This window comes from Lissotriton vulgaris, chromosome 8, assembly GCF_964263255.1.
Source record: "Lissotriton vulgaris chromosome 8, aLisVul1.2, whole genome shotgun sequence".
NCBI lineage: Eukaryota > Metazoa > Chordata > Amphibia > Caudata > Salamandridae > Lissotriton > Lissotriton vulgaris.
This window is the reverse complement of record NC_141696.1, coordinates 768,879,293-768,951,381: the sequence shown is the minus strand read 5'-3', so window position 1 is coordinate 768,951,381 and position 72,089 is coordinate 768,879,293.

Below are 72,089 nucleotides of genomic sequence, written 5' to 3'. Positions count from 1 at the left end.
TGAAACCTGAAACCTGTAATGCCCTCTATTTAAGGATGGCTTACACCTTTGTACACATAGGGACCCTTCTTCCTCGTCAGGATAAGGGAATTACACTCCTAAAATTACCCCTGCTCACCCCCATGTAAATGTGTGTGTCTTGTAAAGCGCACTGCTACCCGGAGGCGTCCTGGCACTATAGACCGCTGGGGAACCCGTCCTGGCTATCCCTGTGAGATGGTCCCTACTGGGTATCTCCAAGGTGAAACCAGGCATCCCCAGCGTTTGTGGGGGGCTGTTGTGGAGATGAAGCAAGCTAATGCCCAGAGTTGCCGAGTGTGATCCCTGGTTAGAGTTGGCACCGAGGCGAGAATTATCGAGTCCGCTGACCCTGGTTCTTGACCCTGCCGCGTCGGGGATTGAACCCTGGTCCCGGGCCGTCCTCTGCTTCCGGGTCTGCCGCCTCTAACCAGTGAGCCACACCACTCCACTCCCATGGTAGCTTGGGACGAGCAGTCAGGCTTATCTTAGAGGCAGTGTGTAAAGTATTTGCAATCTTTAGTTACCAAAAATCTTTAGTTACCAAAATACCCTTGCAAAACAGTTCCTTGATGTCGACAGCTCCATCTAGAGCTATCCCGGCATCGTAAGCAAACAAATCCAAACCGTTCTGGATGACCGCGGCATTGCTGGCCAGCTACGGTGTCGGGAAGACCCGCAAACAGTACTTTTTAGAAATGCAGGGTGTCTGCGACCTCTTATTGAGCTTCCGAAAGCAAGGCGTCCGCAGGCGTTGGTACCGGAGGTCGTTGTAGGAGTTGTCAAGCCCTCGAAGTCACACACATTGCAGATCAAACTCCTCTCTGTTGAAGTCTGGAGCGCTGGCATTGGCAGGCATCGGGTGCAGAGGTGCGAAGTGCAGCAGTGCGGCATGCGATGCCCTCAGGTCACGGTGCGAGCAGCCGCTCAGTGGCAGCGTCAGATGGCATCGTCCGTGAAACCAGGGTCACGGTGTGAAGTGAAAGAGGTGCTCGTCATGGTGCTGGTAGGTCACGGTGTAAGCAGCGGCATCATCGTTGTTGTAGCACTGTCGTCTGGAGCCGATGGCACCGGCGTCGATAGGCCAAGGCTGGGGTGCAGGATGAGGGTGGAGCGTCATGTAAATTTACGAGCGGTGCCCTCGAACCACGGTGCAAGCAGCAGCGTGGTTGGGAATACCAAGGTGTCAACGTGTAGCGAGGTGGTGGGGAGTGTAGTGCCCACGCTCGGTGGCGGCATCAGTTGGCATCGTCAGTGAGACCAGGGTCACGCTGCGGCAGTGCTCTAGGCGGTGCTGGCAGGACACGGAGTTTGCAGTGGCATTGTTGATGTTGTAAGGTTGCCTTTTCTTCCGTTGTAGCATAAAACATACAGTTCCCAGTGCTGAGGGCAGAAGAGCTTGAAGTCTGTGCTTTTCCTGAGACTTCTTGACAGGGGGCAAGCTCTACCTCAAGCCATTGGAGAAACTCACAAAAGTAGATTGCAGAAAGTCCAGTCCAGTCCTTTCACAGCCCAAGACAGAAGCAGCCACTGCAGGCCAACACAGCAAAGCACACAGCAAAGTGGGAGTTCCTCCTTACAGCTTCTCAAGCTCTTCTTCTTGGCAGTCTTTTTGTTCCAAAAGAGTTCTAAAGTTCTGGAGTTTGGGGCCCAATATTTATACCACCAAATCTTTTGATCTCTGCAGGCAGAGAGTGTCTGTACCCAGCCCAAACCAGTTCTTTCCTCCCTGGTGTAGCTTCCTGGCAGGAGGTGGAGACAACATTGTTGAAAGCAGACCTGGCACAGGTAGCTGAAATTAGAATTTCTCCCCCTACTCTCTGTTCTTTGTAGGTTCCGGCAAGTGAAAGGAAATCTACTCCCCCTACTCTCTATTCAATACAGGGCCTATTCATCCCCAGCCCTGACCCATCAGACTGCTTGAGCAAAGGCCCTCTCCAGCCCCCTGTCACTCACAAACCAGACATGGAATACACAAACCTAGCAGAGGCATGCTGGGTGATTAGGCAAGAACATACCTACTTTCTAAAAGTGGTATTTTCAAACACAGAATGTAAAAATCACCCTCACTAAAAGATGTATTTTAACATTCTGAGTTCAGGAATACTAAACTCGTTTTTCTACCTTGTTCCCCGGGTCAGTTAGGATTATAAGATGTTATAATTAGGGGTGGGCGGACAACTCTGTTCCGCCCACAGAATGTGTGGAGATTTGACCCTTCCACGATGTAGGCGGAGAAACAAGGCAAATCTCTGCACACTCGGGCGGAAACACACCAAAATATGCCAAGTCTAACAGCGAGTATTATGGTTCTCTCATTCTTATTTGGTGGCGACCCCCCAAAAAAAACCCTAGATGGGGTGTTGTTAGGATTTACTCCTATCTCAGTTAGCTGTATTTCTACGGCCTACAGAGTTTTTGCTTAACTTTAAGACACTACTGTATGTGTGGCTTCAGAAGATTTGTAATTACTTACTTTATCTCTGTAATACATTATGCTTTTCACTAACTAATGAATGCCTTTGATCTGAACCTGCAAAGGAGAAAAACATGAAGAAGAACAACTTTTACATTAGTATTAACCGTCTTGACTGTAAGCTTTAGGCCCACAATCATGTTAACTAAACAATTCTCTTTAAAACTTTTTAGTTCTACGACTTACATATAATCCAATAAGCTAGAGCATACTGTACTCTTATATGTGGCACAAGAACTAATACTGTTTATTGAGCAAAAATAACAACTGCTCACAATTTATAAGGAAAGCATTAACACACATATAATTCATTTGCACTAATTCCTGGTGAATACACTTCATTAAATGCATTTTAGTGCCCCACCTTACAATCTAAACCTATAGAAGATTATTATCCAGATGTTTCTGTAAAGGAAAACTTTAACATGCATACATATATATCAAAACACACAATAGATACACTTCTATCACTTCAGTTTTATTCTTTTTTTTTTCATTTTCTCCCGTTTACTTTAGTAAACGTTTGTTTTACCAGTGTATCCTGCTGACAGTGAAGCTTGTCATGCAGGCTAGGTCTTACTGGACCCAATTCTGAATTTTGATTTATTCTGCAGTTTGTCTTAGTTGAATCAAGGCTTTCCCTCTGTAGTCGACTATGGCCCCTGACGATGGGCCATGAAGTGCGTCCGCACAGTGAACCCAGACCATTTGAAATTGTACTTACTCTGGATGTGCTCAAATCTTCATTAGAGCACTCACAGTTATCTATTTTGTTTCCTTTTACTTGGTATACTGCGCTGCCATCTTGGAGGTGCCTGGCTACTTTTCTATTGTGCTGTCTCTGGGTGGACTGCATAGTTTAAATGTTGTTATGCTTTTAATTTTCTCCCATTTACTTTAGTTAATGTTTACGTTAACAGTATATCTTGCCGACAGGTGCCTTTCAATCAGGTTAGGGGTTGATGGACCCCTGTTTGAATTTTGATTTATGCCTCAGTTTTTCTTTGTTGACTTGAGGATTTACCTCAGTAGTCAATCACCCCCTCGGCCACTCCCCATGATGATGGGCTATTTACAGGACCGTGGAGCATGTCAAAGGCAAGCCCGGCCGGACTGTGCAGCGAGCCAGGAGCCCTGGCTGTTTAAATTCTGTACGCTATTCCAAAAACAGTTACTGTCCTTGTATAACTCAGGTAAGAAAACAAATAGTGACACTAAGCACTTACTAATGCTTTCTCATGTGCCAGCTGCAATGATGCCATCCCACAACACATGGCTAGTAGTTTGAAAGAAATTCAACAAAATACTTTCCATCTTTACTCTAGCAGTAATACAGATAAGGTGTTCTTTAAATGTGCGTTATTGTATACCAGATCTTTGGTAAAGCATTGTTTAGAGTTTGCTGAGTTTGTAGATAACTACAGTCCAGACCTGATCTTCCTTACAGAAAAATGACTGAATGAGGAGTCTGACCACGACCTCAGCATAGCAGTCCCTGAAGGTTGTAAGATCCACAGACTGGATAGAATAGGCAGCGAGGTGAAGAAGAACAACTTTTACATTAGTATTAACCGTCTTGACTGTAAGCTTGAGGCCCACAATCATGTTAACTAAACAATTCTCTTTAAAACTTTTTAGTTCTTCGACTTACATATAATTCAATAAGCTAGAGCATGCTGTACTCTTATATGTGGCACAAGAACTAATACAGTTTATTGAGCAAAAATGACAACTGCTCACAATTGATAAGGAAAGCATTAACACACATATAATTCATTTGCACTAATTCCTGGTGAATGCACTTCATTAAATGCATTTTAGTGCCCCACCTTACAATCTAAACCTATAGAAGATTATTATCCAGATGTTTCTGTAAAGGAAAACATTAACATGCGCACATTTATATCAAAACACACAATAGATACACTTCTATCACTTCGGTGCACCATATCGTTTGTGTTAGTGTGTCACACAACTACTTAAGGATAAGTGTAAATACATGTATATGTGGCCTAACCAAAGGTAGAATAATAGAGCTAACATTATGCTACTCCAAGGGCATGAGTGCAAACTGAGGATTAGCCACATAAATCCCAGAAACATATTGGCAAACAGAGGTGTGCAAACCAATGTTTGCACAGAAAGCACATTGTTGATGATATGGTCCTATCACTGCCGTGTTTTTTCTACATAAAATTCTCTTTAACAACATTTATGGCCATGATTATGAGTCCTACATAATTGAATAGTTATTTACTGCATCCCTATAATTAACTAAACCTTGAGGATTGCAACAAACACAAAATTACAATATTTGCCTGGAAAATAGAGCATTACATGGAGATTTGGGAGCTTATCGCACCAAAATCTGCACGCCTCAGTACTTACCAAGCATTTTTTATCTAGTAAATTCCAGAAAGGTAAAAAACTCAATGGACAGATCTTACCAACAAAATTTCATTTCCAGTACCGGTTCAAGCATTGGTTTGTGCAGGTGTGGAATTTAAGGTGGAATGTTCTCATCTACCCTGATTGGATATGTATTTTCCTGTCATCTGACTGGCGTTCTGTACTCCAGTTACCCTAGCTTGGGAAGTACCTAGGCCAGCCCAATTCAATTCAATGTATTTATTATGATTTAGAATTCCGAAGAATTCCACATAAAATACTAAATAAAACATAATTTCATACATGAAGAGATGCAAAACATAAAATTACAAGTTCAATTTTATACTAAAATAGATCCAGTTAAATGTAAACAATTTCTTTTCTTCACTAGTCTAAGCACTACAGTGGTCGACATAATTTCAAGGCAGATACGCTTTCAACTGAAACAGGCTTCTTTCGATTAGAACACACTATGGACTATCACAAAAACCTACTTAAGTAAGGCACACAGAAGAAATGATATGCGGTTGTAATCCAATATACAAATATCAAACAACTCAAGCAGTAAAAAAGCTTAGGGAAATAATCACAGTATATTACTAGCAGCGGGAAATTTTTATAAAGTGCTTGAAAAAGTGCTAATGCATTAAATATCCTCTCCAGGACATGTTTTACCAATAACTAACAAGCAGCAATGTATCTCAGGAGATACACATGGTAAATCATATGTCATAAAAAAGTGCTCTGTGTGATTTTTTAGGAGAATATTTTCCAACCTCCCCTAGCAGCAATATAAATGATCTAACAGGCAAATGTTGTCTACGTAAGGCAACTAACATGTCATACGCAAGTGCAGGTGCTCTTTACGATTTTTTAGCAGCAGTATAGATGATTTAACATAATACTATAAAAAACACGCAGATCACCTTAACGTATTACTTTCTTAAAAAACATTTAAAAATTCTTTTAAAAAATGAAAAATTTTAAAACACATCAGTTCGGATGGAGGGGACAGAAGAAAATTGCGGGCCTGTTCTGCTGTTGAGATGTTATATTAAAAAAAAACATTCCTTAGGAATCTGCATCGCATTGAGTGAACTGCAGGGCACACAATCAAAACTTGATTCAAATATTGTAATCCGCAATTACATAGGTGACAATATCTTTCATTTTTGGGAATACCCTCCCAGAAACCTGGTACAATTCTCAAAGCTAGGCCAGCCCCTATATTCAGTCCCCAGATGTTGTTTATGATCCCAGGTTGCAGCAGACAGTCACAGGAACCTACTCGGAGTCAAAGCAGAAGGACAAAAGGACAAAGACCATGGACCATACACCAAAGAGGAAAAATCCAAAACCTTAAGTTTACTTTCAACTCTGTAGATATGACCCAACCCCTTCAAGTCAGTTGATATATTGAATTAGGGAAGTGTTTGACTACTGTGAGCAGTATCGTTTCATGAATAATTTAAAAACAATTGTGGACATTCACCTCTATGAATGCATTCCACTGAAGGAAAACATTCAGGATACCTTTACAACAGCAGATTAGGCGTTTAAAGTCTAGATTTCTTTCCCAAACATTTTGCCTTAAGACGACAAAACGCAGGCAACATCACAAACAAGATAACTGAATGGAGTACTGTTACTGACAGAATTTTTAAGCTCTATTTTCAGGAAATATTATTTTCACAAACAATAAGTCCTAAAATTAATTTTTCATCCTCCATTGACATCATAGGCCAGATGTAGAAACACACAAAATGTATTCATTAATATAGTCTTCAAAACGTACCCCAAACATTCTTCACTTAATGTATTAAATAGTGCAGATTAACAGAGGCATACCTACCTCACGAGGAATTGCAAAGCACTAGGAGGCCTATTTATAGGAATATTGGCACAGGACAGCGCAGCAAGATACCTTGCTGTGCTGTCCTGCATCACAGAGAAAGTGCAGGAATGCACAGTATTTATCCAATACATCACTGCATTCCTGTGTTTTCTCCATTCTATGGTGCTGTTTTGGTTGCCTAGCACCAACACAGGTGCCAGGGTGCCAGTGTTTTAGGCAGGATTGTTTTTGTGCAGCAAGGGGCACCTTCTTGCACAAAAACAATCCTAAGAGGGATGATCCTCCTTCTATAGGTGCTGCAGAGTGCACATAGAGAGGGGAAAAACCGAAGAGAAATAAAGATCTTTCTCCTTGTTACACCTCACCTGAGGATGCTTAGCTGTTTGTTCCATTACAAGGTTTAACAGCTTTGGCAAACCTAGGAATACGTCAAAAACCATAAGATTTGTATGGGCACACCTACTGCAATGCCCATGGAATGCCTCTCTTGTGCAGAGTAATGCAATGCAGTGGTTTGCACTGCATTGCTTTACTTCATATTTATGAAGTCATTCAAAGCAATGCAAATTTGCTTTGCGTAGCTTCATGAATAGCTCTTAGAGCTTCGCGTTGTGCATGTACCACATTGTGTGGTGCAAGAATGATGCAAAGCCCTCGTTAATATACCCCTAGGGATTTTCCAGTGACCCAGATGAGAGTTGTGGTTCATACAAATAATGCAACTGCTATGCTGTAAATCAATTCTAAATTGATAAATCCATGAATCAGTAATAATTACAATTTCACTTATGTGAGTAATACAAGTCAATCATTTCTATATATGTGATATATATAAATAAATTCTACTTGATATATTGCAAACCTATGTCTTAGCCTTGGGATTCGGATTCCATTTTGATCTTCAAGTAGCAACATAGATAGAATGTGATTGATTTCTTACACCTGGACCTCTGTTGGACAGGAAACATCCTGAACAACAAAGTTTTAATAACGAATGACCTGAACTACAACTCCCGAACAACGACCAATCAGTTAACCACGACATCCTTAACTACCGACAACCCCCCACAAAATCCAAAATTAGGCATGCCCAGCATTGCTCCAAGACCCCCACCCCACCAAACACCAGGAACCCCCCAAACAACCCCCCAAAAACACTCAAGTGAGCAAAAAGTCTGAAAATAAAAAAACTTTTTCAGCATGGATTTTGTCCAAACCACTTGCGTCCCATATTAGACCTTACCAGCTATGCCCCCAGACCTGTGAACTCACCCGCAAAAAAGCAGAACACCCCCAAACATGCAAAAATGCAAAAACTGACACTTAGAAAAATGTAGGCCTAGTTCCCAGATCACTCCATGCACGCTCTGCAGCTAGGCCCTAACTCCCCTTTCCAACCATGGATTTTCTTCAAACCACTTGCAACCAAAGTTAGGCATGCCCAGCATTGCTCCAAGACCCCCCCAAACACCAGGAACCCCCCAAACAGCCCCCCGAAAACACAAAAGTGAGCGAAAAGTCTGAAAAGCGAAAATCTTTTTCAACATGGATTTTGTCCAAACCACTTGCGCCCGATATTAGACCCTCCCAGCTATGCCCCCAGACCCCGGAACCCACCTGCAAAAAAGCAGAACATCCCAAAACAGCCAAGAAGCAAAAATGAAAAAACTGACACTTAGAAAAATGTAGGCCTAGTTCCCAGATCATTCCATGCGCGTTCTGCAGCTAGGCACTAACTCCCCTTTCCAACCATGGATTTTCTTCAAACCACTTGCAACCAAAGTTAGGCATGCCCAGCATTGCTCCAAGATCCCCCACGCCCCCAAACACAAGGAACCCCCAAACAGCCCCCCAAAAACACGAAAGTGAGCGAAAAGCCTGAAAAGCGAAAAACCTTTTCAGCATGGATTTTGTCCAAACCACTTGCGCCCGATATTAGACCTTCCCAGCTATCCCCCAGACCCCTGAACCCACCTGCAAAAAAGCAGAACACCCCCAAACAGTCAAAAAGCAAAAATGCAAAAACTGACACTTAGAAAATTGTAGGCCTAGTTCCAAGATCACCCCATGCGCGCTCTGCGGCTAGGCACTAACTCCCCTTTCCAACCATGGATTTTCTTCAAACCACTTGCAACCAAAATTAGGCATGCCCAGCATTGCTCCAAGACCCCCCAACCCTCCCAAACACCAGGAACCCCCAAACAGCTCCCCCAAAACACGAAAGTGAGCGAAAAGTCTGAAAAGTGAAAAACTTTTTCCGCATGGATTTTGTCCAAACTACTTGCGCCCGATATGAGACCTTCCCAGCTATGCCCCCAGGCCCCTGAACCCACCCGCAAAAAAGCAGAACACCCCCAAACAGGCAAAAAACAGAAATGCAAAAATTGACACTTAGAAAAATGTAGGCTTAGTATCCAGATCACTCCATGCGCGCTCTGCAGCTAGGCACTAACTCCCCTTTCCAACCATGGATTTTCTTCAAACCACTTGCAACCAAAATTATGCATGCCCAGCATTGCTCCAAGACCCGCAAACCCCCCAAACACCAGGAACCCCCCAAACAGACCCCGAAAACACAAAAGTGAGCGAAAAGTCTGAAAAGTGAAAAACTTTTTCAGCATGGATTGTGTCCAAACCACTTGCGCCTGATATTAGACCTTCCCAGCTATGCCCCCAGACCCCTGAACCCACCCGCAAAAAAGCAGAACACCCCCAAACAGGCAAAAAGCAAAAATGCAAAAACTGACACTTAGAAAATTGTAGGCCTAGTTCCCAGATCACTCCATGCGCGCTCTGTAGCTAGGCCCTAACTCCCCTTTCCAACCATGGATTTTCTTCAAACCACTTGCAACCAAAAGTTAGGCATGCCCAACATTGCTCCAAAACCCCAACCTCCCCAAACATCAGGAACCCCCCCAAACAGCCCCCCAAAAACACGAAAGTGAGCGAACAGTCTGGAAAGCGAAAAACGTTTTCAGCATGGATTTTGTCCAAACCACTTGCGCCCGATATTAGACCTTCCCAGCTATGCCCCAGACCCCTGAACCCACCCGCAAAAAAGCAGAACACACCCAAACAGGCAAAAAACAGAAATGCAAAAATTGACACTTAGAAAAATGTAGGCTTAGTTCCCAGATCACTCCATGCGTGCTCTGCAGCTAGGCCCTAACTCCCCTTTCCAACCATGGATTTTCTTCAAACCACTTGCAACCAAAATTAGGCATGCCCTGCATTGCTCCAAGACCCCCCAAACCCCCCCAAATGCCAGGAACCCCCCCAAACAGCTCCCCGAAAACACGAAAGTGTGCAAAAAGTCTGAAAAGTGAAAAACTTTTTCTGCATGGATTTTGTCCAAACCATTTGCGCCTGTTATTAGACCTTCCCAGCTATGCACCCAGACCCCTGAACCCACCCGTAAAAAAGCAGAACACCCCCAAACAGGCAAAAAACAGAAATGCAAAAATTGACACTTAGAAAAATGTAGGCTTAGTTCCCAGATCACTCCATGCGTGCTCTGCAGCTAGGCCCTAACTCCCCTTTCCAACCATGGATTTTCTTCAAACCACTTGCAACCAAAATTAGGCATGCCCAGCATTGCTCCAAGACTCCCCAACCCCCCCCCCAAACACCAGGAACCCCCAAACAGCCCCCCGAAAACATGAAGGTGAGCGAAAAGTCTGAAAAGTGAAAAACTTTTTCAGCATGGATTTTTGTCCAAATCACTTGCGCCCGATATTAGACCTTCCCAGCTATGCCCCCAGACCCCTGAACCCACCCGCAAAAAAGCAGAACACCCCCAAACAGGCAAAAAGCAAAAATGCAAAAACTGACACGGACAAATGTAGGCCTAGTTCCCAGATCACTCCATGCGTGCTCTGCAGCTAGGCACGAACTCCTCTTTCCAACCATGGATTTTCTTCAAACCACTTGCAACCAAAATTAGGCATGCCCAGCATCGCTCCAGGACCCCCCAACCCCCCCAAACACCAGGAACCCCCCCAAACAGCCCTCCGAAAACACGAAAGTGAGAGAAAAGTCTCAAAAGTGAAAAACGTTTTCAGCATGGATTTTGTCCAAACCACTTGCGCCCGATATTAGACCTTCCCAGCTATGCCCCCAGACCTCTGAACCCACCCGCAAAAAAGCAGAACACCCCCAAACAGGCAAAAAGCTAAAATGCAAAAACTCACACTTAGAAAATTTTCAGCCAACCAGTCAACATCGGCCCAAACGTGCTCTGCAGCTAGTCCCTAACTCCCCTTTCCCACCATGGATTTTCTTCAAATCACTTGCAATCAAAATTATGCTATCCCAGCAGTGCTCCTAGACCCCCAGACCCCCCCACAAATCTAAAACACTCCTTAACAGCCCCCCAAAAACACGCAATACTGCTAGGCCTCAGTTTAAATTGTGCCAAAATGCTGTCTGCACGAGGCCCAAACCCCCCTTTTCCACCATGGATTTTCTTCAAACCACTCGCAACCAAAATTAGACTATCCCAGCAGTGCTCCCAGACCCGCCGACCCACCCCCACAAATCTAGAACAGCCCCAAACAGCCCCCCAAAAACATGCAATACTGGTATATTCAAAACATGGCAAATTGCGCTGTTCACAAAATATTTCTGTTTTCAGCACTTCCACTACTTCTATCCTCTTGAAACTTACCTGGACACTTGTTCCAGCGATTCCCAAGAATTTCAGCAAGGCAGAACAAAATCGAACCACTACGCTCTTTGAAGAAGAAGAAGAAGAAGGTCTACCACTAGTTTTCATTTAGTTTTCACCCAAACACACATGCCCGCAAAACACCAAAAAAGGTCAAAATTTTGCCAATTCTGGACCAAAGAACACCAAACCCCAATAAAACCTTGCCAACATCATTATGAAAACGCCTGCATCGGGCCCTGAGCCCTAGACTCAGCAGGAACCCTACCAACTTAAACCCAAAAACCCTAGTAAATCGCGCTGAACCCTAAACCCTAGATATGATTTGTCTGTCTGTGTCAAAGAGCCTAGGTATGCTACATCAGGAGGATGCTTCACTCAGTGGTGCCTCCCTTGACCGTCTGCATGGCCCTGCCACAAGCATGGGCCAAAAATCAGTTCCGCTCAAGAATTTGCGATTTTTCGGTAATTTCGCGAGATTTGCGAAATATTGAAAAACAGCAAATTTCGCAAACATAACGGATGTTTGGCCCAAGCTTGTGGCAGTGCCATGAAGATGGTCAAGGCAGGCACCACTGAGTGAAGCAACATGATGTAGCATACCTAGGCTATTTGCCAGACAGACAAAGCATATCTAATTGTATGCAGCAAGCCACATAGCCCCAATTTTACATGAACTGCTGTCTGGAGTGGACTCTGCCTGGCATAACAACAACAGTACACTGCCTCATCCTCGACCACTACATACCACGAATAGAGACACATGTAGTTCTGCTCCAATAGTTGTTGTAGACTGGTTTACCTGTTTGCCACTCACGAATTGGCCATAGTTCTTCCGTAAACCGACGCTGATGATCCATCCATCCCAGTGAGTGACTGTAAAGAAAAAATATATATTATTTAATCAATCATCATGGTATATTGGCAAGTGAGTCCACTCCAAGGACATTTTGCATACTGTAAGATGCAACATAGTGGCCCCTGAATTTGAAGTACAATTTGAATTAAACAAGGTAAAAGAAAATAGAGAAGTTGACATGAGTTACAATTACTGTGTAAAAGATTAAATAATAACTAAGACAAGACATATGATTCATCATTTTATGCACAAAAAAAACAGCAATTGGTTTCATCAGAGCCAGACAGCCATTGCTGTCCACTGCATGCCATCTTCTCAATTATTCATTACCTGTTCTACTTTTTGTCTGCATCTTCTTCGGAAAGTGAGTGCCATCAGGGCAGCCTCTCCTGTGAATATTAGAAGTAACTCTGTCAACAATCAGCAAGCATGTAGTCAGTCAGTAATGTCAGTCCCACTTGAGGGGACTCATCGTAATCCATCCATCTGCCTTGAGGGAAATGGATAGGGGGAGTCTGGAGGAGGAGTGTAGAGGAGCATGATTGAGTTGTGAACCTCAGGAATGCAGACTGCGGCACCGTCAAATCAATAAGGAAAATAAGATGAAGACAGTGCTGCTGATGGACTTGTTGTGATTAGGAGATTAGAGTTTTGTATAGTCACCTTGCTGCATGGCCTTAACTATATTACTGCCATTATCCGTGGAAACATAACCAACTATGCGATTTCTTGGATGCAGCCATTCAGAGACCTTCCTATCAAACTCCTCCAAAAGGTTAGGTGCAGTATGAGTTTTCTCCATGGCAAACATGGCTAATGTTGCATGTTTCCGAGTGGCTTGAAAAAGTGTGTCCGGGTCAACACCTGCACTTGACTTGTCTCTAACCCCTGGAAAAGAGACCCAGTGTACAGTGATGCACATGTAATCAAGGGTTTGACAACTGGTCCACATGTCTGTTGTCAAGTGGATAGTGTGAACAGCACTCTTCTGCAAAGCTGCCCCAATCACCTCCAGCACATCTTGATGTAGTGCTGGAATCGCAACTCTGGCAAAATAGGACCGGCTAGGAACCTTCCATTTAGGGCACACTGTTGCCACAAATTCTAGAAACCCCACCCCTTCCACGAAAGAAAAAGGCAGAAGGTCCAGCGCTAGCATTTTAGCCAGCTTTGCGATATACAGACATACCGTTGGGTGGTTGCGTTCAAATGGCGGCTCCGACCACAACATTCCGCTAATGATGGGCTCGACCATTTTACATGATGATGATGATGATGACTTATTCAAACCAGTTATGCCCAGTGATGTAGTTTTTCGCATTGGTGTCTCTCCCAGACTCTTAGTGTGCCTCATACATGTTGAAGGAGTAGAGGGTGTGGGCGATACCACTGCAGTGCTGTTGCCAGGGGTACTGGGTTTACCAGAAAAAATGTCTGTTGCTTCTTCACTTCTCCGCTGCACGATCAGCCTCTCATCATCATCAGATGCAATATCAAGGGATACATTTGGATTTGTTTTTCTTTTGGCTTCCTCGATCTTACTTAGGTGCGACTCCCACTGGATAATGTGGTGTTTTTTTAGATGACCTCTATGGCCTCCGGTACCATAGTTGGTACCAAACTTACCCCGACTAACTAATGTTTTACAAAAAGAACAAACAACCATGTTTTCCGCACTTTATCTAACAGTAAAGAAGTCGCAAACTGGGGACTGGAGGTGTCTGCTGGTGGTGGAGGTGCTACTTTGAGTTTCAATGCCGGATGAAGTGGAGGATGGGCGTCGCTGAATTTGTTTCTGTTGTTCACTTACAGCACCACTACTTAAGGTCGAGCTGGATGGAGGTCCCTGCAGGCCCTTCTGACTAAAAAATATGGAAGCTGTAGGTCTTGTTGGTGTTGTAGTTAACTGCGTTGGTGGTGGTACCAGTGCCACGCCGCCCACATCCTGCTCAGCAGCCATTCGGGATAGGGTGAAAATGTCTGTCTGCTGCATGCCCGCTGGGGCTGGAGTGACGACTGTGATGACTGGGTCATCGTCAGACTGTTCATCAGCAGCAGTAGACACCACTTCTTGTTCATCGTCATCACGCATAAGTCGAAGCCTTGCGGGAACCTTTCATTTAGGCTTTGCTACCTTTGTCGGCTCATGGCGTGCCTCACTCTCAGACTGCATTTGTGGGCTCCAATCAAGATCAAGGTCATCAGAATGAAGAGGGCTTGAAGAAGAACTTGTAGTAGTAGTAGCCCTCCATGACCTTTTTCTTGCTGGGGATCTGGAAGACAATGGATCATCATCAGGAGGAGTACCTTCCTCGGATGATACCTCCTCTTGAATATCAATTTCCTGATGTGCCCCTACTTCTGGAGGAACAAGCGTTGTAGGCAGTTGTACCGCTCCATGAACCTCTAGTTGCACCTCTCAATGCACCAGTCCATGCGCCTCTCCTTGCGCCTCTCCTTGAGGCTCTACTTGCGCCTCTCTTTGCGCCTCTCCTTGCGCATGAACTTGCGCTTGTGTTGCACCTGTGGTTGTCATTGCGGCTGTGGTTGTTGAACACTCGTCAGCTGAGTTACACCCGGCGTTGATTGGATGGTACTTTCTTGTGATGAGCCAACATCACTGGTCGATAGTGATTGAACAACCAAAGTGGCTGCCGCAGCAGCACTCATGGTCTTGGACCTAACTTGGAGTGGTGGCACTGAGCCCAATGAAGTGGAGGAGCTGCTTCCAGCTTGGTCCCCGGTGGACATCGCTGCTGCTGCAGGCTTAGTTTTTTGTCCCCAAAAAAGGTGTCAGTGGGCACACCAGTCTCCTTGGTAGGTAGTGCCACTTGCTTCTTCTGCTCTTTCTTACTGGCAGTGGCACTGGCAACTTTTTTCGCTGAGGCGCTACAGCCACCTTCCTTTGGGGCCATCTTCTTCAGATGTCAAAACAGCAGGCCGCAGTTGCACGAGTTGCAGAGTTGTCTTGTCTGTGGCCACACGTGAGGTCACGTGACGTTATGCTGCACACACCGCAGCAGGAATTCTTACTGGCACTGGTGGTTCTTTTATGCACCTAAAAGCAATGGAAGCCAGAGGAACATCAGTTAAACACCCTAAAAAGTCAAAAAACACACAAAAATCACTACAATCCAATGCCATCCATGCCCTCAATGATGTTTAAATTCAAGACACCCCACAGAAAGAATAGGTTCATGCACCACTGAGTATCCCTGGGCATAATGGTTGAAAGCAAGGCAAACTGGGTGCAGGCCTGAGCACACTGCCTGGCTTCAAAATGCCCCCTTGACCCCCACCACACGGCCAGGCCCTGCCTGTACCAGGCCTCAAAATGGTCCCCACCCACATGGCCAGGCCCCAACAACACCCCAAAATGTCGAAAAACACACAACAATCACCACAATCCAATGCAATCCATGCCCTCAATGATGTTTAAGTTCAAGACACCCCACAGAAAGACTAGGCCCATTCACCACTCACTACACCTGGGCATAATGGTTGAAAGCAAGGAAAACTGGGTGCAGGCCTGAGCACATTGCCTGTCTTCAAAATGGCCCCATGACCCCCACCACATGGCCAGGCCCGCCCTGTACCAGGCCTCAAAATGGCCCCCACCCACATTGCCAGGCCCCAACAACACCCCAAAAAGTCAAAAAACACACACAAATCACCACAATCCAATGCCATCCATGCCCTCAATGATGTTTAAATTCAAGACACCCCACAGAAAGACTAGGCCCATTCACCACTCACTACACCTGGGCATAATGGTTGAAAGCAAGGAAAACTGGGTGCAGGCCTGAGCACATTGCCTGTCTTCAAAATGGCCCCATGACCCCCACCACATGGCCAGGCCCGCCCTGTACCAGGCCTCAAAATGGCCCCCACCCACATTGCCAGGCCCCAACAACACCCCAAAAAGTCAAAAAACACACACAAATCACCACAATCCAATGCCATCCATGCCCTCAATGATGTTTAAATTCAAGACACCCCACAGAAAGACTAGGTCCATGCACCACTCACTACACCTGGGCATAATAGTTGAAAGCAAGGCAAACTGGGTGCAGGCCTGAGCAAACTGCCTGGCTTCAAAATGGCCCCTTGACCCCCACCACATGGCCAGACCCTGCCTGTACCAGGCCTCAAAATGGCCCCCACCCACATGGCCAGGCCCCAACAACACCCCAAAAAGTCAACAAACACACACAAATCACCACAATCCAATGCCATACATGCCCTCAATGATGTTTTAAATTCAAGACACCCCACAGAAAGAATAGGTCCATGCACCACTGATTACCCCTGGGCATGATGGTTGAAAGCAAGGCAAACTGGGTGCAAGCCTAAGCACACTGCCTGGCTTCAAAATGGCCCCTTGACCCCCACCACATGGCCAGGCCCTGCCTGTGCCAGGCCTCAAAATGGCCCCCACCCACATGGCCAGGCCCCAACAACACCCCAGAAAGTCGAAAAACACACAAAAATCACCACAATCCAATGCGATCTATGCCCTCAATGATGTTTAAATTCAAGACACCCCACAGAAAGACTAGGTCCATGCACGACTCACTACACCGGGGCATAATGGTTGAAAGCAAGGTAAAGTGGGTGCAGGCCTGAGCACACTGCCTGGCTTCAAAATGATCCCTTGACCCCCACCCCATGGCCAGGCCCTGCCTGTACCAGGCCTCAAAATGGCCCCCACCCACATGACCAGGCCCCAACAACACCCCAAAAAGTCAAAAAACACACAAAAATCACCACAATCCAATGCCATCCATGCCCTCAATTATGTTTAAATTCAAGACACCCCACAGAAAGAATAGGTCCATGCACCACTCACTACACCTGGGCCTACTGGCTAGTGAGGCTTTACAGGCACCCCAAAATAAAAATAAAAAATCAACATATAACAGTGAGCTAAAATTCCATGACATAAATGAGAATTAAGTTAAAAAAACAATTACAGAAACAGTTGTATCATGCACCCATGACTAACTCTGGGCCTACTGGATACTGTGGCTACCCACAATATATATTTTTTTTAAGTTGTGAAAAAAGTTTTAAAACTGTAGTTGCCTCAGCTGCAATTCCCCAAACAAACACCAACTTACTTGTAAAATCTCAAGTCCAAAAGTGATCCAAACTCCAAAGTCCAAAAAGTCCACAAATACAAATATCCAGCAGCAGCCACAAAAAGTAATCCTTCCAGCTCCAGATCCAAATCAAAAGTGACCAGGACATGGACAAAGCACTGGGAGGAGCCTACTGGACAGGAACAGGAAGTTGGAGACTCTGGGGCACTTCCTTCCTCCCACCCCCCCTAAAATGGACTCCAAGCAACCAAAAAGTGTAGCCAAATGTCAATCTGAGGAGTTATTCTGATCAAAATCATCATTTTCAGAAGGTTTATGCTTCCAGTGGTGGATTTCTTGTGCAGAATTGCATTTTTTGCAATTTCGGGAATGCGAGCTGTTCGAATCTCCCGCCGGAAGTCAGCTGCGCGCTGCATCTACGTGTTAGGCATTGTTTACTCCCGCAATGCGTGATCGCCGGCCCTTATGACGTACTCGCATTGTCAAACTTTAGTTGTGCAAGATGGCGAGCCGCGATGACATAAATGCGTTTGAAAAACTCTCGCGCGATCACGCAGCAAGATCGAAAATGTTGCAGCACACGCAAACCGGGAGAAAAACAACTCGGCGGACTCAGATTCACGATAAATCAACGCCGCGTGTGCGATATTGTATTTTTAAAGTGGGACCAAGCAAAAAAATTTGCATCTTGCGAATTCGCAGATTTTTGGGCAAATTTGCGCGATTCGCGGACCGCGAAATTGCCAAAAATCAGCAAATTTGCACGCAAAATGGATTTTATGCCCCACGCTTACTCTGTATTTTGAGCATTTATTTCTCAAATTAGGTGTGTTTCAGAGAGCATTTGTGTTAGATTGCATTAATAAGCATTGCTCAAATAACCTGTCTTACCCAACAGAACCACCTTTTTGCTTAACTATGATGTTTTACTCAGCAGATCGCAAATAGTAGCTGTAAGTTATCTGACCTGGTCAGCGTTTTGCAGTGTAACTGCTGTAGTAATCAGTTGCATCAAAAAATGTATACATTTTTAGAGGCATGCTCCACCTACTCCTTCATGAATCTCTATAATTGGCTGTGAATACAGACATGAAGTCATGTGAAGGAAAACAGGCCACCTTTCCTGCATTTGCGTTTCCAGCATTTAATTTTTTTTTAAAGATGCCTGTGTTTCTTAACCTTATTTCTGCTTCAATCAAGAAGGTACTTGTTGCTCTTTCCTCTAGCTTGATTCTCTCAATTGTATATTCCATGTTGAATGAAAATGATTTCCTCAGTTTCATAAATCCATCCAAAATCATCATTATTTAAAAAAGATATCTGGATTGTTCTAACCTTCATAATATTTGCCTCATTACCACTATCCCTCATTCCGGTGAAATTCTGATAGCCAGCCATCATGTTTTGATGTTGCTTTGAGATATTGCATGTGATGGCTCCTTGTTTTTCTGAACATCTGGACAGATCCACCACAATCATCTCCATGTAGATAGTAGAGAGGTTAAGTTTACCTATCTTAAATTCTACTGTTCCTTTCCCATCTGATTACTATATTGTGTCCTCCATGATTTTATTCTGATTCTGACCCATTTTTGTATTTCTGAAGAGCCTTTGAGATATCCATGAACTATTGGTTGGTGTGCTGAATGAAGGAGGCATCTCCAGATAGTAGTATGCTGATGATTTTGGCACGTATCTTCAAGTGTTAAATATTATGGATATCTTGTTTATACTAATCAGTTTTGGTCACTTTCAGAGCTAAAAACATCCAGGAGCAAAACCCTGATCTAAAAGAGGGCAGACAAGAGGATCTTCAAAAAAAATGTGGATTCCCTGTTGGCACTTCTGCAGTTAACTGTTATATTCAGTCTTCTCAATGTGATGAATTCATTAATGAAAGAGAATGTTCTGCTCCACCAAATATTCAGTGGACCTTGTCTGTAGGAGATAACTCGGTGAAAGACTCCAAAGGGAATAGTAGCAGACTGTCACATAGTGCTCCTAATATGATGGGAACACCGCTCTCCATCATTTTACACCAAACAAATATGTGTGCACTCACTGTTAATGCACACTAACACTGGGATGACATTTAAAGCATTCATAATTATTGTAGGAAGTTCTAGCAGAAATTATGTGCACTAGATGGTTTCCAACATATATACATTTCCATTACAAATAGTCAGCTAAAGGCCAAAACATCTGCCACCATGTGAAAACACTCTTCAACTGGGACAATTTCTACTAGTTTTAGCAGAACGAGGAACTCAGACACATTAAATGATAGAAAGACTTTTAGCCAAACTCTTGATTAGCCCATTTATTTCTTCTTTATTTTGCTCCTAGGAAATCCGTTCTGGCGCTGCCCTGTTGGCCTTCACTCAGATGTATTGTAAAGATTCCTGGGAAAAAATCTCAAGGATTTATTCTTGAAACAAACTTTTCTTACTTGCTAGATGTTTCCAAGCAAGTCCGCTTATTATCATTCGAAAACGATTATGACAGTCAAGATTAATATTCATACAGATGACTTTCATACCTATGGTAGGACTTTGTCCATCTTGCTATTATTGAAGGGAATGCTATCTTTGATCTGCCACCTACATCTTTCTTGTGCCTACTGATAGCGATATTCTTTCTGATGATGGGGACATTTCCCTCTTGTTTGCCTCAACTTTACAACAGTCTCCCATTTAATCGTTAGTGGGCGTCTTCCGAACATTTAAGATTAAAGGAGCTGAAAACATAGTTTAATAAATATCCTGCACCTTAACTGTCCGTTTTATTTAAAAATCTGGATAGGGTGGAACAATTCTGTTCTATGTTTTGTGCTGGTGTGCTGTCACTTGAGAGCTGTGATGTGTGAATTAATATTACATCCTTCCTCTATATATCTGTGTATTATTGAATATTTGTTAATATTTGTGTGTTTTCACTATGAAATTTGTACTGTCCAGGAAGGTTAGTTCAAACTTTATTACTTTTTAATTAATAGATAAACAATATTAAGGGCACATCTGCACTTAAATTGGTGCGGTAACACCCTATTCTTATTTGCTGTATTCCTTGCCTTTGAATTTGGAATCCTCATTATTATAGCAGCAAAATGGTTAGAACTCATAATTCATTTTTTATCTTATGCAGTATAGGGGAAATTAAAATGTTTTATTAAACTTGAAAATATATTAAAAATAAATGTTATTGTAGATTATTGAGTCTGTTAATTTTAATATAGAACTACAAAAAAGCATGGTAAAACATGCATGTAAAACTAAATACAAACATGCTAGAGCACTATTAACTTCGTTTGTAATTAAATATTTAATCAATTAATATCATAAATTAAATGAAAACTATTTTTCTGGAGTATAAATTAAAAAAATAATTTCCACATATAATAAAAAAATTTATGTTTAAATAAATCAAATGTATTGTTCTATTACTTTGTAAATTCACAAAGGTTATTTAAATATTGTAGGAATAAATACAAAATATATTCTATTTGTATAAATTATTGTGAATATTAAATTATATTTATTTATACTTTTAACTCTTCTAAATATTTGCTATGGAGGTTTACTTTAAGTTCCTACCTCAATCTATGGAAGGGTGTTGCAATACCAGTGATTGGTCATTTGTGGTGCAAGATTTTTTTTATAATAATTTTTATTGAGAGAATGAACACAAAATGAGAACATTACAAAAGAACTTTTGGCACAAGATTACTACATAATAACATTAGCAAGTAGTATAATGAGCACAAAAAAAGAAATATGTAAGGAAAGAATACATTATCGTAATTGTCAGATCCGTCAAAAGGATACACTGGTTCGGCCCCCTCAGGAACAGATGCTCTTTCCCCAGACCCCCTCAAGCCAAGGCCAGAAACTGCCTTTTATAATTCAGTCCCTAGTCCTAACCCGCGGGGGAAAGGGGAAGTGGACAGACAAAACAAGAGAGACTTCTTCCTCAATGGGTCTGCCTCGGGAGTCTTTTGGATGAACTCTCTGAAAAGGAAAAGACACATTTTTAACCTTCTCTACTTTACTTTTAATATTACTCTATCTTATTTTATTCCCTGAACTCTGAGCCTTTTCGATACAGACTAGGAAGCTAGCTACTCTCCTTAGTGTTTTGTCTGAAGTGTTACATCTGATTAACTGGAAGAACCCTTTTGATTTCTTTGGAAACCTTTAACAGAATAAATTGCTCCTGACGCTCTCTGGGCTGTGAAACTCAAAGTCTTGAACTCAGAACTGTGAACTCTCTCTCACACTCGAATTTTCCTGGAAATCCTCGAAGATAAGGTTTCAAAAGCTATAGTCTTTTACAAGTCTTTGCATACTCAGAAGCTTCAAAGTCTTTACAACTTATTTCTTTTCAACATAGTCTCTGATAAAGGCTCTAGGCGCAATATGCTCTTCAGCCTCCTTGCTAGGAAGAGTCCTTAGCGCCCTTGGTTCATTGCCTTGGGACTTCTCTTGAAAACCAAACTACCACGCTTACTTGAAAGTCTTTGAGGGAACTTCTCTTGACTGAAGTCTTCCCAACTCTGACTCCTCCTCACCGCAACTTCTCCAGACTCCGCCGTTGTCGTGCTTCTGGTCACGAAGTTTACTGAGGGAAAAAATGTTCGTTAAGAAACGCTATCATAATCCTGAAATAACATTTCACAGTTACTTTCCTTTAGGTTTCAGTTCAGAAGCCTTGTCTACGAAAATCTTGTCAAAATGAGAACTTTATCTGAAGAGAGCGTGAGGAAGCTCTCTTCTCCGGTGAATTCTTCAGTTGAAGTGCGCAGCACGAATTGTGCGCATGCGCGAAGTACAGACGCTCTAAAAACAACTGCAAGGCTAACCGCCGATCGGGAAACAGAATTATTTCCGCATTCCCAAGATGGCGAACCGCCGCAATGCTGCCACTAAAACTCGCAGTGAAGTCTTCCAGCAAGGGTGTCTTAGTTTGGATATTCTTTTTGAACAACCTTTTTGACGAGAAGGTGAGCGGATCCTGACAGTACCTCCCACCAAGGAGGCTCTCCCCAACCTGGGTTTTGAGGGATGAAGCCTATGAAATTCTCTGAGCAATTTTGGAGCATGTACATTTTCATAAGGCTCCCATGATCTTTCCTCAGGACCAAAATTCTTCCAGTCAATCAGATAATATAGTGTGCCTTTTCTGAATTTAGAATCTAAAATTTTATGTACCTCAAACTCTTCCTCCCCATCTACCTGAACTGGCTTAGGAGTCAAACCTACTCTCAGATTCACTGGACTTTTCTTAATCAAAGAAACATGAAAGGTAGGATGAATTTTCAGATATGAGGGTAAATGGAGCCTGACCGTTACTGGACCTAACATTTTCTCTACTGTGAAAGGCCCTAAAAATCGGGGTTGAAATTTCCGATTAGTTTTTAATTTCAGGTTTTTGTGGACAACCACACCTTTTCTCCAGGACAAAAAACTGGGTCTTCTCTCCTTTTTTGTCTGCATATTTTTTATAAGATTCCTTGGCTCTGATCAGATTTTCTTTAACTTGAGCAAGGGATCTCTGAACCTCTGAAACTATTTTGTTTACTGCAGGGACTGAACTCTCTTCTCTCTCCACAATTAGGGTAGAATGTCTACCATATTTACATAGAAGGGTGAATAACCAGTGGAAGAGTGAACCGAATTATTATAAGCAAACTCCGCAGCCCACACCATCTCAGACCATTCCATTTTTTGATCCAATAGGTAAAGCCAAAGGTACTGCTCTAGTTCCTGGTTCACTCTCTCCGTTTGGCCATCCGTTTCTGGATGGTAGCTAGTGGAGAAACGAGTGTCAATTCTTAACTTGTGGGTGAAAGCCTTCCAAAAATGTGAGACAAACTCGGTTCCCCTATCTGAAACCAGAATTTTGGGAATCCCATGCAATCGCACAACATGCTGAGAAAAAAGTTGTGCTAATGATGGGGCATCAGGAACCTTTTTTAGAGGGTTGAAGTGTGCCATTTTAGAAAATACATCTACAAACACTAAAACAGTAGTGAATCCAAGACTAGAAGGTAACTCCACAATGAAATCCATTGACACTGTGTGCCAGGGGCAAGGCGGCACAGGTAAAGGCTTTAACTTGCCCTGAGGAGATCTCCTATCCGCTTTTCCCCGCAAACACCTCTCACAAGTAGTCACATATTGTCGAATCTGCGGTTTCATGTCTGGCCACCAAAAGTCCTTTGCACTAATTCTGTAGTCTTGAGAATTCCTTTGTGCCCTGCCAACAAGTGATCGTGGCAAGATTCCAATGCCTTTTCTTGAAGCTCTGATGTCGGAAGGAATAAACGTTGATCTTGATATGGCAACCCATTCTTAATTTCTCGACCTTTCTCCTCCTGAGACCAATCTTCCATTTCTTGAAGGGACATAGCTTTCTGCACCTTGTCCGCCAGATCACTCGCATCCGTTACCATGATGATTTTTTCTTTTGGGATGATACTCTGCTCTTCTCTTTCTGTCTTTTCTGAAATGGTGGAATCAATTCTTGATAGGGCATCCGCTTTGGCATTACTCTTTCCGGGGCGGAAGGTAATGACGAAGTCAAAGTCCGCAAAAAACAATGACCATCGCAACTGCCTAGCAGTTAAGGTACGAGAAGACTTGAGGAATTGCAGATTCCTGTGGTCTGTAAAGACTGTAATCTTGTGTCTTGCTCCCATCAAATAGTGGCGCCATTCCACAAAAGCACTCTTCACAGCCAGAAGCTCTTTATCCGCAATAGAATAATTATACTCAGGAGGATTTAGCTTCCTAGAGTAATACGCCACAGGATGAAGCTGACCTGAAACTGGATGTCGCTGAGACAAAATTCCTCCAATTGCCACATCAGAAGCATCAGCTTCTACATAAAATGGGTCTTCAGTTCGAGGATGCAGCAATATCGGAGCTCGGGTGAAAGAATTCTTTAGAAATCGAAAAGCCTCCTCAGCTTCTTCTTTCCATTCAAACTTGATTCCCTTCTTAAGGAGTCGAGTAATGGGGGTTACTTTCTGAGAAAAGTCTGAAATGAACCTTCTGTAGAAGTTCAAAACCCCCCAAAAACTCTGAACTTCTTTCACAGACCTTGGAGAGGGCCAATCCTGAACTGCCTTTATCTTTGTGACATTCATGCTCACTCCATCAGGGGATAGCACAAAACCCAAAAACTCAACTCTGGTGACATGGAAGGCGCACTTTTCTAACTTGACATAGAGATGATTCTCCATCAACTTACTCAAAATTGCTCTCACATGAGGAATGTGTTCTTCCAAACTGTTGGAGAAAATCAAAATATCATCGATATAAACCACAGCCACTCGATCCAAAAACTCTTCCAACACATCGTTCACAAAGTGTTGAAAGGCTGCAGGGCCATTACAAAGGCCATATGGCATCACCTGGTATTCGAATAGCCCATATCGAGTTCGAAACGCCGTTTTCCACTCATCTCCAGTGGCCCCTCTTATCAGATGATAAGCCCCCCCTAAGGTCTAGCTTCGTATAGACCTTAGCATTCTTTACTTGATCCAACAATACTGAGATCAATGGTAGTGGGTACCTATTCTTGACAGTCACCTGATTTAGTGCTCTGTAGTCGATGCAGGCGCGAAGATCTCCATCGCGTTTTGGGATAAAAAAAGAGGCGGGGAAACAGGAGACTGTGAGGGACGAATAAATCCATTGGCCAAGTATTTGTCTAAGTACTCTTTCAAAAATCGATTTTCAGTTTCAGTGGGAGCATAAATTTGACTGCAAGGCAAAATAGCTCCAGGCTCAATGTCTATCTTACAGTCGTAAGGACGATGTGGAGAAAGCGTTTCTGCCTTTTTTTTATCAAACACAGTTGCTAAATCCTGATACTCTGCTGGGATTGATTTCGCTTCCACCATACAAATTTGGGCCGGATGAACAGAGGCTAAGATCTTGACCTGTGACTCATCTTCTGGGATCTTCACTAAACCAAAGCAATTTTCAGCACAATAAGGAGAGTCCATTTCAATTGTTCTTCGACTCCAGTCTATTCTTGGATTGTGCTCAGTTAACCAGGGAAGTCCCAAAATCAACTGGAACTGCGGAGCATCAATTAAATTAAAAGTGATATACTCCGAATGTCCTTTTAGCCCTGTCAATTGAACCAGCTCAGTTTCATGAGTAATGGGGCCAGAGGACAAGTTGGTGCCATCAACAGCACGTACAGGTTCAGGAATTATCTTCTTCACAAATTGGATTCCATGTCGCCGTGCATATTTCAGATCACAAAAGTTGCCTGTTGCTCCAGAGTCAATCATGACAGATACTTCCTTGATCTCTTGATCTCGAAATTTAACCGCAAAAATCGCAATCAAATGCGGTGCAGCAGACTGTAGGGTATTCATAATGTGCTGTGATTCAAGAGTTGACTTTGCTGTCGCTTCTACCCGTGCAACTCTCTCTATGGGCGAAGCCGATCTTTTACTGGCAGAGAAGTTTTCAATCGCTTGGGACATTCTCTTACAAAATGTCCAGACACACCAGAATATAAACACAATTGCGAGTTTCTCCGTCTCTCCTTCTCCTCCTTAGAAAAAGGCCCTCTAACTGATCCAATTTGCATGGGTTCTTCAGCAGATGGTGCATCTGAACTCTTTTGAGATTCACTTCGCATTCGATCAAATCGAGGAGGTATGGGACGAAAAATCCTTTCTTTTTTCATGTTTACGCTCATTTAGTCTATGATCCAACTGCAAGACCAAATCTATGAGAGCTGAGACTTCTGTGGGTCGTTGCGGTATTTGGGCAAGAGCATCTTTTAATTCGTCTCGAAGACCTCTGTAAAAATTGCCGCTCTTTTCTCCTCTGGCCAATTGGTTTCTACCACTAACTTATTAAAATTAGCCAAATATCCAACCAAATCTCGACTTCCTTGTTTAAGGTCCAACAATTCATTATCTGTAGATTGTGCGGCGGATCGTCGGTCAAAGATTCGGGCAAACTCCACTTTGAAATTCTCATAGTTTGTTAGGATCGGATCCTTTTTGGTGAACAATGACATAGACCAAGCAGCCACATCTCCCGTCAGATAGGACAATATGAAGGCCACCTTAGCCTGATCATCAGTAAAAATTACAGGACGACACAGAAAGTGTAACGAACACTGTGTCAGAAAAATCTGAGCCTTCATCGGATCCCCCCCATATCTCTCTGGGGGCGCTAATGGAATGATTGGGGAGATGGAATGAATAATTTGAGTTAAAATCCCAGACGAGGATGACTGCTGTGGTGCCGAAGTTCTATCTCGATGTAAAGATCCTGCTGTCACCAAACTTTCTAACCTCTGACGAGTCTGCATTGACTCCTGACTAGATCTCTTAACTTCCTCCCTTAAGGCCTTGTTTTCCTCTAAAGCAATATTTAACTGCACCTGCATATTACCTAAAACTTCATTTAAAGCCTTCAAGTCAAAGCCTTCCGCCATTCTGTCCAGGAGGGGACCTGATTCCTCAATAAAGAGGCAGGCACTTCAATCTGTCAGATCCGTCAAAAGGATACACTGGTTCGGCCCCCTCAGGAACAGATGCTCTTTCCCCAGACCCCCTCAAGCCAAGGCCAGAAACTGCCTTTTATAATGCAGTCCCTAGTCCTAACCCGCGGGGGAAAGGGGAAGTGGACAGACAAAACAAGAGAGACTTCTTCCTCAATGGGTCTGCCTCGGGAGTCTTTTGGATGAACTCTCTGAAAAGGAAAAGACAAATTTGTAACCTTCTCTACTTTACTTTTAATATTACTCTATCTTATTTTATTCCCTGAACTCTGAGCCTTACCGATACAGACTAGGAAGCTAGCCACTCTCCTTAGTGTTTTGTCTGAAGTGTTACATCTGATTAACTGGAAGAACCCTTTTGAGTTCTTTGGAAACCTTTAACAGAATAAATTGCTCCTGAAGCTCTCTGGGCTGTGAAACTCAAAGTCTTGAACTCAGAACTGTGAACTCTCTCTCACAACTTATTTCTTTTCAACATAGTCTCTGATAAAGGCTCTAGGCGCAATATGCTCTTCAGCCTCCTTGCTAGGAAGAGTCCTTAGCGCCCTTGGTTCATTGCCTTGAGACTTCTCTTGAAAACCAAACTACTACGCTTACTTGAAAGTCTTTGAGGGAACTTCTCTTGACTGAAGTCTTCCCAACTCTGACTCCTCCTCACCGCAACTTCTCCAGACTCCGGCGTTGTCGTGCTTCTGGTCACGAAGTTTACTGAGGGAAAAAATGTTCGTTCAGAAACGCTATCATAATCCTGAAATAACATTTCACAGTTACTTTCCTTTAGGTTTCTGTTCGGAAGCCTTGTCTACGAAAATCTTGTCAAAATGAGAACTTTATCTGAAGAGAGCGTGAGGAAGCTCTCTTCTCCGGTGAATTCTTCAGTTGAAGTGCGCAGCACGAATTGCGCGCATGCGCGAAGTACAGACGCTCTAAAAACAACTGCAAGGCTAACCGCCGATCGGGAAACGGAATTACTTCCGCATTCCCAAGATGGCGAACCGCCGCAATGCTGCCACTAAAACTCGCAGTGAAGTCTTCCAGCAAGGGTGTCTTAGTTTGGATATTCTTTTTGAACAACCTTTTTGACGAGAAGGTGAGCGGATCCTGACAGTAATAAAGGAGTGTGTTCCAGTAGAGAATATGTTATATTTGAATGATGTGATATATAAAAGGGATAGAGGAAAGAGAAGAGAAAAGAGAGAGAAGAAAGGAAAGAGGGGAAATAAGGAAAGAAGAAGGGAGGGTTAAAAGATTAGAGTAGAGATGGGTGTTATAAGAAAGATAGGTGTGAGGATAAAAAAGGTGGTAATAGTAAGTCAGATTTAATTTTTAACTAAATAGAAAAGTGGGAGACAGAAGCAATTCTATGTTCATCACAAATCAAATTCCACCATAAGAAAAAAGGATATGCTAGAATTATCTTTCAAACATGTTAATATACCTTTAAAGGCAATAGCAATAAAGAGGTCAAATAAAATAGTTTTAGAAGGGAGGTGATCGAAATCTGTAGATTTGGTACCTAAAAAGATATTGTGCATAGCAAATGGTACATCACAAGTAAAAAACAATAAACATTTCGACCATATAGGTTTCCAAAAGTCATAAACTTTGGGACAATAATAAAGTAAATGTATCAACGAGCCTTCAGAAGATAGACATGACCAATATAATGGAGAAATAGAATGGTCAATTTTTTCTCTGCCACATATACTCCCATTGATGAACAGAGAGTGATTGAGATGTCTTGCTCCCAAAGTAATTCAATTGGGGATTTACTCTGACTGTTGGTAAGTGAAGAGAAAGTTTTATATATGAAGGAAGCACTTGAAGTTGGGTCAAGGGGAGTTTGAAATAGGGGTGTAATAGGGGTAAAAGAAATCAGAGTAATTTTGAAATTAAAGTTTTGCAGAAAGGTTTGCAGAACAGAAAAAAATGTAATATATTGGTGAATACAAGAATCAGGAAGTTACATTTCTCTTGTAATTGGACAAAAGATAGAAGCAAATTATTAACCATCAACTAATACACATAAAATATATCCTTTTCCTTCCAGTGCTTATAGTAGACAGATTTGTTTTGGAATTAAATATGTTTGTTAAATTATATGATAGATGCTAAAAAGGATTAGTAGGCATTACAACTTTGGAAAAAAGGGTATGTAGAAGATGGTGAGAGTGTTTTAAGACAGGATATTTGGAAATAAAAGTATAATTAGTCATAAATGTAATATCGTGAAAGTAAAAGTCATCTAACAGTGATTGTTCAGCAGTAATCTATGTTGACATAGGGTAGTCTTGATAATATTTAGACGTAGCATGAAAAAAGCAGTGTGATACAATTTAACATCAGACACCACCCTCAGATTTTGAACGAGTTAATTTAGATAAAGCAATACAAATTTGTTTGTTGTTCCATAAGAATTTGGCACAAATAGAATTACCCTGAGAAAAATAATAATTGGGAATTTTAAAAGGTAAAATTGAGAGTATGAAAAGCACTTGGGGAACAATCATCATTTTAATCGTATCAAGCCTGCCCCACCAGGATAAAAATAATGGGGACCAAGAGGATAATAAATTGGTAAGTTTTGTTTTTAAGGCAGAAAAATTATAGTTTAAAGTATCAGGAATATTTGATGAAAACCAAGTTCCTAAGTATTTAATCTTTTGGGGGCACCAACTGAAATTGGTTGTATCAAACATATAACAATAACATGATGAATTTAAAGGTAAAATCTCAGTTTTGGAAAAATTAAGTTTGTAACCAGAGACAGTGAAAAACAAAGCAATCTCTTGTAAAAAAAAAAAAGGTGGAAGAGTATTGCAGGGATTAGACATATAAACAAGGATATCATCTGCATATGCAGAAAGTTTAATTTGATGGGAATTAAGATTAAAACCAGTGATATTAGGGTTATGTTTAATGTGTTCAAGAAAGGGTTCTGAGCACAGGAGAAAAAGTAATGGAGAAAGAGGCCAGCCCTGACGGGTGCCTCTTTGCAGTTGAAAGTATGAGGAAAAAAGACAGTTGACAAAAACACAGGCACGTGGGGCAGTATATAGTAATCTGATATAAGAAATAAACATTTGACCAAAACCAAACCATTTAAGAGTATAGAGAATATTTTGCCAACTTTTTCAATCAAAAGCCTTTTCGGCATCTAGGGAGAGGGCAGCTAAAGGAGAAGAATAGTTTTTTCCAAGGGCAAGAATATTTGAAAACATTCTAGCATTTTCAGAGGGAAGTCGGCCCTTAACAAAGCCAGTTTGATCTGATTTGATGAGATAAGGAATAATCTTTTATAATCATGAAGCCAAAATCTTTGAAAAATTGTTACAGTCATAATTAATAAATGAAATGGGTTGGAAATATTTACAGAAGGAAGAGTCTTTGTCCGGCTTGGGAATAACAACAATAAGGGCTTCTAAAAAAGAGCCACATGCTTTAGATTTTGATAGGAATTAATTAAAAACGTCCAATAATTTTGGGGCAAACATTGTGGAAAAAGTTAAGAAAAATTCAACTGAGAAGTCATTTGGTCCTGGGGCTTTGGCCTTTTTTAAAGATTTAAGGGCATTGAGGATCTCCTGAAGGGAGATATCATCTTAAAGAAATAAAAAGGTATCAGGGAGGGAAGGGATTTAGGAATACCTTGGAAAAAAGTTTCAAAATCCCTTTCAGAAGGAGTTGTATCTTCTGTATATAGAAGTTCATAATTGGATTGAAATGTATCCACTAAATCGGAATTGAAGGAAAGAAGTTTATTTGTTATTTCTGAATAGATAGGTCCAATAATTTTACACTCCGATTCAATTTTTAAATAATTGGCTAGCATTTTCCCCACCTTATTTTGGCGTCCATGAAATTTAGATGTAATCTTAAGGAGAACGTTACAATCATCAACAGTGGCAATCTAATTCAAAGGTAGATTTGGCTATAATCAATTCTTGCAAAGTGGAAGAGGATTTAGAAGAGAAATAATTGTGTTCCAGCGTTTTAATCTTTTTAAGAGTTTCCTTATATTGAGCATTAAGTAATGTATTTTTCTTTGCAGAGTAAGCAATGGTAAAGGATCTAAATGAGGCTTTAAAGGCATCCCAATTGTTATGAGTTGAGGTGTCAGAAGATTTGTTGAGTTGGAAAAATTCATTAATAAAAGAAGTCCTTCAGAAACGAAGGTTTGGTCTGAGAAAAGGTGATTATTAAAACGCCATCGGCCTTGTTTGCAAGTATTAAGGGACATATCAAAAGAGGCAGACTTAGGTGCATGGTCAGAAATAAAAACAGAACCAATTTCAGATGAATGTATACAAGGTAATAATGATTTAGTAACTAGCATATAATCAATTCGAGACAGAGTATAGTGCACAGGCGAAAAAAAAAGTACATTCGTAGCTTTCTGCTTTACATGTTTTCCATACATCATACAACGGACGAGAGGCGATTGCAGATTAGAATGATTTATGGGTCTTATAAGGTTTACATTTGCATTTAGATTTTCTATCAGAAAAAGGATCTAGCCAATTTTTAAAACCGCTAAGCATGGGCGAATTTTGCGAATCTGGCATTCGCGTATTTGCGTATTTGCGAACTCGCAATCCGCAAAATCCGCGAATTGTCGCAAATTTGCAGATTTTTTTTTTGTGTTCGCAAGGGTTTCTGCCAGGTTGCGAGGGTTTGGTACCAGTTCACAATTGCAAACTTACTTGTCGGCTCGCAACGGTCGCGACTATGTTGTTTCTATGTCTGGTTCATCATCACAGGTTCCCAGCACCCTCTGTTTCACCACTGCCACCCTCTGTTTCACCCATGCCACCCTCTGGTACATCAATGCCACCCTCTGGTTCATCATCACTGTAGATTATGGGGGGGAAAAGCAAGCACACCTGCCCTGCTTCAACTGACATGAATTAATTTGGGGTTGGTTTATTAATGTGTCACTGTTTTAAAATTCCAGTCTGGCACCTGCTTCCTTATCAGTAATTTGCTTTCTGTTGCAGTGCATTTTATTTTTCCAGGACCTTTGTGGCCTACTTGTAGCTATTCTATGAGCCTGCTGTGAGGGTCAGAGCAGGGTCATACAATTGTTGCAACTAGCAACTAAACTCTGGAGGGGCCCCAGTCAGGAAGCACTACAGGGAATGGTTACTAATGATGAGTTTGAACTTTTGCACTTGCTGAGTGCTTTCACTTTTGCAAAACTCGTTTTTCTGCAATTTCGCGGGATTCGCAGGGCGCGAACTTGCGCGAGATCGAATTCTGAAGCTGCGAATTCGTGCGAATATGCGATTTGTTTTTTTGCGATGTGTTAGTTCACAAGGTTTTGTGCGTTTTAGCGAGCCGCTTGTAGCGCAACGGCGCGAAGTTACCCTCGCGGTCGTTCACGGGCGCGGACATCTTGTTTGCATGACGTATTTCCGTTTCCGGGCGCTATGTGTAATCTCGCAAAGTGTGCGGCTCGCTAGTACAATCTCGCGCAAACTTACCCACGTGGTCGTGAACGGGCGCGGCCATCTTGTTTCTCATTCATTGCTATGGTTCTGGGCATGCTTCTTCTATCCTCTCTGAATCTCTGCCATCCTTTGCTTGTTTGAAGTTTTTTTGATCTATTTTACTTATTATCTATCCCTCTATTTTTCTAGCTCTATATTTTTGTGTTTTCTGCTACTTTTGGTTAATTTTAAACTACTTTTTTAAACTCTTTTCTTTTCTTCTCTTCCCTATTCTATTTTCTTTATTATTTAGCTTCCTTTCTGCCCAGACCATGGTAAAGGGAGCCGGGAAGCATCCCGAGAAGGGGAAGGGTCCCGCACCCCGTGCCCGGCTCCCGTGCGGGCATTTGAGGGGGGAGCAGGTCGCACCCCGGGAGATCTTCAGCCCGGAGGAGGTGGCCGCACTAATTTTTTATGTTCGGCGCCGCCTCCCCAGGACCATCATGGCAGGCGGCAAGATCGGTAGCGGGTACGGGATCCGGGAGCGCCGGAAGCGGTGGGAGAAGGTGTGCCGGGACATGTACCACCACTCTCGGGTCCGGCACACCTACAACCAGGCCACCCACCGCTGGACGGATGTCCTGGACCGGGAACGCGATCTGCTCGACCTGCTCGGCCTTGAGATCCCTGGGATTAGTGAGTAGTAGTAGCTATTTCTTTACTATGTTTTCTCCTACTCTGTGTGTTATTATCTTGCAAATTTTTGTTTTTTACCAAGAGCAATAATGCTGCTGATTACATTGTAGGTAAATTATATTTCAAAATCTTCTGTGCATTTCAGGTGCACTGCTCTCCTTCTCAGTAGCGCTGCTACTATGCTTATTTGTTTTTGATTTTGTGCTCATTTCATTGGCCTGTGAAATTATGCATGAGTGTAGTTTAAAGAACTGCCTGATGCTAGACACTAAGGGTCAGATTTTTAATTACCGGCGCATCCCTGCAAAGTAGCAGGGATGCGCCAGTAATTGTGCCCCACGTCACCACCACCCATGGTGCGCCGTATTGACAATGCGGCCCACCATGGGCCCAAAACGTCACCAAAGCGCTACGCATCTGTGCCGTAAAGGCGGCGCATTGCTGGAGTTGCGTCGCAACGATGGCACAGCTCCAGCAATGCTCTGGGGTGCCTTTTCTCCCCAATGCTGCGTCAAGCCGTATGTCTGCTTCAAGCAGGCGCAGGGTTTAAGTCACGCATCATTGTCCTCAAAGTGACTGATTGAAATCTTGTAGATTTCCCTCAGCCACTTTTAGGATGCTTTCCTGCGCAGGAACACCCTCCCTTGCGCCGGAACGCCCCCTGATGGCGCAGGGCTTTACAACGTGATGCATCTCCCATATGCGTCACATTGTTAATATATGCCGCACCATGGCGCCTCTTTTGTTCTGCCGCTGCGTTACAAAAGTCACGCAACAATGGAGCAAAAGAGCCGCAAGGGGCTTCTAAATCAGCCCCTACAGACTCAAGTCCAGGCCTTTCTTTGTATACATGGCGATAAGAAGAAATAGTGGTGGTGGATTGATAGTTTGAGTATTTTAATGACTGGTTAATGTAGTAGGAAACTTTAGTGTTGTCGCTGATCTGCAATCACGATGGACTTTGTCTGTCACTCTGTGTGCTGCGGACTGCTGCCTGCCAGTCCTAGGCAAACCTTTTTAGTACTTTGTTTAGTGAGTTACATAAGAACTTTCCAAGTCGACGGTCCGCAAATCAAGCAATACTAATAGCGTAGTAGACCACATGAGATCGGTCAATATATCCCTTGGAATAGTTGTCTATTTGCTATTTCGCCAAAATATTTTGTTATTGTTCTTTTGAAATGTTTGATTTGGTTGACAAATCTCATCCATGTTTTCTGGTCTTTCTTTCTTTCATGTTGTACATCAGCTCCCCCCAGGGGCAAGAGGACACAGGAGGAGGAGGCACAGACACACAGGAATAAAAGTGAATAAGGACGAAAAAGAAAGTTATTGATTCATTGTCTCATTTTCAGGGCTCGGTGTCAGGGAATAAGGATAAGAGTTCGTCATCATACTCTGCGAATTCAGGCAGGGTGAGGTCAGTGTCACCGAACAGAGAACAAATTCCCTCATCTACGTTGCTGTCCTCCTTGTCTTCATGCGGCTTGCTTTCTCGTACTTTGTAATCTGGTGGTATGAGGTGCTGATTTATCTTGATCATTGTTAACCTCTCCACATTTTTGGGCGAGAGGCGGCTCCGTTTGGGAGTTACAATGCCACCAGCAGCACTGAAAACACGTTCAGAAGACACGCTTGCGAGTGGGCAAGACAAGTAGTTTCTAGCCAGGTTGGAGAGCTGTGGCCACAATTCTTTTTTCCCATGCCAATACGCCAATGGGTCAGCATTAACAGAGACCTCTGTTGAGTCATTCAGATAGTCCTGTACCATCGACTCAAGGTCCTCCAAGGATCCTCCACTTTGCTTACTTTTTGCTGTGACCTTTTGAGAACCAAACCCAAGCCGAGTTAGCCAATCCTCTTCTGCATCCAATGTTACTGTTGTGTCTGGTGCAGATGATCCGGTTGCCGGTGTCTTTAATGGCTGAGAGGTCACTTGTGCCACAGCCACAGGTGCAGAAGTGGATTGTTTTGACTGGGGATGGCCTGCTGATGCTGATGTATTGCCTTTTCCTTCAATGTGCTGCCGTTCTCTTTCAAACATCTTGGCTGACAAGGCTAGCCAACGTTTGTACTTTGTAACATCTTCATCAGCAAAAGGAAAGAATGCTCGGCCAGCCACCGCCTTTTTTTAGCGTGGATCCAGAATAGTAGCACAAATGTAATGCTGTTCTGAGTGGAGCATTTTAAGACGTTCATCACCACGTAGGCGCTCCAATAATTTATCAGCCAAAACAAAAGGGTCTTGGTTTTTTTCATCTTTTTGAAACACAAAAGACACTGCCTTCAGTTGGTGCTCCAGCATGCACAACAATGGGATAGCTTTTCCCAAATTACAGTCCTCCTTGCTGACTGCACGCGTGAAGACCTCAAAAGGACGAAGCATGTCTGTCAGGCTTTTAACTAGGTCCCATTGCGCCGCATCTATCCTCAGGTCCTTCTGAGCTGTACCCAGTATTAAGAAATAGTGATCGAGTACCGTATACTGCTCATACAGACGCTCAAGCATCTAGAAGGTTGAGTTCCAACGTGTTGGCACCTCCTGGATGAGTGCTTTCACTGGCATTCAACGTTCATGTAGCAGGCTCCTCAGATGCTTCCGGGCCTTAAAAGAATGGCTGAAATGGTTGCACATTCTTCGGCAGGTGGCCACTAACTCGCACGCTGGACTGTCTTCATCACTCAAGAATTTTTTAACAACCAGGTTTATACAGTGCGCCAAACACGGCACTCTGAAATAGTCACCCAGCTCCATGGCCTTAACTACATTGGCGCAATTATCTGTGGAAACATAACCAATCTGGCGTTTTTTTGGGGACAGCCAGTGAAAGACCTTTGTGTTAAACTCATCCAAAATGTTTTGTGCTGTGTGACGTTTCTCCAAGCCAAACATGGCTAGTGTTGCATGTTTCCGAGCAGCTTTAAAAACTTGGTCCGGGTCAACACCTGCGTTTAGCTTTGCTTTAACCCCTGAAAAAGAGACCCAGTGTGCAGTGATGCACATATAATCAGCGCCTGCACCACTGGTCCACATGTCTGTTGTCAGATGTATAGTGTGAACAGCACTCTTCTGCAAAGCTGCCCCAATAACCTCCAGCACATCTTCATGTAGTGCTGGAACCGCAACTCTGGCAAAATAGAACCGGCTAGGAACCTTCCATTTAGGGCAGAGCGCTGCCACTAATTCTAGAAAACCAAAAGGGAGAAGGTCCAGAGCTAGCATTTTAGCCAGCTTAGTGTTATACAGACGCGTCAGTGGGTGGTTGCGTTCATATGGCGCTTCTGTAAACAATATTGTTCTAATGTTACCCTGGACCAAGCATTTACGGGATGATGATGATGACTTCTTCGACCCAGTTACGTTCGCTGATGAACTTTTTCGCATTGGTGTCTCACTCTCTCTCACACTCTTAGTGTGGCTCACATGGGGTGTGCTGCAGACAGGGGTACTGGGTGTAAGTGAAGTGTTTGACACGTCTTCTTCCTCCTCATCATCATCAGATGAAACACCAACGTTTTCTTGATGTGCAATTCGGGCTTCCTTGATCGCCTTTAGGTGCGCAAACCATTGGACAGCGTGCTGTCTCTTAAGATGACCTCTCTGGCCTCCGGTACCATAGTTGGTACCAAACTTACCACGACTAACTGCAAGCTTACAAATGCTACAAATGGCGAAGTTTTCCCTTTTTGGGCAAACACTAAAGAAGTCCCAAGCTGGGGACTTGAATTGTCTGTGGGGGCCGGAGGAGGCGGCGATACTGGTGGTGGTGGTCATGCTGCTAATGCCAGATGAAGTGGAGGATGTGGATTGCCGAACTTTAGTACGTTGTGCACTTTCACCACCACTAATTGAGGTCGAGGTGGATGGAGGTCCCTTCTGGCGAGGAAGAAATATGGAAGCGGTACATGTTGGTGTACTAGTTAACTTCAATGATTGTTGTGTTTCCATTGCCTCCTCGTCGACAACATCATCATCACGCTCAGCAGCTTCTCGGGCTAGGGTCAAAATGTCTGTTTGCTGCATGCCCGCTGGGGCTGCAGTGACCTTTATGATGACTGGTCGTCGTCGTGAGAGCCTTCATCAGCAGCAGTATCCGCCACTTCTTGTTGAGCCTCATCACACCATAACTATGAGACTTTGGATGAGCTTCCTTTTACGCTTAAGTACCTTTGTCAGATCATGGTGTGCCTCACTCTCAGACGGCAGTGGTGCTGGTTCCCAATTTTGATCCATATCATCAGAAGGAGGTGTGCTTGAAGAAGATGTAGACACCACCCTTGATCTCTTCCTTGCTAGGGGTGTGGAAGACAATGAATGATCATCATGAGGAGTGGCTTCCTCAAATGATACCTCGCCTTGATTGTCGATTTCCTGATGTGCCCCTACTTCGGGAGGAACAACTATTTTGGGCACTTGTGACCCTCCATGTACTTCTACTTGCGCATCTCCTTGCGCTGCCTCTCCTTCCACTTGTACTTGGGCTTGTACTTGCACATGTGGATGTTGTTGCTGCTGTGGTTGTTCAACACTCGTCAGATGAGTTACAACAACCTGTGTTGATTGAGGGACATTGCTGCTACTTTCTTGCGATGAGCCAACATCACTGGTCGATGGTGATTGAACAAGTACACTGACTGCCTCTGCAGCCCTCAAGGGCTTGGACTTAAGTCGGCGTGGTGGTGGTGGTGGCACTGAGCCCAATGGAGTGGGGATGCTGCTCCCAGCTTGGTCCCCAGCAGATCCCGCTGCTGCTGCAGGCGAACTTTTTTTTTTACTCCCCAAAAATGTGGCGGGCGGCACACCAGTCTCCTTGGTAACTTGCTTCTTCTGCTCCTTACTGGCAACTTTCTTGCTAGAGGAGCTACGGGGAACTTTTTTTGGGGCCATCTTCTTCAGAGCAGGTCAGAACAGCAGGCCGCAGTTGCACGAGTTGCACAGTTGTCTGTGGCCAGACGTGACGCCGCGTGACGTTATGCTGCACGCACACACCGCTGCAGGACTTCTTCCTGGCACTGGTGGTTCTCTTGAATCTTGTGCACCTAAAAGCAATGGAAGACAGAGGAACATCAGTTCAGTTATACACCCCAAGAAACGAAAATCACAGAAAAATCAGCACAATCCCAAGCCATCTAGGCCCTCCATGATGTTTAAATTCAAGACACCACACAGAAAGACTTGGCCAATGCACCACTCACTACCCCTGGGCATAAAGGTTGAAAGCTAGGCAAAACAGTTGCAGACCTAAGAACACTGCCTGCATTCAAAATGGCCCCCTGCCTCCCAGCACATGGCCAGGGCCTGCCTGTAGCAGCACTCAAAACGGCCCCCACCCACATGGCCTGTCCCCATGAACACCCAAAAAAATCGAAAAACACAGAAAAATCAGCATAATCCCATGCCATCCATACCTTCCATGATGTTTAAATTCAAGACACCCCACAGAAAGACTAGGCCCATGCACCACTCACTAACCCTGGTGAAAAGGCCACAACAGCCCAAAAAAACGAAAATCACAGAAAAATCAGCACAATCCCAAGCCATCCAGGCCCTCCATGATGATTAAATTCAAGACACCCCACAGAAAGACTAGGCCCATGCACCACTCACTACCCCAGATGAAAAGGCCACAACAACAGCCCAAAAAAACGAAAATCACAGAAAAATCAGCACAATCCCAAGCCATCCAGGCCCTCCATGATGTTTAAATTCAAGACACCCCACAGAAAGACTAGGCCCATGCATCACTCACTACCCCTGAGCATAAAGGTTGAAAGCTAGGCAAAATGGTTGCAGACCTAAGAACACTGCCTGCATTCAAAATGGCCCCCTGCCTCCCAGCAAATGGCCAGGGCCTGCCTGTAGCAGCACTCAAAATGGACCCCACCCACATGGTCTGTCCCCATGAACACCCCAAAAAATCGAAAAACACAGAAAATTCAGAACAATCCCATGCCATCCATGCCCTCCATGATGTTTAAATTCAAGACACCCCACAGAAAGACTAGGCTCATGCACCACTCACTACCCCTGGTGAAAAGGCCACAACAACAGCCCAAAATAACGAAAATCACAGAAAAATCAGCACAATCCCAAGCCATCCAGGCCCTCCATATTGTTTAAATTCAAGACACCCCACAGAAAGACTAGGCCCATGCATCACTCACTACCCCTGGGCATAAAGGTTGAAAGCTAGGCAAAATGGTTGCAGACCTAAGAACACTGCCTGCATTCAAAATGGCCCCCTGCCTCCCAGCACATGGCCAGGGCCTGCCTGTAGCAGCACTCAAAATTGCCCCCACCCACATGGCCTGTCCCTATGAACACCCCAAAAAATCGAAAAACACAGAACAATCAGCACAATTCCATGCCATCCATGCCCTCCATGATGTATAAATTCAAGACACCCCATAGAAAGACTAGCTCATGCACCACTCACTACCCCTGGTGAAAAGGCCACAACAACAGCCCAAAAAAACGAAAATCACAGAAAAATCAGCAGAATCCCAAGCCATCCAGGCCCTCCATGATGTTTAAATTCAAGACACCCCACAGAAAGACTAGGCCCATGCATCACTCACTACCCCTGGGCATAAAGGTTGAAAGCTAGGCAAAATGGTTGCAGACCTAAGAACACTGCCTGCATTCAAAATGGCCCCCTGCCTTCCAAGCACATCGCCAGGGCCTGCCTGTAGCAGCACTTAAAATGGCCCCCACCCACATGGCCTGTCCCCATGAACACCCCAAAAAATCGAAAAACACCGAAAATTCAGCACAATCCCATGCCATCCATGTGCTTCATGATGTTTACATTCAAGACACCCCACAGAAAGACTAGGCTCATGCACCATTCACTACCCCTGGTGAAAAGGCCACAACAACAGCCCAAAAAAAAAAAATCACAGAAAAATCAGCACAATCCCAAGCCATCCAGGCCCTCCATGATGTTTAAATTCAAGACATCCCACAGAAAGATTAGGCCCATGCATCACTCACTACCCCTGGGCATAAAGGTTGAAAGCTAGGCAAAATGGTTGCAGACCTAAGAACACTGACTGCATTCAAAATGGCCCCCTGCCTCCCAGCACATGGCCAGGGCCTGCCTGTAGCAGCACTCAAAATGGCCCCCACCCACATGGCCTGTCCCCATGAACACCCCGAAAAATCGAAAAACACAGAAAATTCAGCACAATCCCATGCCATCCATGCCCTCCATGATGTTTAAATTCAAGACACCCCACAGAAAGACTAGGCTCATGCACCACTCACTACCCCTGGTGAAAAGGCCACAACAACAGCCCAAAAAAACGAAAATCACAGAAGAATCAGCACAATCCCAAGCCATCCAGGCCCTCCATGATGTTTAAATTCAAGACACCCGACAGAAAGACTAGGCCCATGCATCACTCACTACCCCTGGGCATAAAGGTTGAAAGCTAGGCAAAATGGTTGCAGACAACACTGCCTGCATTCAAAATGGCCCCCTGCCTCCCAGCACATGGCCAGGGCCTGCCTGTAGAAGCACTCAAAATGGCCCCCACCCACATGGCCTGTCCCCATGAACACCCCAAAAAATCGAAAAACAGAGAAAATTCAGCACAATCCCATGCCATCTATGCCCTCCTTGATGTTTAAATTCAAGACACCCCACAGAAAGACTAGGCTCATGCACCACTCACTACCCCTGGTGAAAAGGCCACAACAACAGCCCAAAAAAACGAAAATCACAGAAAAATCAGCACAATCCCAAGCCATCCAGGCCCTCCATGATGTTTAAATTCAAGACACCCCACAGAAAGACTATGCCCATGCATCACTCACTACCCCTGGGCATAAAGGTTGAAAGCTAGGCAAAATGGTTGCAGACCTAAGAACACTGCCTGCATTCAAAATGGCCCCCTGCCTCCCAGCACATGGCCAGGGCCTGCCTGTAGCAGCACTCAAAATGGCCCCCACCCACATGGCCTGTCCCTATGAACACCCCAAAAAGTCGAAAAACACAGAACAATCAGCACAATTCCATGCCATCCATGCCCTCCATGATGTATAAATTCAAGACACACCATAGAAAGACTAGCTCATGCACCACTCACTACCCCTGGTGAAAAGGCCACAACAACAGCCCAAAAAAACGAAAATCACAGAAAAATCAGCAGAATCCCAAGCCATCCAGGCCCTCCATGATGTTTAAATTCAAGACACCCCACAGAAAGACTAGGCCCATGCATCACTCACTACCCCTGGGCATAAAGGTTGAAAGCTAGGCAAAATGGTTGCAGACCTAAGAACACTGCTTGCATTCAAAATGGCCCCCTGCCTTCCAAGCACATGGCCAGGGCCTGCCTGTAGTAGCACTCAAAATGGCCCCCACCCACATGGCCTGTCCCCATGAACACCCCAAAAAATCAAAAAACACAGAAAATTCCGCACAATCCCATGCCATCCATGCCCTCCATGATGTTTAAATTCAAGACACCCCACAGAAAGACTAGGCTCATGCACCACACACTACCCCTGGTGAAAAGGCCACAACAACAGCCCAAAAAACCAAAAATCACAGAAAAATCAGCACAATCCCAAGCCATCCAGGCCCTCCATGATGTTTAAATTCAAGACACCCCACAGAAAGACTAGGCCCATGCATCACTCACTACCCCTGGGCATAAAGGTTGAAAGCTAGGCAAAATGGTTGCAGACCTAAGAACACTGCCTGCATTCAAAATGGCCCTCTGCCTCCCAACACATGGCCAGGGCCTGCCTGTAGCAGCACTCAAAATGGCCCCCACCCACATGGCCTGTCCCTATGAACACCCCAAAAAATCGAAAAACACAGAAAAATCAGCACAATCCCATGCCATCCATGCCCTCCATGATGTATAAATTCAAGACACCCCACAGAAAGACTAGGCTCATGCACCACTCACTACCCCTGGTGAAAAGGCCACAACAACAGCCCAAAAAAACAAAAATCACAGAAAAATCAGCACAATCCCAAGCCATCCAGGCCCTCCATGATGTTTAAATGCAAGACACCCCACAGAAAGACTCAGTCCACCCACCATTCAGTACCCCTGGGCAAAAGGCCCCAAAACAGCCCAAAATTCCAAAATTGTAGTTGCAGCAACTGTAATGCCCCAAACAAACTTACTTGTGAAATTTCTAATCCAAAAGTGATCCAAAGAAAGTCAAAAAGGCCTCAAATCCAAATATCCAGCAGCATCCACAAAAAGTAATCCTTCCAGGTGAAGAATCCGAATGAAAGTGACCAGCACATGAAGAAAGCACTGGGAGGAGCCTGCTGGACAGGAACAGGAAGTTGGAGACTGTGGGGTACTTCCTTTCTCCCCCCCCCCCAAAATGGACTCCTTGCAAAAAAAAGTGCAGGCAAATGTCAACCTGAGAAGTTATTCTGATAAAAATCATCATTTCCAGAAGGTTTATGCTGCTTGCTGGTGGATTTCTTGTGCAGAATTGCAAATTTTGTATTTTCGCGAGTGCGAGATTGTTGCTGCCCGCCGCATCTACCTGTTCGCAATTGAGAACTCCCGCGATACATGATCACGGCGTACTCGTGTTGACAAACTCTCGCTGTGCAAGGTGGCAAGCCGCGATGACGTAATCGCGGTCGCCAAACTCCCGCGGTATCCCGCAGCAAGATCCAAAATGGCGCAGCACTCGCAAAATATCGAGAAAAACAACTCGGCAATCGCTGAATGACGGTAAGTGAACGCCGCGCACCGCAAAATTGTATCACCAAGAAAAAAAAATCCGCTGCGTGCGAATTTGCGGATTTTCGGTAAATTCGCGAGCGTTCGCGGATTGCAAATTTACCGAAAATCCGCAAAATCCGCGAGCGGAACGGATTGTCCGCCCATGCTTAAAAATCGCCACTAACAAGTATATTGGTATTAGGGATAGAGGATAGTTTCAATTAATATAATGTCAAAAGTGTAGGTCGGGTTTGACCAGGCCATAAATGTTAAAGAAAGTGATCTGTTTTTTAAAAATGATGATGACAACCAAGGCCTATTGCCCATTGGAACCACATTCAGTGGATAATATTTGTGCATTAATGGATTTATTAAATATAATAGCAACAAAACCATGGGGATCAACAGCAGGAGAAAAAACAATTTGGTTAACCCATTGCGGTTTAAGTTTAAGAGATTCCACATTGTTGCAATGAGCTTCCTGTAAAAAGGCAACATGGGCATTAAGTTTGAATAAAAGAGACAATATCCTTTGATGCTTGACAGGATGACTTAGACCAGGTACATTCCACAAGACAACATTAAACATGTTGAGGGTTGAGGGGAGACATATGGAAACAGGAACAATACACTGCAAGGCCAATACAAAAGAAAAAAGACAACATTTATGACATGTTAAGCGATTAAACCAGAAAATTACGGAATTGAAAAAGAAACAATGGTGATAAAGCAAGACACTCATTGAGGTAATAAAATATTATTAAGTAAAAACCATAAAGGAACATAGCCAAGGAATCACAAGAAAAGGGCGATAGAAGAAGAAAAAGAAAGATAAGTAGAATACCTAAACAGATAAAGGAAAGTAATCCAGACCTGAAGAGAGTTAAGCAACCAATATGAGGTAAGCATGGTGATGCCGGATACAAGGGAAGGCAGTAAAAATAAAGAGGCACGAAGAGGCCTCTTAAGAAATAAAGAAATAAAACATATAATAGGAGACAAGAAATGAAAGAATAAAGTAAGAGAATAGAAGTAATTAAGTAATATAAGACATAAAAAGAGTAAATGTATTACAAGATATAGAGAAAAATAAGGAGAAAGAAGGACATAGCTATAATATAGAAGAACAATATCAACCAGCTAACTAAAAGAAAAGTTAAGTATTAGTGTCCATATTTCGAGAGGAAATATTGCTTAGAAAAGGTTTCAGTTTCTCAGGACCGTCAAAGGAGCGTGAATTTCCTTCGTGAGTGACTTTGCATAGACAAGGATGAAGGATGCCATATTGAATATTCCACTGTCTCATTTGAGGTCGAAGAGCTAGAAATTTTTTACGTTGAGCATTTTTTACATTAGAAACATCTTGTGAAATGAAGATATTATGCTCCGACCAAGTGAGACGTTGTTTGAGTTTCACTGCTTTCAAAACATGCATAAATTCAGTAAATTCTAGGAAGAGCATTATACTACCACGTGGCATGCTTCACTTTTGATGAAGACGACCCAAACGATGCGCGGTGCGGAAGATTGGAGGTCTAAGAGATCTGGGATAAACTTCTTCAAGAAGGATAGCATATCAGGGCCTTCAATATTTTCCGGAAGACCATAAAGGCAAAGGTTGTTCCTTCGATTTCGATATTCAATGTCTTCAGTTTTTTAGTTTCAACTTATGGATCTCTTGCTCCAGTAGAGGAATTTTTGTAGTAATATCTTGAAGGTCTCCCACACATTGTTCCAATTCCGACACCTTTCCCTCCATAACAATCCATTGGGTCTCTATTTGTTTCAACTTTTCATTGGTAGTAGCCATAAAAGGTTAAAGCCCACATATCTCGTCTAAACTAGAGTCAAGTACCAGATTTTTTGAGGAGAGAATAGGGGAAGGTGGTTGATATTTGTGTCTTTTGGGTTTTGAACCTGAAGAAGATGGTTTAGAGGTTGTGTGAGGATCGCTGGACTCTTGGCTTGCTGAGAGGAGTGATGAGTAGTATATAGAATAAGGTGGAGCTGTCCCATACACCAATGGAAAAGCAGGTAAAGTCAATGAACCTCCAAAAATCGATAGGCAAACTGGTAAGAAATGGAGGGGTAGAAGTAACGAATATTAGTCACTGAAAAATGCCCTAAAAAATCACCCCAATGAGGAGAGGAACCGCTACCACAGCAAAATATCTAGTACCTGCAGAAGTGCAATAGATTACACTGTCAAAACATAGAGACGAAGAAAAAAAAAGCTCTCTTAGTGTGCAAAGTTGAGGTAAAAGCACCCTGAAATATAAACCAGGTTGATTGAAGAGCCCCCAATGGTTAATTGCTGAGGGGTTGCCAGTAAAATCATTTTTTAGCGTATGGTGTCATAATTAGCAGCCACAAACAGAGGACCATATACAAAGCATGGTCCTGAAGTCAGCCCAAGACTGTATGGCATCAGAAATTATGTACGGAGCCCAGCTGTGAGGAGAAAACGAAGTGCGAGTGCCGCAATTCAAAATGGCGGGCACTTGCGTTTCCAGAGGGGGAAAAGAACGCCGGGGCTCCTGGGCTCAATATTAACGCATGGAAAGCCAAAAAGGTTTTAATAACTCACTGCCAGATAAGGCAGGCAGAAGCGGCGTCGGAGACCGAAGGATTCCGCAATGAGAGGCAGTTTGAAGATCAGAAGATTCCCGTTCAAGCGGAGCTTGCGACGGGACCGCCATGATGCTTCATCGTCCAAGCCATGCCCCCTTGTGGTGCAAGACTTAATACTAATTTTTTTTAGCAATAACATTCACTTGTAAGAGTTACTCCCTATTCCCTTTTTGTGGAGTGGGGTATGTGCAAGTCTATATCTTTGAGTAACTTTACACTTCATGTTTGTGAATAACCAAAAAGTAACAGTAAATTTATAGATGGAGTTTACTCACAAGTGTAACTTACCTTTGTGAATATCCTTTTTATGCACTTTTTAAGGAAATGAGGAAGTCTGTTTGATCTCATAAGCTGAAAACATGCCGTTTTAGCACCATTAATTCTAAGGTCTATGGAATGTTTTGCGATTTTAAAATATGTTTTTGATGCTATGGTTTGAAATATTCTGTTAAATGTAAATAGAGTTTTATTTAATGTCAATTTTTTTAATCAATCTGTCTCAATATATTTTGGGTTGAGATTTTATGATGTGTAAAAACATCCCCTACATCTATTTTAAGATGACGTCCATGATAATGATGGTAAAGCACAACCCTTATAGTGTTACTGCACCTATGCTTTTACCATTTTACTATTAATGGCTTTCCCTATTATTAGAACTGGCCTTTCCATAGTACTAAAGTTCCCACTTGAATACATCATTCTAGCGTTAATTAGATACAGTTCACTTTCTTTTCTTCATTTCTGACAGAAATTGTAAGAATTCATTCACATTGTAAATGTAAATGTAAATGTATTGCGACTTATATAGCGCACGTATCACCCGAAGGCATCAAGGCGCTTGCCTTGGGAACCCGTCCTGGATTTTTCCCTGTGAGATAACCCCTACTGGGCATCCCCAAGGTGAAAGCCAGGCATCTTGCAGCGGGTGGGCCGCCGTAGTGGAGATTAAGCAAGCTATTGCCCAGAGTTGCAGCATGGGAACCCATGATTAGAGTAGGCACCGAGGCGAGATTAAGCAAGCTATTGTCTTCAGTTGCGTACACTGGTCCCACAAAAATGGGAATTATTACAATGGTTGGTGCAGCTCACCAGCAGTCACAGTTTGAATGTATTAACTGGATTATTAGCAGATAAAGTAGAGTAGCCTAGCTTAAGTAGGCTGGAGATGAACGTACCAGTTGGTCAAAAGTAGATCCCAGCAATAAGAACCCATCCAAATTGTGGCATCAAAAGGGGTGCCATATGTCTCTGAGCTGTGTACAGGTAGTCAAGACCAGCATCTAGAAAGCCACACTGATGACACCTGTATGGACTGATTCATTTACCACTAGTCTATTTCTCAGTAAATCACTCCATCCGCATTTCCTCACTTCCTGTAGTATCGGGTTCCCAAGGCCTACATGCTCCGAAGATAACCCACTTACATTCAAGAACTGTTGGCACGGAAACTGAAAAATTCAAAGAACAAGTTTATTAAGACCCCATGGGGTGGTGGTACATTCCTACAGCACCCTTCGGTAATGCAAGAAGTATCACACCGAACATTGGTGTGACCCGTTCTTTTATACAGTATGCAGGTAATAAAAAGATAGGCGGTACAAAGTTACAAAGCAGTATGTACATATATGGTCATTTTTGGAACACAGCCAGCTCATTGGAGGGGTTACAACTCCGCTGGTCAGTTTGGCGGCACATTCCTGAGGGGTGACTGGTCAGTGGGGACTGCGCATGTACAGGCTTGACCAGTACTAAAAATAGCCTGTTGCTGGGCAAACTCGAGTGGTCAGTGGCACGGACAACGGACTGAAGGGCACGCTGGCCACGAGGCCGCTTATGACCTAAGATGGCCGCCGTAACACACAAAATGGCGTTTCCAAGTATAGCCAATTTAAGCGGGAAAACGTGTAGCACAGCTAAGCGCTAACTCGGCCATTGTCAAATTACGACAGACGACCCTTTTAGCGTTTAGCTGAAGCTACCTCATAGTGAACATAATCAGGGTGTTCATCTTCTATATCAATTAGCATTATTTGAGTTACTTCCTTATGAAGCATCATTTTGTCGTGAGCAAGAGCTCGTCTTGATGGTATGCGAGCCGATAAGCACATAGAACACAAAGTTGGGCCACATTGAATACATAAGCATACAAAGAACAGCATCCCCACAATGATGCATAAAATCGTGAGCAGTTTCCAACCCCAAGTGGTAAGCATGGACCAAAACCACCCTGAAAGAGTCCAAGTTCCATTGTCCGGGTGTATTTCAGCAGCTATCTTATGCAATTTAGAAATGGCATCATAAACAGATGGAGAATTGTCAGGTACGTATACACAGCAGCTGCTTCCGATAATTCTACACGCCCCCCCACGGTCAGCCAAAACTACATCTAAAACCATTCTATTTTGGAGTGTAACAATCCTAGAAATCTGGAGTTCTTCCGTAATATTCCCAAGTGCAATAGCAGTATCATTGGCTACAGCCTCAACAACACGGGTCAATCGTCGTATTTTCCGACTATTCAGAGCGGCCCCAACAAAGGAAAATAGTCCCAAATTAAAGTCTACATATTGCTGTAAGGCAGTATCGATCTGGTCGATATCGTCCAAAACAACAGACCGTTTAACACGATTCAAAACAAAGTCATGATACAAAATATAATCATTATGGTACATTGGCGGGGCGATGAATACAGGGGGTAATACAAAAGATACATAACAAGTGCCTAACCATCCCAACGGAAGCTGATGATAACCCTTCGTTCCACAAATGAAATAAGTGTTGCGAGATGCTACAAACGATATGCCATTCGGGCTGTCAAAGGTAAGTGTGGTGTTGCATTCACTTTTCCCCACCGGAATTGTACCTTTATTGCATATACACAAATCGGCTTTAGTAGCAATGACATTAATAACATGTGAGGTAGATACATTGATGTTCCGTTGATTGCTGTAAACACGTGGGGCAGATGCGTTATCGGGGCGGTACTCCTCCCACTCAAATCGAGTACCCTCAGCTCGTGGATACCCATCCCTGTCGTGATAACAAATTTTATTCAAACGGAAAAGCACCCCCCTTTTGTTGGCCATCTCAAAGTGAAGAGAAGAGTGTACCAGGCATTACAGGATCCATTATGTGAAAACGGGAGAGGAATGAGCGGAGTGCCCCCTTTCTTCTGGTGCCCAGGCAACATCCCACACACCCAACAATTAGACGTGTTTGTCATGTTATGCGTATGATGCAGAATCTGAATATAGCTATTGTTCAAATAAGTCTGTCGGTGCCGTTCTTCATGATAGGGCAATGTAAAGTGGAAATGTTCAGATGGAGCCGGGGTAGTCAGCAGCAAATGTTCACGGGCAGGCACCACAAGTTCAACTACCCAAGCTATCACAGCTATTACCACAATTGTCAAAACAAAAAGGATGGCACCGAGTATTCTTTTGTCTCGTGATGCGGAAGACGCCATAGTTCAAAAAGTTCTTAATGTCTCAAATAGTTCAAATTGTTCACAAAGTCTCAAATATACATATGTATATACCTAAAAAGGAAAAATACGGTGCTGAGCTCCGAGGTAGCCGTTGTTTTCTTCTCCGGGGTCAAGACGGGTGTCGCTACTCTTGGCAGAACTGATCCCCCCCCCTTGAGATTCCCGGTCTCCGTTTCACAAACCCCAGAGCGGTAACCAACCAGTCTCGAAAAACCAAAAATTCTTCTTTATCGTGGCCGCAGATTATAGCGCTCTTGTCCAGAAACAGTGTGGTCCGGGAAGGCTCCCTCAACTTCGGCCGATGTCACAGCTGGGCTCTTTTCTTTCTCCAAAATTTCCTTGTAGTCGGTCAACACAGCAGGATTCACCAGATCAGGAGAGACACGACGGCAGTGGGTTGAGTGCACCCACCGCTTTCTATTGGTGACTCGTACAGCTGTTCGAGTCGCCAGGAGGAGCTGCTCGGGGCCACGCCACCTCGGTTCCAAGCTGTTCGCCCTCTCAAACGACTTTATCATCACAAAGTCGCCAGGATGAAGATCGTGGGCCTCTCCAGTAGAGTTGTCAGGGAGCGCTTCTCGAACCTGTTGATGAATAGAAAGTAAATCATTTGTTAATCGTGCCAAATAATCGTTCATCAATATGCAAGGCACATCATGTATCAATCGCGGCTTGGGCACCCCCCAAATATTCATAGGCCGTCCAAACACCACCTCATACGGTGTGAGGCCAGTTCTCGAGTGGGGCACTGATCTAAGCGAGAGCAATGCTAGCGGTAAGGCGTCCGGTCACTTCAATGTCGTGGACGCCACAATTTTAGCCAGTTTAAGTTTCAACGTTGCATTATACCGCTCAACCAGACCTGCCGACTGAGGGTGGAATACAGCATGAAACTTCTGCTGAATTCCCAAACCCTTCAACACATACTCCACAATTTTCCCAACGAAATGAGGCCCATTATCGCTCCACAAAAATTTACAAACTCCAAATCGAGGGAAAAACTCCTTAAGCAACACCTTAGCTGTTGTCAGAGCTGTATTGTCTTTCGTGGGGAAAGCCTCAACCCATTTGCTAAAAGCACATACCACCACTAAGACATACTTCAGGTTGTTGCAACGCTCAAGCTGGATATAATCCATTTGGAGTACCTCGAATGGTGCAGAAGGTGGAACGAACCCTCCTTTCGGAGTATGGGTCCCCTTTGCAGGATTATGCTGCAAACATATCAGGCAGGTCTGCACTACTCTCTTGGCAGTATTTCCAATCTCGGGATGCTCCCAAACTTGTGTTAACAGTCGAGTGATTGCCAGAGCCCCCACGTGCGCCAACCCATGTGTCATCTGAACCATCGCTTGCAAGTAAGCTGCAGGTAGTTTCCATCTCTCCATGTCCTTGCTTCTCCAACAACCTTCATCATCTAGCACCCCATCCGCTGCCCACGCCGCAAGTTCTGATTCCGTAGCTGATTTCTGAATGTCTAGTATCTCTGCTCTAGCATCATACCATCGCTCAGCCTGTGATTGTGTCACGTACATGGGGGAGTCAGTTCGGGACATAGCCGTTTGTCTCGCTATGCTGTCCGCAAAGGCATTTCCCTGACCCACTTTATCGGTAATCTTTTTATGGGCACTGCATTTTATTATCGCTACTTTCTTTGGACAAAGCAACGCATTTAGGAGATCACGCACTAGTTCTCCGTGCATAATGTGTACTCCGTGAGAGGTCAAAAACCCACGCTCTCTCCATAGTAGCCCGAAGTCATGTGCTACTCCGAAGGCGTACCGGCTGTCTGTGTATATATTCACACATAGGCCAGCACTCAATTCGCAGGCTCTTGTCAAGGCTATCAGCTCTGCTGCCTGAGCCAATTTCTGTGGTATTCTAGCTGTTTCCACCACTGTCTTAAGTGTCGTGATCGCATAGGCTGCGGAAGTCGTGCCATATGGCAGCCTCAAACACGATCCATCAACCCACAGTTCCCCATCCACATCTGGAAGTGGCATATCCTGTAAGTCGACACGACCCTTTGTCTGTTCCTCGGTCAGGAAAACACAATCATGATGTTTTTCTTCCTGACCCTCCTCGACCGGATAGGGCAATAAAGTGGTAGGGTTCAGGGTAGCGCATCTTTTCAGTGTGATATGTGGCGCCAAAAGTGTAAGCTCATATCCTGTTAACCGTGCACTCGTGAGATACTGGGTTTTCGTCTGATTCAACAGGGCATCAACTGCATGGGGAACTAACACCAACAATTTGTGCGATAACACTATTCCCTCACTCTGTCGTATAGCTACCGCTGTTGCTGCAACTGCTCGGAAACACCCAGGTAACCCTCGTGCTACAGGATCAAGAATGGCTGAGAAGTACGCACATGGCCTCTGCTTGTCCCCGTGTACTTGCACTAACACTGATAACGCGCACCCATCTTTCTCGTGCACGTACAATGTGAAAATCTTCGTGTAATCTGGTGTGCCTAATACGGGAGCAGAGCAGAGGGCCTGTCTCAATTGTTCAAAAGCATTTTGACATTCATCTGTCCATTCAAGGGGCATTGGTGTAGCTTTGGACAGTAACGCTAGCAAGGGTTTTATTATGTGCGAAAACCCCATGATCCACTGCCTACAAAAGGACGTTAACCCTATGAAGGCGCGTACATCTCTCTGTGTGCGGGGGACTGGTGTGTCTAAAATCGCCTGAATTCGATCTGATGTTAATGCACGCCCCTCCTTAGACAAAAGATGACTGAGGTAGGTCACCTTGGGTCTACAGTATTGAAGCTTTTTCTTAGAAACCTTGTGATTATTCTGTGCCAGAAAAGAAAGCAACGCAATCGTACTCTCCTCACATTGTGCATAAGAATCTGCAGCAAGCAGAAGGTCATCCACGTATTGGATAAGGACAACCCCAGACTGTAACTCAAAGGAATCAAGCTGTCTTTTCAAAGCCTGGCTGTAGATACTCGGGCTCTCAGTGTAACCTTGAGGAACACGACAAAATCTATACGATTTATTATTTAACGTAAAGCCAAACAAATATCTGCTATCAGGATGGACAGGGATAGAAAAGAACGCATTTTTCAGGTCAATTACACTAAAGGTCGTTGCCGTTGGTGGCACCAGTGTAAGCAAGGTCGTAATGTCGGACACCACTGGGTATTGGGGAATGACAATTTTGTTAATTTCTCTCAAGTCAATAATAAACCGATAGACTTTGTCGTCAGTATCTCTCTTAAGGATCGGAAGAATAGGGCTGTTACAAACATTATAGGGAACCTCCTCCACCACTCCTGCAGTTATCAAATCTTGAACAATATGTGTCAGGGCAATTTCACCTTCCCTCGAAATCTTATACTGTGGTACCCGTGGCAGAGAGGCCCCCTCCTTAACAGTAATATGAATAGGTGGAATACGCATCTCTCCCACATCCGTGTCTGAGGTCGCCCATAACGTGTGCGGGAGAGAGGCTAAAGCTGGAATGTCTAGTATAGTACAAAACCTATCCGAATCAGGATAATTGTCATTCAGGATAACCCGCACTCCCTCAGGAGCGCACCGTATCGTTGCTCGAAAATATTTAAGCAAATCAATGCCCAGGATATTATCTGGTGTATGGGGCGATAGCAAAAATTGACCAAAACTGAAAAATTTGTCAAGGCAAAGTGCAAGGGGTTTTGACAATGGGCTAGGGGAGGGTGTGCCATCAAACCCTACACATGTTATCATTTCGCCAGACAGGGGAGCCCTCGGAACCAAGTTTTTTGACAAAGCGCTACGAGTAGCTCCTGTGTCGACTAGAAATTGATCAGTAGAACCCAAAATGCCCGCTGTTACATATGGACCCTTCTGATCTACCGGCACTTCAATTGATTCCGTACCCCATCCTACGCAGTCCTATGCATGCACATAATCCTGGTGCTTAACGTTCTCACCCTCCGATATCTGATATTGGTTTCGTCTATCAAAAGTATTTTGTTCATCCTGGCCACGGCCCCTCTCCTCAGCCCTTCCACGATCACCTCCACCACCTCTTGCTCCCGTATAACTTCCTCTCGACCTACCACCTCCACGACCATACTGACTACGTTGTTCACGAAGTACCGGACAATCGTCAGCCCAATGCCCAAACTCTTTACAATACGCACATTGATCCTCCGCTATATCCGTACGACCATACGACGTATTGCCTCCACCTCGTCTACCTCTATCATTCCCTCTACCCTGTGTTCCACGAACCTGTGCCAACATCACCTTCGTTTTTAATTCTTTCGCTTTTTTATCAACACTTTCTTTAGCCTCCAACTCCTGCCGCTCATAATACTGAGCCATAGTTAACAAAGACGCAGGGGTCGCCGTGGCCCAGGAACTCTCACTCGATTTCAATCGCTTTGCAATCTCCGGTAAGAGATTAGCCACATACTTATCTACAAACAAATGCCGACCCGTATCGTCTGTTAACGATTGACCACTGTAATCATGAAACGCCTCTTCGAAGCGTGTAAAGAAATCTGAAACCGTTTCATCTGGCTTTTGTTTGCACGAAGCTAACATAGTCCAATCGATCTTTTTAGAAGGTACGAGCGTTTTTAATTTATTCAAAATAGCCGCCGGGAGGTCTAAAATCAACTGGCAGGGCTTACATGCCGGTTCCCTATCTAAATCAGCTGCATTTATTTCTTTCCTTGTTCCCCCAAGTATTGTTTCATCATTATTTTTACGAATTTGTCTCCACATATCAGGCGGAAGAATTAACCCAAAAAACAGATCTATATCGACAAGAGTCATCACACAAGACGAAATAGCCCCTTCCACCCCTTCATAGAATGCTGCCGGATTTTTGCGAAGATCAGGTAAAGAATTTTTCAACGCCATAACATCTGCTCTATTCCAAGGCGTATACACCCAGTTATATATAAAATACCCCTTCGCATCCTTTGACAGTTTATCATCATCTGTACCGTCCCCTTTTGGTGGAACATACAAAGGTGCGGCTTCACGCATAGGCATAACATGCATTGCAGAACTCTTATCTGAACCCCGGAGAGAACATTCCTTAGACTGCCCATTAGACTCCGGCCCGGACTCCTTATTCTTTTTCCGCTCGTCCCGCAATCTGGTAGTCTCATCTCGCAGCTGGATCAGTTGCTTGTAAAGGGCATCGACATCTGCAAGATCAAATATACCTTTATCCAAATTCTCACGGTGAACTGACACAACCTTAGGTTCTAGCGTATCTGAAAGTTGACGATATGCGATAACAACTTCATCTGCCAAAGTAGCCAAAAAATACAATAATTCTTGTTCTGTCCAATTACCCCTCTCAGTAACAACTTCAGACTGAGAAACAAAATTCGTATTCACTTTACGAGCCCAACTACGTAAATGTGCGGATCTCTCTGCAGAAAACCTGACACCAGATGTACCCTTCTTTCCCGGCTTATCCTGTCCTTCATCATCCAAATCTGCAGTTGGAGCCGTAGGCGAAACATACGGAGGCGGTGATCGATCTAGCAATGAAAAATCATCAATTTCATTATTAAGGACAGGATAAAGCGGTCGGCAAATAGGGAATTGACCAGTCGTTTGCAATTTACGTTCCCGTTCCTCCCTTTCTTTTTTCTCCTGAGCCTCCTTCTCCTCAAGCTGTAAAGCCTTATCACGAGCAGCCTTGCGCTGCTCTTTGTCCGCCAAGGCAACTTCACGTTTCATTCTCTCACGCACCGCTTTCTCCCACATTCGTACACAATCAAACATATTTTGTCTAGACCTTCGTTGAAACAAACATTGCTCCACAAACTGAACTTTACGCAAATCGAACAACCCATGTAGAGGCCATTGCAATTCAGGATCCGATTTAGTATACTTATTCCATAATTTACTGTACATTATAAGGGGAAGGCCAAATTTGATATACATTTCACGATTTGGTGTTCCTTCTGGGGGAGCCGGCTGTGCTTCCGCTAACCTAATTGTGGTACCAGTTCCAAGACAGCACATCCCTCGGAGTGTGCTTAAAACAGGCATGTTCAAAAGGTATCACGAAAGCTCGATACCGTATAAAATGGCACTTACAGTACTTCACACAAACGTGCCGCTCAGAGGAAAAAAACAAAATTAGAGAAACATCTCTACATGCCTGCCTATGTGAAGTGCACTACACATATAGATTCAAAGTTCACAAATTCACAAATGTTAGCTAACTCAAATCAAAGTCATAGGTCATAGAACTTCGGCAAGCGTCCGAGGACTACCGTACCGATCACAAATCATAGAACTTCAGTAAGCGTCCGCAGACTACCTTACCGATCACAAATCTTACCCAAAGCCCCAAAGGTCCAGATTCCAACTGCCAAGGTCTTTTAATCGAATCAGCCAAACGGCACTTTATCCAGCAACGCAGACGATCGAGAACTCAGTCGGAGACCGGCGCCACCTGGAAGGTCAGATCAGAAGGAAAGGAAGAAACACAGCGGGTGCCAAGACTCGGGTCACTCAGTGGCAGCGTACGCGTCCATGGCGAGTTTCCAAACCTTCGTCACGACCTCTCCTTCCGGCATCCGAGTCGCCGATGAGTCCCTTCGTGGTCGCCAATTTGTAGTATCGGGTTCCCAAGGCCTACATGCTCCGAAGATAACCCACTTACATTCAAGAACTGTTGGCACGGAAACTGAAAAATTCAAAGAACAAGTTTATTAAGACCCCATGGGGTGGTGGTACATTCCTACAGCACCCTTCGGTAATGCAAGAAGTATCACACCGAACATTGGTGTGACCCGTTCTTTTATACAGTATGCAGGTAATAAAAAGATAGGCGGTACAAAGTTACAAAGCAGTATGTACATATATGGTCATTTTTGGAACACAGCCAGCTCATTGGAGGGGTTACAACTCCGCTGGTCAGTTTGGCGGCACATTCCTGAGGGGTGACTGGTCAGTGGGGACTGCGCATGTACAGGCTTGACCAGTACTAAAAATAGCCTGTTGCTGGGCAAACTCGAGTGGTCAGTGGCACGGACAACGGACTAAAGGGCACGCTGGCCACGAGGCCGCTTATGACCTAAGATGGCCGCCGTAACACACAAAATGGCGTTTCCAAGTATAGCCAATTTAAGCGGGAAAACGTGTAGCACAGCTAAGCGCTAACTCGGCCATTGTCAAATTACGACATTCCAACTGGCAAAACTAGAATTGTATATAGCAGTAACACCCTTCCGTCTCTCTTCAGAGTCCAATTGCCCTGCCAACTCTCTAGCTAGCAGAAGGAAGGATGAGCTTCAGTGTCCACAATGCAATTGGACGGTGCTGCCCTCAGGTGAGAGGACTCTCCCATTAGCACCATAATACTACCCCCAAAGCTGGAAAGTTCTTTGCTGCTCTGTTGAACGTCCGCTCGTTGAAGAAGCATGATATGCAGGATCTGCTTTTCTTAACAGAGACAGGGATCACTGGCTCTCTAACCCCAACATAGCCACTGCCATCCCACAGGTCTATCAAATCCTTAGGAAAGACTGATCAATAGGCAGGGGAATTATCTATAAAACTAAGTTTGACTGTTTCCAAATTAATCATGGGGACTTAAAGGGAGCAGAGTATTTGGAATTCTGCTGCTCTCTGGCGTCTCATCAGTGGGCAGCTGGAGTTCTGATATATCGCCCCACTGTAACACAGAACTCCTTCTTGCGATCATTAAATGACAATTTATCATCCTGGTCCCTCAAATTTGCTCACTTTCTAGTATTGGGACATTTTAATCTCTATATGGAGAAGCCATTGTAATCGGAGTTTAAATCTCTCCTGGACACTTTATCCGCCCTGGGTCTGGAAAATTGAGGAATCTGATAAAAAAATCCAAAGTCATTTTTAAAATAGTAAATAGTAAAATAGTAAAGACATTAGTAAATCCAGAAGCCACCATGCAACACCAACAAAACACAGCCGAATGTACCAACCGGATAGCAGTTTTCTTTCATGAGAAAGTTGCATCGATTCAAACCACTCTAACTCACTTGTCACAGGATGATTCCTATGCCTTCAAATGGCCTGTTCCTGGGCTAGCCATAGAAAAATACCTCATCTCTTCCATTTTCTACCTATAACCATAGATAATTCCCTGTCAGCCATTAGGTGTTTAAAGTCGGGTTCTCCAGCTGATCATGTCCACCCCGGCTTTTGGCCAAGGTGGCTCAAGCCATCAGTCCAGCCCAGTGCCTAATAAAGTCCTAAACACATCTAGGAATAATGCCTCATAAACATAAACATGCAAAAAATCTCCCTCTACTTAAAAAGCCATCCGCCAATCTCAATGTTCCGGACAACTATAGACCTATCTATCTCCTTCCTGCTTTGTCAAAGGTGTTCGAAAAATATGTCAATTTAATGATTTCATGCCACCTTGAAAGAAACAGCATATTGCACCCCAGTCAATATGGCTTGAGATCAAACTATAGTACAGAAACAGCCTTGCTAGAGGTAACTGATTACATATCAAGGACAAGCTGTATTGTAGGGGCAAGGCCGTCTTGCTCATGTTAGATATTTCAGTGGCTTTCAACACCGTCCCTCATGACAGACTTTTAGATTTATTTATTTGTTTATATAGCACCAGAATCGACTCCCAAAGGAGTATCTAGGTGTAGCGCTATTGCGGCTAAATCAGAGACAAAAAAAGTGGTTTTGAGCAGTTTCCTAAAGTGTAGGTGGTCAAGACACTGTGCCAGGTGCAGGGGGAGCTTGTTCCAGTAGGGCCTTTCCCCCTAGTCTTGCCCTCCGAACTCGGAGAACCTCCAGGAGATGTTTGGAGCCCGAGTGGAGAGACCTAGAGGGAAGGTAGGGTATGAATTTCTCTGAGAGATAAGTAGGACCAAGATTGACTAGCGCCTTATAGATGTTACAATAAACTTTAAATTGATGACAAGAGGCAGTCCTAGGGGGCACATTAAGGACTAGTTGTACCGCCGTACTCTGGACCACCTGCAGTCTGCTGATTGAGGTCTCACTAGCAGAGATCAGCAGACCTTTACAGTAATCCAGACAGCTTAATATGAGTGCCTAAGTCAGAGTCTTCCGAGTAGATTGTCTCTAAAACATTGGAATTGGAGTGATGGTGTTAAAATAGCTAACCTCCTTCTTTGACTATAGAAGCCTTGTGGTAGGGATTCCTCCTTTTGCCTCTCCTATACAGAATACTAAGGCCGGTGTTCCCCAGGATTCAGCACTGAGCAATACGCGTTTTAATGTCTACAGTGCCCCTCTGGCCGCTTTCGTTGAATCACTTGGTGCCAAAGTGAAATTGTATGCTGACAACACGTTGCTACTTTTCTCTTGCGAAAGAAAGGGGCAGAATTTGATGGGGAAATCATTAAAACCTGTCTAGTTAAAGCATTCAACTGGTTAGCACTTACCCAATTAAAATGCAACCCAGACAAATCAGAGATTGTCTTCTTTGGAACACCACAGTCAGATATCTGGAGATCATGGTTGCCCCAAGATGTCCCTCACCAGCCACTCTTGTGAACACAGTAAGAAACTTGGGACTCAAGATTGATAGCGCTCTGTCCCTACAACCCAAATTTCAAACCCTGGTGGGCACCTGCTTCGGACTTCTACTGCTGATAACATTTCTGCTACTACTCTTGATTGAGTCCAGGAAAACAGAGGTTTAGGCGATGATCACCTCCAGACTGGGTTATGGAAACGTCTTGTATATGGGGCTGCCAGAATATCTTTTAAATAAGCTGCAAGTGGTACAGAATGCGGCCGCCAGATTGATACTCAATCTTGCCACAAGGACCAGCCTGGCTCCACATCTGAGATCACATCACTGGCACCCCGTGAGAAAGAAGATTCAGTTTAAGACACTGGTCCTGGCCCATACAGCACTACATGGTAATGGTGCAGTATATCGTAGAAAGAGGCCCTCTATATATTTGCCCGCTAGGGCACTTAGTACGCCTTTTGGCCATTTGGCAACCATCCCCAAGATCCACTGCTCTAGAATCAGGGCTGGATCTTTCTCTTATCTTGGGCCCAAGGCCTGGAATCAACTTCCACTGGCACTTCGGGCCAATCCGGAACTCTCCATTTTTAGAAAGAACCGAAAAATGGGGTTGTTCAGCATTTGAGGATGTTCTTCATCCAATAGTTTGGTATTTAGAGAAACATGTTATCTAGCACCGGGACACTCCTTGGAGTAGGCGTGCGCTCTACAAATGACGTTTGATTCATTTATTCATTTCAATGGATGCTGATGAAACCCCATAACAGAATAATAGGCACAAGTGACAATTGCCAGAACATATCTGAAGGTTCTCACACTTTCCAGTGTCGAGGTAAGACCCAAAACATTATAACAACACTGCAACGGGTGCGTGCTGATCCTGCTATCTTGTATAAACTTTTAATTATTTATTTTTAGACTATCTTGCATTGTCCTTATTGACTCTAGCATTCCACTGCACCTCCTGGAGTGTTAACCTTTTGAAGTTGTCAAAGGGAGAGTCAAAGAGTACTTTTCCAGGCCACTTCAGTTTGTGATTAGCTCAAGATGGGTGCGTGAAACCTCAGTTAGAGCACGTGAAGCTCTACAATTTCCCTTCCACACTGACCTTTTATTCACTTCCTGAATAAAACATTCGCTCAAAGAATGACGTTGACCAGTATTACTGTGCATTGAAATAGTTTCTTTAATTCTTGTTAAAACTGAAGGATTATGAGATTTTGAGGAATACCGGGGCTTATTATCAAGGACCGGTGTTAAAACTATCGCAGTTTTATCGACAGGAAACTGCTGATAAAACAGCGATAATGGGCTTGATAATATGCCCTTGTTAATTCCCATAGAAGCCCATGCTAACATCAGAACATGGGCTTCTAAGGGAAATAACAAGGGCGTATTATCAAGCTCATTATCGCCATTTTATCTGAAGTTTCCTGCCGATAAAACGGCGATAACTTTAACACCGGTCCTTGATAATATGCCCCACCATGTGGGAAGTGGATTTATCGTCCCAGTTGCAGCTTGACATTCCCTGCCATTTTGCACAGGCAACATCCCCGCATGAAATATCCCCGACAATGTGGTGTCCCAGCATAATTTTGATGTGATCAGCACGCCCTGTTAGATGCTCGATCTAATTAAAGACCACTCGTAATGAGAGCATTAATGGCACTCTATTTAATGACATCTAAATACTTAAGTGATGCCTAGACCTTAGCAGAAATTAAGCTTGTGAAGTGCAGGTTGGATTCAGAAGTTAGTCGCCTTTAGCTTCCTTGCCATGTGATATAGAATACCATTAAACAGAAAGTAAAAGTACATTTGTTCCATTGGAATACTTCATTACATTTTTATTATGAGAACAACATTTGCGATAAACCATCCCTGATGTTGGGTAGGGGCAACAATATTGAAAACAAAATATTACCTTGCAAGGTTATTGACTCCTCAACGTCGACAAACGCTATATATCGCCTAGCTCAGTATATGTGAAGTTAGGAACAGTAGATCTATTTTTCTAAATACCTACCTTGATACTATTGTTATAGTTGGCATTTTGGACTTGTTACTGTTGCAGGTCGATATTTTTGTGGTTGATATTTCGACATGCAACCAGTCACCACCAGAAAAACCATAAAGCAAACTGCTGATTTGAAGCATACTGTGTCTAACAACAAGCCAGCCATGCGTGTACCAATTAAAGAACTAACTCCCGGATGGAAATCCCTTGATCTTATACCCAACTGTAGAATTTTCAATTTTAAAACACAATCCCAGCTGCACTTGATGTGCGGTTGCCCTGGACTCTCACAGTGTCCTCAGAAGCTTATAAAGCCAATGTGGCTATGTAAAAGAGTTCGGACAGGGGGAGCGCGCGTCAGCAGCTGCAAGATGGCCGCGTCCTGAGGAGGCTCTGCAGAGTCGGCGCTTTTCTAACCACGAAGGAAACACTTTCTGCCCCTGTTCCTGCCTTTCTCCAGAAATATCGACGTCGGAAACAACCTGGAACATGGTGGAGTGAGTTCCGACTTCTGACACGTTCTACGAGGTGCATTTTGCAGCTCTGGGTGCTTGTTCTTCATTCACGCGGCCGCCATTTTGAGTGATCTACCGGAGGTGAGTGCACTCGGTCATATGGCAATACCGCGCTCAACTTTCTCCCTCAATGCGCATTGACTGACTTTGCTTTCAAGCTTCTGCTACGTTTTGTTCCCTAACTTATGTAATTTTTACAAAGCACACATTTTCTTCTCTTTAATACGGCTAACATTACGGCGGTCGGAGTTGCATTCTGCCTTTCTGTGCATCAGGAGCAGCGCAACAACTGTTTTCCTCACGAAATGGAGCTTATTTGAATATGGCTCCTACTATTGAGAAACAGCAACACTATTCTACTTTACTTTTCGCCTCAATGTTGTCGACTGTTTTTTTGGTTTAACTAGTGCAAGCAGGTTCCTTTTTTTTCCAGCTCTGTCAGAATGTGTGCTAATTGACTTTCCTGCATTTTTTCTATTTTTAGAGGCCACTACATTCATATGTCAGGCTGGTACTTGCTATAATGTTAAGCCTTACCCTTGGACGGATGCTAATTCTTTTTATGTCCATGAGGGTCTCCTCTGTTATTTACTTGGTGACCCTTTCACCGTCCTTCTGCTAGAATGCCTCTTTGTACCAGCTATTTCACTTTTGGCCTCTATCTCATGTGTCTGGATCTGTTTTCTGTTCAGCTTTTTCTCTAATTTTTCCAATATGGAGCTCGCACATTCCACTAAATCACTTATTGCCTCTGGATCTGCTTCTGGGGGCTGTAATGATTCTTCAAGAAATAACAGTAAACGTCTAAAGAAAGACCCTTTTTCACCAACTAATTCTCCTCTTCCTATTACGCTAGAAGACATTATGGATGAACTGCGACTTATTCGTCCATTTATGGCAGATGCTACTACCACTCTTCAAAGGATAGAGGAGAAATGGTCTGGCCTGGACATAAGATTATCTGATGTTGAGCAGTAGATAAGTGATGCTCAGGACGTCATGGCAAAATATAAGACTCTTACTTAGGAAGTTAAGTGAGGATTTGCAAAATTGTAATCGGCGCAATAATTTATGAATTTATGGAATACCAGAAGGTTCGGAAGGATCTGACATGATTCTCTTCTTGAAAACTGAAGTCTTGCAAATTGCTGGTCTCCCAAATCCTGTTGACTTTAATATTCAAAGAGCTCACAGATTAGGTCCTCGAAATGCATCTACTAAACCAAGAGGTATCATTGCCTACTTTCTGCTATACTCTGACCTAATGTCTGTTCTTACTGCAGCCAAACAACACAAACAGATGTTCTGGTCAGGTCATAAAATCTTCTTCAGTCAAGATGTGTCCAAGTCCACTGCTAATAGACACAAGGAATTTTTAGACCTTCGGCCGGCCTTGAAGTCAATGAACGCTCACTATGGTCTCATACATCCTTGTTTCTTTAAAGTGATTTATAAAGACAGAACTTTTTCTTTTGATGATCCAGCTGACCTTCGGAAGTTCACCCATACTCACCGAGAGGAGCAGATAGAACTCAGCAAGCATCAACTGTTTTAGTTCTGATCGTATAAGTTTAATTCCTGTTTTCCCTTTCAGACCAATGTAATCTTCTTATACTTCAGCTAATTGTTATATGTTTCTTTTGTCTTTTTCAGGTTACCTTGTGTTATGATCATGGATTTCCGCGTGTTTCATTTGTTTGTTTACTAGTCTGGTGTATTCCATTGCTATGTTCCCCAACACCCTGGTAAGCTCCCTTTTACATTGTTTTATATTGTCTCATAGTCTCCTTGTCTAATATGTCTCGTTTGGCTTCTTTATCCCTTCATGCCCATCTAATTCAATATTGTTGATTCTGGCCTTGTTTCTCTCCCAGTGATACGGTCGTCTTGGTTCTTGTTTCCCACCCCCCTTCCCTCTATATTGCTTGTTCTTCTTGCATAGAATATTATGGCTAAAGCCCCTTGGCTTCTTGTCATCTTCTCTTTCTTCATCCTTTTGGGAGATGCTGCTCCGGACTATCCTTTTCTCCCATTGCTCTCTTTTTCTTCCCTTCCTTTTCTCCTCTTCTCCCATCAGTGAATTTTTTTCCTTCTCCTTTTACCTCATTTATTTCTTTAAGCTTTCTCTCCCTTTTCAACTTAATCAGTCTAATGTATTCTTATGATTGTTGTACCTTTTCTTATTTCTTTCTCCTTGGCAACAGTTTTCTTCCTTACATTTTATTACACTTTCCGTTTTCCCCTTCACTCTGCCCTATTAACTTCTACTGCTTTACTGCTTTGTTTTGGGTCTTGCAGTTGTGGTGGCTGCAGATATTATCTCTTTATCCCTTTCATCTTTTATGTGTTCTTCACTTATTAATCATCTATTCACACTTTTTCTATTTTCTTTTTTTCTCTCTTAATTGTTTTCAGCTTGTTTTCCTATTCTCTTTTCACTTTCTATTATGAGTGGTCTTCGCATCAGTCAGTCAGTCAAAAGTACTTTATTCGGTTCATTTCAAAAACCATAAAAGTATACAAACATCAAGAATCAGGCCCATTATATTCATTAATTAAGAAATACAATTTACAAACCTCACATTAACAGTTTTTTAAAATGTATATATACAAACTTCATCACAATTGATTTGGGTCGAAGACTTTTGACCGAACATTAAAAAATACTAAGCACCCTACCTCCAAGTGAGTTTTTTACCCAAACGCATGATCGTCAAAAAGGTAGAAACATTAAAAAATTCCCAAATGTTTGACAACAACTGAAGGTATAAAAGGGCTGGTTTAACCTGCCTGAATCCTTTGTCTTTGATCAATGGGAGAATTAATTTTTTCCTTATTGTGGTGAAATAAGTCCAAAATAGAGAGGCCGTCACAAGGACAAATCTCCAAATCTATAGCCTTGGTCCAGCCTTGGCGTCCTGTGAGAAGGAGATGGAATTTATTTAACCTGAACTTCGTTAACAGAAATCTGTGGTTAGGGTTCTTTACCACTCTGAGGTATAATTCCATCTTACCGTAATTTACGAGCAGCTGATGCGCTCTAACAGTTGGTTTAATCAGTTCTTTGTTTTCTCTTTCTCTTTCTAGACCCTTGATGAGCTTATAGGTTTCCTTTGCCCACTTTACATCCCCCATAACTAGTTTGTTGGGCTGGCTGAACAGTTCAGGACGCCCTAAAATGCCAGCCAACCTTTTGATATAGTGCAACCATGGGATGAAATCAAAGTGGTCAAGGGCTAAACAATCCTTCAACACCTCATGATTAAGCTCAAGGTCAGGATTCAACCACACTCCAATCCATTTCAACAATGGGGCCAAAGCTATTCGGTCTGCCAAATATTCCAGCTCACATTCTTGATGGGCAATATAGCCAGGTGTAGATTGGGGAACCGATAAAATACTCTTTAAGAATTTGTCCTCTATGGCTTTTAGCAGCCTAACATCCTTAAAACACCATAAATCAGCACCATACATGGCTATGGAAATACATTTGGCGTCATAAACTTTTAAAACAGCCTCCAGAGGTTTCACGCCAAGTTTTCTCGCAAAACTACATGGAATGTTAAGGGTATTTGAAATCCTGTTAAAAAGCAACGTGTTTTGTCTCACCTGGCTCGATTGAAATGTCAGGTAGCTTTCTTGCAGGAAACACATGTAACTTTGCAAGATGTATCTTCACTGCGTAAACAATGGGTAGGAGAAGCTTTTTGCTCACCCGCAGTTAAATAACAAAAATGGTGTTGTCATTTTATTTCATAAATCGTTGTCTGTTCAAGTACAAAATGAAATTCATGATTCTAACGGTAGATGGTTGTTTCTAGATAGTATTTTTAACAATGTTCATCTTTCCTTATGTAATTTATATGGCCCTAATGGCATTGCTTTAACCTTTTGGAATGACTTTTCTTCACTTCTCTCCTCTCATGTGTCTGAGGACTTGATAGTAGGTGGTGACTGTAATCAACTCATGGATCCCTTTCTGGATCGAAAATCACAAGCACGATATGTTCCCAATTAAGCAAGGACAAATTTTGCGATTTTTGTTTTTTTGCGCGTTCGCGGGGTTTTTTGCGTGTTCGCGGGGCTTTTTGCGTCTTCGCGAGCCGCTTGCATAGCGAAGTTACCCATGCAGTCGTTTATGGGAGAGGGAGAGAGAGATAGATAGATAGATAGATAGATAGATAGAGAGAGAGAAAGAGAGGGAAAGAGAGAGGGAGAGAGAGAACGAGAGAAAGAAAGAGAGGCCGGATCTCTGAAGGGCCAGATTCCTGAGTTGCCCCTACAGAACATACAGCTTTTTATTTTTAGCAAAATGCATATGAAAATTGTGCTGTAAAGGTCTCTTTTAGTTTAACCCCTCCTGACAACTCAAAATTGGTGTATTTGCCATCCTCTCCCTTCTTCCTGTTTTTTATGTCTGTAAGTGCTTCCTGATGAGGTTTAATTCCTTGGACAGGTGCCTCGTTGCCTACTTGTAACTTTTCTCTGACCCTGCTTCAAGGGTCAGAGCAGGGTCAGAGAATAGTTGCAAGAAGATAACGAGGTGCCAGGAAGCAATTAGCAGCAGGTGTCCAAGTTGAAGTTAATTTGTTTGTAACCCTTTTGTAAAAGGTTACAAAGAAATTAAGTTCAACTTTTGCACCTGCTGCTGTAACCCTTGCTTGGCTGAAAATTCGTCCCCGCTGATTCGTGGATTTTACCGCGATTTCGCGAGATTCGCGGATCGCGAAATCGTGGAAAATCCGCAAATTCGCCCGCGAAACGGATTTTACGCCCACCTTATTCCCAATAAGATGCAAAAATCGTTCAATAGATCCATCTCTTCCAGAGGCCTTATAGACTCATGGAGAATATCCCATCCCGACTCCCTTGAGTTTTCCTTTTTTTTCTCCAGCTCATGCATCACACTCCCGTATTGATCATATTTTTCTCTAACACCATGCCTTTCAATTTATGACTAATTCTGAAATAGGGTCTATTCTTATCTCAAACCACGCCCCTGTCATATTAGATATGGACTATCCCTTCCCCTATTTCCTCTTTCTCGCCGCTGGCGTTTCAATAATTCACTACTTCTTGATCCCCAGTTCACTGTCCACTTCACACTCTTTATGGATGAATTTTTTCGTAACAATCTTAACACTGCCTCAGACTTTAACTTTATTTGGGATGCCTTTAAGGCTCCTGCTAGAGGCTGCGTTATAGACTTTGTTTCCCGAAAGAAAAAAAAGGCCTTCAGCCAATCATCTCAAATCCTGAAACAAATTAAGGAATTTGAACACCTTTATTTTACCACTAACTCCCCCGACACATAATCTTCTCTCATCACAGCGAAAATGCAATATAATAAACACCCTGGGACTCTGCTTCTAATCAACTTCTTAAATTTAACGCTAAACTGTATGGTGGAAGTAATAAAGCAGGCAAATCACTTGCAAACTATCTTAAAATTAAAAAGCAAAAATCTAAGACTGTTACCATCAAAGATTCTCAGGGAGTCTCTCAGTCCATAGATGATAAAATCCTTGATTGCTTTGTTCAATATTACTCTTCCCTTTATACTCCAGAATCTAATCCTTTTCCTGAGAAAATTGATTCTTTTTTTCAATCTATTCCTAAATCTCCTGACAAATCTGCAGATCTTACCTCCCTTAATGTTCCCATTTCAGAGAAGGAAATAGTTACTGCTATCACTCTTCTCCCTAAGGATAAAACACCCGGATGGTTTTACAGTGCGCCTTTATCTTCATTTTAAGTCTGTCTTAGAACCACATCTACTTACTTTAATCAATCACTTCCTTGCCACAGGCGAATCTAGAGGTTCCTTTACGCAGGCAATGCTTTGCCTACTTCCTAAAAAGGATAAAGATCCTTCCCTCTGTAAAAATTATCGGCCCATTTCTCTTATAAATACAGATTGTAAAATATATGCAAAAATTTTAGCTATTCGTATCAAAACAGTAATCCCTGATCCAATTAACATATATCAATCTGGATTTGTCAAAGGTTGGTCTATTACTGATAACTCAAGAACTCTTCTTAATATCATACATCTTGCTTAAAAAATGGACTCCGCCGTTGCTGTTATCACACTAGATGATGAAAAAGCTTTGGATCGGGTCAATTGGGATTTTATGTTCGCAGCGCTCAGATGGCATGGTTTCAAGCCCCCCATTATTAAGTATATTTAACTATTACATTCTGCTCCTCTGACTTCTATTTGGGTTAATGGATCACAATCAATATACTTTTCTTTTCAAAGAGGAACCAGGCAAGGTTGTCCCCTTTCTCCCCTTCTCTTTATTCTTGCACTAGAACCTTTTCTGAAAAAAATGTAAATGTAAATGTATAGGCATTTATATAGCGCACTACTTACCCGGAGGGTCCCAAGGCGCTTCGACCGCTGCGAAACCCTTCCTGGCTTCCCTGAGAGATGGTCCCTTAATGGGTATCTCCAGGGTGAGACCAGGCATCCCCGGCGGTCTGGTGGGGTCGTTAGTGAAGATGAGGCAAGCTAATGCCCTGAGTTGCCGAGTGTAATCGCTGATCAGAGTGGGCACCGAGGCGAGAGAATTATCGAGTCCGCTGACCCTGGTCCAGAAACCTGCCGCGCCGGGATTCGAACCCTGGTCCCGGGCCGTCCTCTGCTCTCGGGTCTGCCGCCTCTAACCAGTGAGCCACACTACTACTACTAACAATAAAAAGTTCAACTTCATACTCTGGATTCCTTTACCACAATCTTGAAATCAAGTTTACTGCTTATGCCGATGATATTTTACTTTACATTTCTAATCCAGCCACTTCCTTACCTGCACTTTTTTCTTTTCTTCATGACTATTCCTTGGTTTCTGGTTATAAGCTCAACATTGATAAATCTGAAGTACTTCCTCTCAATGAGTTTTGTCTTTCTCACATGTTTGAGGGATCTGGTTTTGAATGGAATCCTAGGCATGTCAAATGTTTAGGTATTCTGTATGCCAATACTATTAGAGAAATCGTCAAAATTAATCATAAGGAAATACTTAAAAAATCTCTTCACTTATCGATAGTTGGTCCCCCCTTTTTCTATCTTGGTGGGGAAGACTAGCAACTGCTAAAATGATGCCACTTCCTATTGTTAATTTTTTATCTTTCTATGCTTCCTATTTTCCTTCCGCGTTATTTTTTCAAAACCATCAATCGCCTCTTAACAAAATTTTTATGGAACAATCGCAAAGCCAGGGTTTCTCTCCTTCGCCTCCAACAACCCAAGAATTTGGATGGGGTCAACTTTCCCAATATTTCTCGTTTTCATTCGGCCTTTACACTAAAACAAATCTGGCCCTTTCCTACAGATTCATCTTCCCTCCTTTAACAGTTTGGAGCTCTATAGAACTTGCACAGCTTGCTCCCTTCTCTTTCCTCTCCGCTACTCGCTTATCTCAACGCCCAAAAAGATTCATTACCCCTATATTTAAGCACTCTAAGGCACTAGTGCTTTCACTTTTTCGCTCCTTCCTCTCATCCACTAATCTTCACTTGTTAACCCCGATTTGGTACAACAAATTTCTCAAGATCAATAATAGAGCGCTCTTTTGGAAAGAATGGATTGATAAAGGTATCATTACTTACGACCACTTGCTCAAAGACAACTCTTTAAGATCTTTTCAGGACTTACGTGTCTCCTTTAACCTCTCAAACAAACATTTAGCCCATTTTATCTCACTTACACCCTATCTTCTCTTATTCTTCAGAACAATCCCCCCCACATGGCTGCATCCCCTCTCATTCTTCTGCCTGATTTTATTACTCCTTTTAGAGCTTCGGCAATTTACAAACTGCTTTCTCTTCCCACTACTGAGAGGCTCAAATCTAAACTTGAGCTTTTATGGGAGGCAGACTTATCTCAAGAAAATTCTGTACAGGTTTGGGACTCCATTTGGTCTAAACTACACACAGTTTCCCGTTTGGCCAGCACCACACAGACTTTTTTTTTTTTTACAATAGGCTTTTTTTTTACGCCTTCTGATTTACATAAATTCAAATTACTTGACTCAAAAAAGTGTTGGTCATGCTCATGTGACAATAGTGATCTCCTTCATATGTTTTTTCAGTGCCCTTTGGTTAATTCACTTTGGTCTCACATTTGGTTTACACTCAATGACATTTTATCTACTGATGTTCCCTTTGAGATTGTACATATTTTCTTGGGTGGGTCTTCCCCCGTATGGAATGTTAATTGCAATGTATGTAAATTTATTGATCTATTCATAGCAATTTTGTTTCAAATAATCACTACCAATTGGAAAGATACTTCAAAGATTTTGCTATAATGCCTGGTGGAATTTGTTATGTCATCACCACAGACTTGATCGTGCTTTTGCCACCACTGTACCCTTATTAATCAAAAAAGATTGATTATGGTTACCTCTAACTGATTTCCTTTCCAGACATGCTTCCTGATTGGTTTTATTATCCTCCCTTCTCTCTTACTGTTGTATGGTAACTATAAGTATTGATATTGCCTTTCTAGGTTTTCCTTTCCCTTTTCCTTTTTCTCCCCCCCCCCCCCCCCTTATGATAAAATACCCTTAAAAGCTCTGTTTCTTGGTATAGTACATTTACCCCTTTGGGGTTTGCGTTTCTATTGCTTTTATTTTATCTGCTGCATTATTTCCTTTTGCAGTATTTTCTTCTGTAATGATGTTTTACCTTGTATATTTCTAGTCAATAAAGGTTTCTAAACTTAAAAAAAGAGTTCCGACAGTGGAAAAATCAGTTTTGGTTCTATTTACTTGTGAGGTACCGACAGACTTGGCCAGATTTCGGAGATATACGGATGATCTGGGCACCTGACTTATTGAAGAAGAAGGTTCTGACAACACCTCAGGAGTCTTGAGTAGCAGAAAGCCATTAACCCCTTCGAGGCTAATGACGAGCTGGGCTCGTCATGGCGCTTACCTGCCGTGCGCGGATGACAAGGCCAGCTCGTCATAAAACAATGAAAAATAATAAAACCCAGCGCAGGACGGGAAAACGCCTAGCAGCCATGGGGTTAAATAGAAAACAGTCTTGCTGTTAATTTGAATAAGGTACATACTCACATGATACATTGAAGTATGTCGCAATGTTGTTTATATAACATTTTTTAATACAAATAGTATTTTTCTTACAACTGCAACCAGTTAGAATTTTATGTGAACTTTTTTGGATCTAAGATATATTGTGAAGGATTTTAAGGAATCGTGTCTTTTTTGTTTTCATTCTTATTGATGTAAGATATATTGTGAATGGTTTTAAGTAACTGTGCAATAAACGTTTTCATTCATGCTTGTTCCGTGATTTACAGAGCTGCTCGTCGGCCAGAGCTGCAACTCATATGCATAAACATTCAGATAGCTAATACACATCTTAATCTTCACAGCACGCACTGCTTTTTTGAACGCCAGCAGCTCATCCACATGATGTTCCGTAGGGAGACTGCCATTCTCCTCTACTACACAACAAGGACTTTCTGCCAGGATGCACTATTTATTATCAAGCATTACTGAGGGAATCAGGGCTTGTAGTGCATTCTGTCAGATGCAAGCCCTTTTCTTTTAAAGTGGGAACTGCTTAATTTTCAGCAGAAACTTGACAACCTAAAAAAACACACTGGCTCATTTCCAACAATGGACTCGCTGCCAAGATCCTTTAAGCATTTGTTCAAAAGATTGGAAGGTCAAAAGTACAATTGTAAGGGATGTGCTCAATGAGAGGCAGGCAGCTGGGGAGTCTGTAATTGTACAACCTGCTCTTTGCAGAAGAAAGTCGGTGTAAAATGAATACAATACAACATTCGATATAAAATACAGGAGAGGAATTCTCCACAGAGACCTCACTCAAATGCCCTCTTTCACCTTCATTTGACTGGCTTACTTAACACTTAGACTGACATTTTCGTATTAACATTTTCCAACAATGAAATCACAAATAGTTTAGGCAGGAAGTTCTGAGGGGCCCTGTCACAAAATAAGGTATGAGTTTGGTGAGTAGTAAGAGTGGAGTATACTTTTTATGTACTCTTGCATGTCTCTCTGAATCAGCTCTGAAACATCCAAATCCCCATAAGTGAAAGTGTGAAGAGCAATGCTTTATTTGAGCCGGTGAATGCAGAATGCAGCACTCACTTTTGTGGACCAGCACTAATGTGTCCTCATCAGACTTGCATCATAAGGCCCCACACCTAAAAAAAAAAGAAATAAAAGAAAAAATGTTCACATAATTTTAGACATTACATACACCTATGTAAATCACATTGTAAAAGTGCTGAAAATATTTCAAAAAATGAAATACATTTTACAGACCCAGACATCCCCATACAAATGACATTCTAAAAATATCAAAAGAGTTGCAAATAATTAGACAATTAAAAGTCTGTAATTTAATATTGAATTCCAACTGACTCTCCTTACATCTAACTCTTTTCCGCATGCTCAGATACAAATCATAAAATAATGCATAACTACAAAACCCACACTCACAACAGTTGCTGATGCCTAACTATGCAGGGCCTCATTACGATGTGACTTGGAAAGCCTCTGACCGCAGAGCAGAGGCTTTCTGAATCACATAGTGGGTTTCACTTTCGACTGCCTCATTACAATGCAGGCGGCCAACAGTGAAACCGGCCCGTCATTCCAGCTGGATTCCGACAGGTCTTGAGACCATCGGCCAGTCGGAGGCCTCACCGTAATCCTCATGGATGGCGTTTCCACCGTCGGGATTATGATGTAGGTATTTGACAGGCTTTCCATGTCAGGCTTTCCAACATGGAAAGCCTGTCAGAAAGCGACCTTGGGGGCCCCTAGTAGGGCCCCCTTCTTCCTGCAGCCTCTGGCTGGAGGCAGAGGGGATACGTATGGTTCCTCCCTGTTAATCCCTGTGCCATGTGGTAAGCACCTTGAGGTGCCTCCCACGCGGTGCAGGGACGATCAGATGCTCCCATTTCTCTATGGGAGTATGCGACCGCACTATGGGGGTCATTAGGATCGCGGACGGACTCAAGTCCGTCCGCGACACCAGAGTAGGAGGGAACATCCGCATGGGCTGCGGCGTTCCCTCCGTGCAGATTAGGATGTGACCGCCAGGGTGGCGGTCACATCCTCTATCTTTAACATTGCGGCGGGTGCAGCTTCAAGCAACGCATTTACGTGCACAAAGCGGCAGGCACCACGCGGTGCCTGCTG